The 56,331-nt window shown below is 49.5% G+C and overlaps 4 protein-coding genes across 14 annotated transcripts in view; all 4 read left to right on the forward strand.

Annotated features, from left to right (window-relative positions):
- Positions 1-1,255, forward strand: part of ptger1a (prostaglandin E receptor 1a (subtype EP1)) — a 4,645-nt gene extending 3,390 nt beyond the window's left edge. Inside the window, 1 exon segment of the mRNA XM_060046592.1 lies at positions 855-1,255. Coding sequence (XP_059902575.1) covers positions 855-1,145 — 291 coding nt within the window. The 3' untranslated portion in view covers positions 1,146-1,255.
- A 2,255-nt stretch (positions 1,256-3,510) lies between these two features.
- On the forward strand, positions 3,511-21,340 carry LOC132453603 (interleukin enhancer-binding factor 3-like). 9 transcript variants are annotated; one of them, XM_060046560.1, is made up of 22 exons: positions 3,511-3,912; positions 4,706-4,770; positions 5,035-5,060; positions 5,325-5,479; positions 6,012-6,126; positions 7,150-7,343; positions 8,362-8,530; positions 9,336-9,498; positions 11,391-11,482; positions 12,344-12,439; positions 12,911-13,022; positions 13,302-13,399; positions 13,665-13,773; positions 13,886-14,032; positions 14,406-14,596; positions 15,209-15,331; positions 15,639-15,770; positions 16,767-16,931; positions 18,105-18,222; positions 18,345-18,383; positions 19,416-19,835; positions 20,622-21,340. In XM_060046560.1, the coding sequence occupies exons 4-22, from the start codon at positions 5,358-5,360 to the stop codon at positions 20,741-20,743; spliced, it is 2,727 nt and encodes a 908-aa protein (XP_059902543.1). In that variant the 5' UTR covers positions 3,511-3,912; positions 4,706-4,770; positions 5,035-5,060; positions 5,325-5,357; the 3' UTR covers positions 20,744-21,340. The 9 variants fall into 9 exon arrangements, with proteins under 9 accessions (XP_059902543.1, XP_059902540.1, XP_059902545.1 ...); XM_060046557.1 differs by lacking the exon at positions 5,035-5,060 and having other exon boundaries at positions 4,706-4,800; positions 5,329-5,479; XM_060046562.1 differs by lacking the exon at positions 5,035-5,060 and having other exon boundaries at positions 4,709-4,800; positions 5,329-5,479.
- Positions 21,341-22,325: 985 nt separating this feature from the next.
- Positions 22,326-30,768, forward strand: acp5a (acid phosphatase 5a, tartrate resistant). 2 transcript variants are annotated; one of them, XM_060046603.1, is made up of 6 exons: positions 22,326-22,446; positions 22,621-22,711; positions 22,798-22,997; positions 23,308-23,432; positions 23,916-24,261; positions 30,638-30,768. In XM_060046603.1, exons 2-6 carry the CDS (start codon positions 22,621-22,623, stop codon positions 30,710-30,712), a joined length of 837 nt encoding a protein of 278 aa, XP_059902586.1. In that variant the 5' UTR covers positions 22,326-22,446; the 3' UTR covers positions 30,713-30,768. The 2 variants fall into 2 exon arrangements, with proteins under 2 accessions (XP_059902586.1, XP_059902585.1); XM_060046602.1 differs by lacking the exon at positions 30,638-30,768 and adding an exon at positions 25,698-26,255.
- Positions 30,769-35,531: 4,763 nt separating this feature from the next.
- On the forward strand, positions 35,532-56,325 carry slc44a2 (solute carrier family 44 member 2). Of its 2 annotated transcripts, none has more exons than XM_060046566.1 (22): positions 35,532-35,695; positions 40,720-40,768; positions 41,386-41,459; positions 42,120-42,204; positions 43,061-43,145; positions 43,763-43,885; positions 44,217-44,277; positions 45,779-45,902; positions 46,204-46,287; positions 48,591-48,703; positions 49,250-49,381; positions 50,140-50,239; positions 51,070-51,162; positions 51,763-51,847; positions 52,816-53,078; positions 53,575-53,669; positions 53,766-53,869; positions 54,057-54,130; positions 54,226-54,296; positions 54,385-54,473; positions 54,971-55,055; positions 55,617-56,325. In XM_060046566.1, exons 1-22 carry the CDS (start codon positions 35,659-35,661, stop codon positions 56,096-56,098), a joined length of 2,508 nt encoding a protein of 835 aa, XP_059902549.1. In that variant the 5' UTR covers positions 35,532-35,658; the 3' UTR covers positions 56,099-56,325. The 2 variants fall into 2 exon arrangements, with proteins under 2 accessions (XP_059902549.1, XP_059902550.1); XM_060046567.1 differs by lacking the exon at positions 35,532-35,695 and adding an exon at positions 38,846-39,280.
- The last annotated feature ends 6 nt before the right edge of the window (positions 56,326-56,331 follow it).

Genomic DNA, 56,331 nt, shown 5'->3' on the forward strand with positions numbered 1-56,331 from the left:
CAGCTTCTGTCGCCCTTGTGAGAAAGCATAGAGCATGTCGTTAATGGACGACCAGACATGAGGAGGACTGCAGGCACTTAAACCTCTCCAATAAAGTATTTAGAGAGGTTAGGCTGACATGATGAGCAACGGAAGTGCATAATAGGCTTAAAGAACACATTTCAAAAGGTTGACCCATATTATCTTCCGAAGAACTCTGGTGTGTTTAGTAATCTCTAAACAACGAGGCATACTTATGAGAGAGAGAGAGAGAGAGAGAGAGAGAGAGAGAGAGAGAGAGAGAGAGAGAGAGAGAGAGAGAGAGAGAGAGAGAGAGAGAGAGAGAGAGAGAGAGAGAGAGAGAGAGAGAGGGAGAGGGAGAGGGAGAGAGAGAGGGGGAGAGACACAGAGAGAGACAGAATGAGAGAGATAGATAGACAGGCAGACAGACAGACAGACAGACAGACAGACAGACAGACAGACAGACAGACAGACAGACAGACAGACAGACAGATAGATAGATAGATATACGGATCATTGGGGTAGCCCTCCATATAGATGGATAGATAAGAAACACTGAAAACCTAACCCTACATATGAGTGCATATGACATACCTTACCCCACAGAGCAAACACACCAAACAAATCACTTTTATTTACAGAGTTGTGTGTGTGTGTACAGAGCAGTGTGTGTGTGTGTGTGTGTGTGTGTGTGTGTGTGTGTGTGTGTGTGTGTGTGTTTGTGTGTACAGAGCAGTGTGTGTGTGCGTGTGTGTGTGTGTGTGTGTGTGTGTGTGTGTGTGTGTACAGAGCTCTGTGTGCGCGTGCGGCCGTGGGTCCCGTCTCCTCAGCCCCTGCACCGTATCGTCCCGCAGATATTTGCTCTGATGACGGTGATCCGCTCCTACAGGGGGGCCGCGGGCGCCGACCCGGCCACCGACCGGACCCTGATGGTGGTGGGCGTGCGGCTGGCCTCCTGGAACCAGATCCTGGACCCCTGGGTGTACATCCTGCTGCGCCGCACCGTCCTGCGCCGGCTCTACTACCTCCTGAGGGGCCGGGCCGACCCCGTGAGGTCCGGCAGCACGCTGGGGCGCTGGGACCCCGCCAGCTCCGTGCACAGCTCCGAGAAGCACGCGGCCCACCCGGTCAGGGCGGCCAAGTGACGGCCGGACGGAGACGGGCGGCGGCGGGGGGCTCGGGAGCCGGGGCGGGCGGCCCGGGCAGGAGGCTGCCGCTTCGACGCGTCGGATACCGTCATCGTGTCCCTCTGAGGCCGACCTTATTTGGTCCGTTCGTCCCGGGACGCGAAGGGTTCAGCTCGGACACTGGGATCTGCAGAAGGACTCGACGTCATGCATGTGTAGGCTCAGGAGGTGGAGAGGGGTTGGCTGGGTCACCAGAAGGTCGCTGGTTCGATCCCCGGCTCCTCCCAGCTAGAGTGTCGAGGTGTCCCTGAGCGAGGCGCCTCCCCCTGACTGCTCCTCACCAGCTGGCTGTCGCCCTGCGGGGCTGACTCCGCCGTCGGTGTGTGAACGTGTGCGTGAACGGGTGAACGTGAGGCAGCATTGTGAAGATCTTTGAGTGGCCATTGGTTAGAAAAGCGCTGTTTAAATGCAATCCATTTGACCATATTATCAAACAGGATGCACTAGTGTACATAGGGATTTAAAAAAGAAGAGAGCTTGCACACATGCATCTATAGACTGGATAAAATAAGGGGGACTCCCTTGCTATTATTGTGACTTTCAACCTATTTTGTATTCAATTAAATTATAATTAAAGGGGACTTATTATACCACCAGGTGTGAGTGTGATTAGCCTTACAAGCCGTTTCGAAAATCGGCCTAATATGACATCACTAGTGGGTGTGTCCACCTAGATCTGTGCTGGATAGATCTATCTACCAGCCTACCCAGTGGACTGAAGTAAACATTGCTCATCTATCCAGCACAGATCTAGGTGGACACGCCCACTAGTGATGTCATATTAGGCCGATTTTCGAAACGGCTTGTAAGGCTAATCACACTCACACCTGGTGGTATAATAAGTCCCCTTTAAATGTTATTTGTATAGCCCTTATACACATGGGTACACTCTCAAAGGGATTAACAAACCATGTATTTATTACACCCCGTCCCTGACCCTAGCCCCCCGGAGGGCAAGAGAAACGTAATGAGCAAGGAATGGCCCCTCCTTCAAAGTGGCGGATCAGGAGTGCAATGGGGGCATTGTTGACACACATATACACAGGCAAAACAACTTCTTTACAGAGATAAAAGATGCACGGGGTGTACTTATTGATTAAAAAAAAGAAAGGCAGACACACACACACATACAGCTATCGACTGGATAAGATCATGCAGACTCCTTGCTATTGATGCAACTTCCAACCTGTTTTGTGTCGGTCTGGAGGGATTCCTAATGGCTTCATTTATGGAAATAAATTCAATACAGTCAATTCCCTTTTTTGTAAATTGAAGTCGTTGCAAATTATGTTATGCACTATGGATGGGTGTAATGGCACATAATAATAATAATAATAATAATACATTTAATTTAGAGACGCCTTTCAAGACACCCAAGGTCACCTTACAGAGCATATAGTCATCATTCAAAACTATGTAAAACAGACTAGGAATAAAAGGAAAACAGAGGTTAAACATGAAGAATAATAATAATTAATAACACTCAAAGACGCCTAAAGTGAAGGGGGGACCTCACTAACCACCACCAAGTAGCACCCACTTGGGTGATGCACGGCAGCCAATCGGTGCCAGAACGCTCACTACACACCAGCTTGAGGTGGAGAGTTAGGGATGAGGTGGACATAGACCCTGTTCGGTTATAGTGACAAACCCATGGGAGCCTTTCATGCAAACGTACTGTGGAGCTGCTTGTATAGTGAACGATTCCACTCTAAAAGGTCTATAAATATCGATCCATTTATGATACTTGAATTATTTCCTCGATTTTCTGAGGACAATGAGATGACTGAATGTGTTATGTAAATAAAGAAATTGAATATGAGTTCATGCCTCGTTTCATTTATTTCCTCTGTGTCTTTCGTCTTAGACCATGTAGGGAATTGTTCCCAGACCTTTGTCCTATGAATTTACTTACTGTACCGACAGCGATATATTGTATACTTATACTTCTATATATGCTTGTTAGAATTATATATATACTTCTGACAAATGTACGTATTATAAGTCGCTTTGAATAAAAGCATCTGGTAAATGTCATAAATGTAAATGCAAATGTCCTGAAAAGTCCAAAATAATACATGATATAATATTGGCCCAATACTGAAGCTGTGTGCAATTGTGTTTTTTGTATTTGTATCAATAATTTCTAATGTTTCAATACTCAATAAAGCTCAATAACGATGCAAAAATGACTTGTTTCTCAACATGTATTTATCTCTAGTAAATCCATCCTCAGACCAGATCTCTGGTCCAGACCATTTTCAGACCAGATATCTGGTCCAGACCATTTTCAGACCAGATCTCTGGTCCAGGCCAGATCCCATCTTCAGACCAGATCTCTGGTTCAGACCAGATTCCATCTTCAGATCAGATCCCTGGTCAATACCAGATCCCATCTTCAGACCAGATCTCAGGCCCCGTCCACACGGAGCCGACTTTTTGGTGAAACCCCATCTTGTGCGTTTCGGCCGACCGTCCAGATGGAGCCGGCGGATCCTATGCCCGAAACCCCACATTTCTGATACTATGTCCCAGAGTGTTTTGAAATATCTCCGGACCTATGCGGTTTCGTGTTAGGATTCGTGCGGACGCCTGAAACGCAAACGAGAATAAACGAACTCAAACCCAGGAAACCTCAGCCCACCTCCTGACGTCATCACTAGGGGACGCCACTGACACAGACAGACAACAAATCGAAAAGGGTTTCTTTACAACTCGGTAAAGGGTGAGATTGCATTCAGTTGAACATTTCACACAAGTATAAACAACCCTCGGCTCTGAAAGAGGAAGAGAGTTCGCTGTTACGGGACCGGGAAAGCCTTCATTTCAACTATTTCTGCTGCTAGCTCTACTAGCTTGCTAGCCTCGGCTGGAGCTTAGCCTACTAGCCGTCGCTAAGCTACTCCTAGCCCAGTGGCCTTCTACTATCCTACTTTATTACCCTTAACATGTTAAAGGGATTGTCTCTAACTGCAGTATTTATCTAATTGGAGTAAAGAAGTATTTGCAAGAACGAGGTTACTGTTTCTGTTCAACACAATGTGTTTGGCATAACTAGCAACAACCAATAACATGTTTCTTGTGCATCTCATGACCTCATTGAACAGTATTGACAACAACATGTTTATGATACAACGTTATTATTTACTGGCAACCTGGATTTATCAACGTTTCTCATTACTACTGGGGCGGCATGTGGCTCAGGTGGAGCGAGTCGGCTGGTAAGGGGTAGGTTGCTAGTTCGATCCCCGGCTCCTCCTAGCTGAGTGTCAAGGTGTCCCTGAGCGAGACGCCTCACCCCGACTGCTCCTGACGAGCTGGCTGTCAACTTATCTGGTTGACTCCGCCGTTGGTGTGTGAATGTGTGCATGAATGGGTGAATGTTGGGCAATATTGTAAAGCGCTTTGAGAGGCCACTGGTTAGAAAAGCAATGTGAAAATGCAGTCCATTTAACATTTATCGTTCACTACATTGAATTACTGGTATTCATGTGGCGTCCATCCTTCTGCTCTCCCAGCAGGTGAAACTGGTCCACACCTGAAGTCATACCCCTGCCCCACCCAGCAGGTGCCTCCGTTCCACGTTGAGCTCCTGACTCCGGTCCAAACTGAGGTCCTGACTCCAGTCCAGGTTAAGCTCCTGACTCCGGTCCACACTGAGCTCCTGACTCCAGTCCAGGTTGAGCTCCTGACTTCGGTCCACACTGAGATCCTGATTCCAGTCCAGGTTGAGCTCCTGACTCCGGTCCACACTGAGCTCCTGACTCCAGTCCAGGTTGAGCTCCTGACTTCGGTCCACACTGAGCTCCTGACTTCGGTCCACACTGAGCCCCTGACTCCAGTCCAGGTTGAGCCCCTGACTCCGGTCCACACTGAGCCCCTGACTCCAGTCCAGGTTGAGCCCCTGACTCCGGTCCAGGTTGTGCTTCCGACTCCGGTCCAGGTTGTGCTTCCGACTCCGGTCCAGGTTGAGCTCCTGACTCCGGTCCAGGTTGAGCTCCCGACTCCGTTCCACACTGAGCTCCCGACTCCGGTCCAGGTTGAGCTCCCGACTCCGTTCCACACTGAGCTCCCGACTCCGGTCCAGGTTGAGCTCCCGACTCCGTTCTACACTGAGCTCCCGACTCCGGTCCAGGTTGAGCTCCCGACTCCGGTCCACACTGAGCCGCCATGGACTCCGAGGCAGCTCCGCCCTTCCACGTGTGGGACGAGGGGAAGGCCTACGAGGAGCTCCTGTCCTGGGACAGTCTGATCCAGCAGGGCCACCGCCTGCTGCCCCACGACTTCGACAGGTACACAGTACTACACATAAGTACACAGTACTGCAGAGTACTACAGAGTACTACACAGTACTACACATAAGTCAAGAGTGCTACACAGTACTACACGTAAGTACAGAGTAATCCAGAGTACTACACAGTACCACACACCACTATACAGTACTACACAATACTACACAGTACTACAAGGTACGACCAAGTACTATACATATGTACACACACAGTACTACACACTACTACACAGTACGATCTAGTACTACACATAAGTACACACACAGTACTACACAGTACTACACAGTACTACACAGTACTACACAGTACTATGCCATCTGGTGATCAGTTCAAAGCGCTGCTTCATTGATTGACATATTATTATATTAGATATTACAATATGTACAACATCTTCTTTTATTTTGGTGGAACCAATAACCGATGTCCAACCTCGACGTCAGACTGTCACCGTGTTGCGTACGGGGAATGGGTTAACCTAGTGATGGTCAGTGCTTGGCACTTGTCTCTATGAACACCCTGACTTCATCCGTAGGTACGAGGACCTGCGCTACTGGTACGACTGTCTGTGCTACGAGGAGGAGCTGCGGCAGTACCGCGACTACATCGCGTCCATGGAGGAGGTCGAGGACTTCCCCTCCCATCATGAGGTTCGTCCGACAACTTGTCAATATTTCGGTTTTTCAATTTGAATCAAACTCGTGACGTTACCCTACTGATCCAGGAAGTTCCCAGTTGTTATTTCTGCTTGTTTCTTTCCACCCTATTTTTCAATGTGTCCTTCTTCTACTTCCTGCTTTATTGTTCATTTCCATGTGTTCCATGATTACTCACTTCCAGTAGGAACATGTACAAAAGGACACATACATATATAGACAAAGTAAAAAAGATGAACTTTCTTCTAAATTAAACCTCAACCGCAGTCAAATGCCTTTTAGAGAAAACTAATACATTTAAGACATGCATTAGATTCTGGATCTTGTTCCATCCCTACTTGGTCATTCCCATGACTTATACTTAACTTTGGCACAGCAGGGGTGGAAAGAGCTCCCTTCCATCGTCGGGACCGCAGATCGCTCGCCAGCCGGTGCTAAAGACTCAAGACACTCCTGTTAAGAGTTCAGCTAGACCCCCCCACCAACGCACCCCTCTTACACACTTACTGTAGAATGTACGACCTGGCACAAAAAAATAGTCCTTAGCATCGTGTAGCATCTTTCCCTAGCCATCTGTGTTGTACACAGGGAATGGGTTAACCAAGTGATGGTTAGTGCTTGGCACTTGGTTCTATGAACATCCTTACTGTACCGACAGAGATATACTGGTGTTTCTCTTTCTTCGAGACAAATATACTTATTGTAAGTCGCTCTGCATCAAAGCGTCTGCTAAACTCCCTCAATGTTAATTAGGGATTTCTCTTTCATTAGCCGATACGCCGATACCGTTTTTCTTGAGCCGATATTTGGAGCCGATTCTGCTTTAGCTCCCTCAATTTACAGGAAAAATAAATGACACAATAATGATATCAAATGTTACAAGACTCAATTTAAAAAAGTAATATTTCTTGAACTATCTGTAAATCATGCTGGGATATTTTTTTTTTGAATTGTATTGGCCCATATATCTGTCGATCACTAATGTTAATGCAACCCCAACCCCCACCTCTACTCCAGGCCCCAGCCCCCCGCACGCCCCCCCTGCAGCCCTACGACCGGCACCTCATGGCCAAGCACTCCTCGGTGTACCCCACCTCGGAGGAGCTGGAGGCGGTCCAGGTCATCATCTCCCACGTGGAGTGCGCCCTGAAGGCCGTGTCCGACACGCTGGACGAGAAACCCGCCGCGGAGGAGACCCTGGAGGCAGAGAGGTACAGACCCACGGCTCGAGAGCCGAGGCGCTAGAACACCTTCTCATTCGAGAGAGTAAGAGGGATAACGTTTTGGAGCAAAGGGACATAATCTCATAGATTCCTCTTTTTTTTCTAGATTATTTTTTGGGCATTTTCAAGCTTTATTTGACAGTGCAGAGTTGGAATGGGGAGACAGAGAGAGGGGAGGGGGGGAATGACCTGCAGTAAAGATCCACGGGTCGGACTTGAACCCGCGACCACTGCAACGAAGGCCGGAGCCAATATGGTACACGCTCTCTCCACTATGCCACCGGAGCGCACTAGATTCCTTCATCGTCCTTCTGTATCGTACCTTATAAACCGGTCATAACTACACCATCTCTTTTTCAAGTGCACTGATTTAATCATTCGAACATTGCCTGAGTTTTTTTACTTAAGATGTGAGGGAAGTTGTTACTAAATCCTGAGTAACAACTTGTTAGTGTCAAACTAGCACTTTACTAAACTCGGGTTGCACCTTCAATACCTAAATCATGTCCTAATTCGTACCAAGTTGAACCGTGCCAGTTTATTTTCGCTTCAACGTGACAACAACTAGGGCTGGTATTGCCAGGTACCTCACAATCCAATTCAATTCGATTATTTAGGTCTTGAATCGATTTCGATTTGATATTGATCAAAAATACCTAAATATTATTTAGAATTAACCATTTAAAAATGAATTAACCATTTCATTGTGCTTTAACTAGCAAAAAGGGAATGCAACATTGTATAGTATTGTTCCTGAGCTAAACTTGCAGCATAAAAGTAATAATCATAACATGGACAAATGTAAAAGGGCATGTACATTTAGGCATACTCGCTTCTAGATTACAATGACTGAGTATGCTTCTTTTTTTTATTAAATTTTAATGGAAATTGAATCGAGAACTAATAAATTGCAGTGCGTTGATGAACAGCTATTTCTACCCTGCCCTAACGACAACCAAGCGGCACCGAATCGGCCCCTTTGTTAACACCTCTGTCCCCCCGCCAGCCCGGAGGCGGCGGAGCGCGTGCTGCGGGGGGTGATGCGGGTGGGCCTGGTGGCCAAGGGGCTGCTGCTGACGGGGGACCTGGACCTGGAGCTGGTGCTGCTCTGCGCCCACAAGCCCACCGGGGCGCTGCTCGGCCGCGTGGGAGAGCTGCTGGACCAGCAGCTGCAGGTAGCGTGACGATTTCTTATATTTCGTCGGCTGATGCGTGCGTTTTAGTATTCTCTGCGAACCGACTCGGACCTCGGATGTGACGTCACGCCCACACTTCAAGCGTTTTATTATGTTTCGCTCGGTCGTTGGAGGAAAACATGGACGCCACCCGGAAAGCTGTTGTCGCGGTAGCATTGGCAGAGGACCAGGCGCTCCAACATAGGTAGGCTGTAGGCCATAGGCAGAGACACGGACGCAGTAAGGTATTGCAGTAAGGCGGGTGATTGAAATTGCCATTTAAACCTCCAAAGCGGTCCAAGCACAATGAAAACAATTCATACTTCAAGTCACACCGGGCGCAGCCATCTTGAATTCTGTCTCGGAATCCTTGCTTGGTCACCACCGAGTTCAGCCGAGATGGCGAGTTCGCCGTCCGAGGAAAAGGGGCGTGTTCGTGCGTGTCGCTAGGCAACGTCCTCGGACCTCCGAGACGGATGGATAATAAAACGCACCATTAGCTCAGGAGGTAGACGGGGGGGGTGACTTGTAACCTGAGGGTTGCTAGTTCGATCCCCGTATCGTGGTGTCCCTTAGCAAGACGCCTAAACCCTAACGTGGTCGACTCTGCCGTCGGTGTGTGAACGTGTGTGTGTGAACCGTCACTTTGGATAAAGGCGCAAGTGTCGATATCTGATGTAACATAAATCAAGGCGACGTGATTAGATTGACTGGCCTCAAGTAGTAAAGACGGGCCTCCCCTACGGTGAGACGTACGGGGTGCTGCCCAGGGTGTGCCCTCACTGTCGCGCGTGTCTTCCACCAGGTGGTCACCAAGGACAAGTACGAGGTGATCCAGAGCCCAGAGGAGGCCTCCATCGTCGTCAAGAGCACCAAGAAGCTGGTGTTCACCCTGACCATCCACCTGACCTCCCCGCTGATCCGCACGGAGCAGGAGGCCCCGCCCAGCGAGGCCCCAGCAGACCCAGGTACGCCCCCCCCGGCTCCAGCCCGCAGAGTCCCTGTACGGCTCCACTGACCCACCACCTCCCCCCGCTCCTCCGTCCTGAACCGTGTCTTCTGTCCCCCCCCCCCCGCCCCGCTACGGACCTCAGTGGGGCCCTACAGGCACTCGGGCCCCTTGTCCTCGTCAGTGGACTGGACCAGGGGCCCCGTGTCTCTCTTGAGGCCCCAGTCGTCGCCCTGCCACACGGTCGCAGCAGTGGTGAACGGTGCCTTGCTCCTGATGTGGTGACCGTAGCTCAGGCCCCTGACTCCCCACCTGGGCTCAGGTGGAATGGGAGGACATGTTTTGAGAATGGGGGGGGGGGGGGGGGGGGGGGAAAGCGCGAAGTGCATGGATTTTATGCAGAAGTTGTACATCTGGTTCTCACTGCAGCAAAACTGATTAAACAAGAAGGGAATAGCTTCGGCTTCGGCCTCTGGGGAAATCCTGGGTGAGTCCAGACGCAGGCAGGAAAACCTGAGGGTGCAAAATAGGGTTGGCGTGCAAATGTGTGGACGAATGGTCTGAGTTAGAGATGTTCCGATACCATTTCTTCATTCCCGATAACAATTCCTGAACTTGAGTATCGGCCGATGCAGAGTATATACCGATATACAGCATGTAGCATTATAACTACTAACAGCACTTACTGTCAACAGTGTTCTTTTCAGAACTAGATAATTTACATTTATAATCTATAATTTTAATATTTTATATTCTTGTAGTTAAGCATGAGCATCCGTGTTTTTCCGACTTGGCAGCGCGACCGCTCGTCGGTCGGAGATGAGGCCGACCGTTAACGACCGCAGCATCACACCGTAGTGTTTGATGCTCTGTGCCCGTGTAGTAAATGAGTCACGTGATGCATCGGATCGGCGCATAGACTTACGTACTCGCCGATAATCAATGCTGCATTTTAGACCGCATCAGAGGAATTTCTAATGGTGGTATCGGTATTGGAACAACTCTAGTCTGAATGTGTTTTAATTGACGTAGAGCAGGAGGAATGACTGGCCAGGGGGAGCAGTGTAGCCCCTTCATGGGGGGGGGGGGGGGGGGGACGCTATCAGTTTTGCTGCAGGGCGGAGCAGACTTCCAGATTCTTTAAATGGTTCTGATTTACAACTGATTGCCTTCTAGTGTGTTAAGTTTTTAGGGACGCTGGACCTTTGACCAACTGGACACGCTGTCTCACGACGGGGGGGGGGGGCAAAGCGGCAGACCCAGGACAGAGAGGCTGAGGCCAGGGGAGGCCTCTCCCCGCTTTACCACCAGGGGGAGACCGGCACACATTGGGTAGACAGCCTCAGCCAATAGACACACAGAGACAGAGACACACACAGACACACACGCAAACAGACACACAAACAGAGAGACATACACAAACAGACACGCACACAAACAGAGACGCACACAAACAGACACACAGACCCACACACAAAAAGAGACACACACACAAACAGACACACAGACCCACACACAAAAAGAGACACACACACAGAGAGAGAGAGACACAGAGAGAGAGAGAGAGAGAGAGAGAGAGAGAGAGACAGACGGACAGAGAGACAGACAGACACAGAGAGAGAGAGAGAGAGAGAGAGAGAGACACAGAGAAAGAGACAGACCCAGAGTGAGAGAGACACAGACGGAGAGAGAGAGAGACAGACACACACACAGACAGAGAGAGACACACACACACACACACACACACACACACACACACACACACAGTGTAAAGCAGGTAGTGTACCACCCCCTGGGTTCCCCTCCCCTTGCTGTCGATGCTTTGGGGACGCTGGCGCTCCCTGCGCTGCAGACAGACGCGCCCCCCTTGGTCAAACTGTACCTTGTCTTCTTGCTCCACCTCGTCACTAGACACGCAAACGGTCGTCGACCCGCCGGACGTTCTGGACAGGCAGAAATGCCTGACCGCCCTGGCGTCCCTCCGCCACGCTAAGTGGTTCCAGGTTTGCATCCCAGTCCTTACTTGTACTCCAGAAATGTCTTTACACCTGTCCCTGTGCCTGTTCCGTCCTACCGCTGCAGCTGTTGAGAATAGGTGGTGCATAGAGCAGGTCTGACACTTTTCAGTCCCGTAGATCTGAGTTTGAACACAGAAAGTGCACATGCTTGGGTAACAGTCCTCTCAGCGTTGATAAACCTGTCCCCAGTTCCTCGGTTTAGGATGGGGATGTCCATTAACACCAGGATCCTCCTCACCCTCAATACCCTTGGTTTGTGTCCACGGGTTCAAACGAGCCAGTGGTATTGACCTTTAACCCCAGTGTATACGGCTGCCCGATTATGGAAATAATCGAAATCACGATTACTTCGACGATCCCTTTTGAGTTTGAAAACGTGATGCATTTATTCAGCGTTTGTCTCCAAAACGACTCTTTGTCACTGAGGACTTTGAAATATCTCCTTTAAAAAAAAAAAAAACAGCAGAAAGATAATGTTCAAATTCAAAATAATGTACAAATGTGTATCCAGCTGTTCTCATCAAACTTTTAATGAATAAAAAAAATATGTATAGATCAACAAAAAATAAATAGATGAATAAATAATAAACATTTCAACTCGATTTATATTAGTTTGGATGCCCAAAAATTGGATTAAGTGCACATCCCCCCCCCCGCCTCCAGCGCACTCTGAGTTCAGATCAAGGTCGTTAACTGACCTTGGATAGAGTACTTAGTGGATGAGTTGACCCTAATCAAAGATCCAGACGGAGGCGGGGCCTCCGCAGGTAGACGGTGACAGGCTGAGGTCATCTGAGGTCAGCGACGGTGACCTTTGACCTGACCTGTCACTGCTTGGCTTCGCAGGCGAAGGTCAACGACCTGAAGTCCGCCGTCATCGTGATCCGGGTCATGAGGGACCTCTGTAAGCGCGTGCCCGCCTGGGCCCCGCTATCGGGATGGGTAAGAGACGCTCGCTTTGCACTAGCGCTAGCATTAGCCTTAGCATTAGCATTAGCATGAGCAATTACAAGCCGTTTGAAAGTCGGCTTTTCAGCAGGCTTGCAATGGCTAATCACACTCACACGTGGTGGCATAATGTAACCCCTTTAAGATAGTATTTTAGCACACTAGGGTATTTATAGCCCTAGTGTTTATAGCATAAGCTAGTGATTATAACATAAAATAATGTTTATAACATAAGCTAGTATTTATAAAATAAGATGGTGTTTATAACATAAGATAGTATTCATAACATCTATTCGTCATTTAAGAAATTCTAATAAAAAGAAATTGCATTCATTTCTTTTTTTTAACGTTAAAGGTTTGTTAAAAAGAATGTATCCACCTCTAATTCGACTAAGCCATAAAGGGCTTTAGCAGACCATTGTGTCGTCTGTAGCCGCAGTGTTCCGCTTGTGTTCCCGTCCCCAGCCTCTGGAGCTGCTGGTGGAGAAGTCCATCAGGACGTACGAGCGTCCGATGGAGGTGGGGGAGGCCTTCCGACGCGTCCTGGAGTGTATCGCGTCCGGAATCCTACTGGAAGGTCGGTCATCGTTATGGCTTCACACAGGGGGGGTCACGGCTAGGAATGCCAAGCCTTGGGGTCAAGTGTGTGTGTGCGTGTGTGTGTGTGTGTGTGTGTGTGTGTGAGAGAGAGAGATGAAAGTGATTCTCAAATGAGTCTTAGAGATGATGATGACGAGGCCACCTCTGTCGTTAGATTTGTGAACATTCATTAAGCCTTTCTCTTCTCCTCATTGACATTAAGAGTTATGCATGCAGTCTGCTTGTGTATAACTTAAGACGGTGTGTGTGTGTGTAGGCGGCCCAGGGATCAAGGACCCGTGTGAAAGAGAATCCACGGACGCCATCGGCCACCTGGAACCCCAGCAGCGCGAGGAGCTCACAGCGAGCGCTCAGGTGAGTCCAGCGCCTCAAAAGGGTTGCAGGAGAACTCTTGATTCTAGACTTGTGTTAACTTTAGGGCATTTGGCAGACGCTTTCATCCAAAGCGACTCACAACAGTTCACACACACACCCATCCACACACCTGTGTGGATGTGTGTGTGAATGTCAACCAAACATCGCGACAGCCAGCTCGTCAGGAGCAGTTAGGGGTGCCTTGCTCAGACACCTCAACACTCAGTGTCCGCTAGGCTGACACCTCTGTGCATTCCCTCCCCAGCACGCGCTGCGTCTCTCTGCGTTCAGACAGCTCCACAAGGTGCTGGGCATGGACATCGTGCCGGTCCGACCCCAGAGGCTAACGGGAGCCAACATCAAAGACATCAAAGGTGCTTCGCTCGCGGCTGCCCTCAATAAACCACACGTTTGGTCCGCCTCGACGGGGTTGGAGCCCGCGTCCTGCCGTGAGATCCGTCCCTAATGAACCCTTGTTGGCTCCAGCCCAAATAGAGCTGTCCGGGCCACTGAAGACGCCGGTGAAGAGGGCGTTCCCGGAGATGGAGAACCCTGCAGACGACCGGCAGCTCAACAGCAAGCAGAGGAAGTTCCTCAAGTTCCAGAAGCACAACCGCTTCGACAGGAAGTCCTGTGAGCATTAAGTATAGCATATAGTATGTAGTTAGTCCTGTAACAGTGGGATCCTTCCTTAAAGGTGTTTGACATTTTACATTTAGGGAATTTAGCCGACGCTTTCATCCAAAGCGACTTACAATAAGTACATTTGTCAGAAGAAAGAGAAACAGCGATATATCTCTGTCGGTACATTAAGGATGTTCATGGAACCAAGTGCCAAGCACTAACCATCACTAGGTTAACCCATTCCCCGTGCACAAGAGACAGCTAGGATAAGACACTACACAATGCTAAGTACTATTTTTAAGTGCCAGGACGTACAACATACAATAAGTGACAGTGATGCCGTGACCCTCCCTGACCCCATGTGTCCCTGCTGACCCCCCAGTCTCGGACGACCTCTGCATGAACGCTGTGATGCGGCTGAACCAGTACAAGCCGGGGCTGGACTACCGGCTGGTCTCCCAGGTGGGCCCGGTCCACGAGCCGGTGTTCACCATGGCCGTGGACCTGAACAGCACCACCTACGAAGCCACCGGCCCCTCCAAGAGAGTGGCCAAGCTCAACGTGGCCACCAAGGTGAAGGGAGGCCCCTTATGTCTTCTACTGCACGGTCGCTCTGATCTGAACCTGTAACGTTCTTCAACGGCTCGGGAGAAACTTGACTTTAAAGGTGACCTGTTGTTCCACCGGGTGTGAGTGTGATTAGCCGTTGCAAGACGTTTGGAAAATCGGCCTCTTCTGAGTGGACACGCCCCAGGCAGATTTTCAAAACGTCTTGTAACGGCTAATCACACTCACACCTGGTGGTGTCATAGGTCACCTTTAAGATTGAAATGCTCTCCAGGAGATGGAGTTGGTAAACAACAAGGGCTCAGACTTATTTTTGCTCAATGCACTGTATTTTGGACTGCATCTATACAGCGTCTTTCTAATCAGAAGCCACTCAAAGCGCTTTACAATGCTGCACCCCTTCATGCACACATTCACCCACCGACGGCGGAGTCAGTCCCGCAGGGCGACAGCCAGCTCGTCAGGAGCAGTCAGGGGGAGGCGTCTCGCTCAGGGACACGCGACACTCCGATAGGAGGAGCCGGGGATCGAACAAGCACCCTTCAGGTCACCAGCCGACCTGCTCCTCCTCCTGAGCCATGTGCCGCTCTCAATGAGCACCGTTTCTGTGTGTCCCAGGTGCTGCAGGAGCTGGGTCTGCCGACCGGGTCAGAGACCAAGCCCAGCGAGGGTCTGGTGGAGGGAGAGGGGAGCAAGGCGGCGGGCAGCACCTCCATCGCCTCCGCCTCAGGATCAGAAGACGTGAGCGTCTGTTAGCTCTGTTAGCTTTGTTAGCCTGTTAGCTTCGTTAGCCTGTTAGCTTTGTTACCTTTGTTAGCTTCGTTAGCCTGTCAGCTTTGTTAGCATGTCAGCTTTGTTAGCCTGTCAGCTTTGTTAGCCTGTCAGCTTTGTTACCTTTGTTAGCCTGTTAGCTTTGTAACCCTGTTAGCTTTGTTAGCCTGTTAGCTTTGTTAGCCTGTTAGCTTTGTCGCGTTGAGGGCCGACGTGGTGGTGGACGGCTTGGTGGATGATAACGTTGTTGTGTGTTCTTCATCCTCCTCCTCCTCAGGGCGTGGCCGGCCCCATCCTCACCAAGCACGGGAAGAACCCGGTGATGGAGCTGAACGAGAAGCGGCGCAGCCTGAAGTACGAGCTGTCTGCCGAGACGGGGGGCTCCCACGAGAAGTGTTTCATCATGGAGGTGGGTGGTGCATGATCCCTCCGGGCTCTGCTTCAGAACCAGGAGAGCTTGTCTTTAATATTCTCACCGCAGCTCTAGTCACATGCCAACTAGGGTTGCCGCGGTATACGGTGTTACCTGTGTTACTGGTGTTGAGGCCAACACCGTTTACTCGGTGTTGCTCACCGGCAACACCGAGTATTTTATTTATTAATTTTTTTCAGTAATAAAAAACAAATTCAGTAAAAATGAATAATATAATTATAATTAAGAAAATTAAAATGTGTAGAATAGACCACAGTTCTGCTCTATGCGGGAGAATTGACGCGCTGCCTTACAAGACCGGTAACCATAGCAACGCCTGTAAATAAACCCCACGAAGCCCAATCCCTACGTGAGCTCCCCGCACTACGGCCATCTGGAGGCGCACAGAGCTTTTGGCCGTGATATTATGCTATATAAAATTATATTATACTATTATGTATAGAACGTTATAAGACGCCGAGAATTGGCGCGCTGCCAGACGCTGTCCCCGAGTGTGAGAGGAGAGTTGATGGAGAAGATGGCGGTTGACCTATAGTTTCAAATAATACAGTTTATACCGGTAATACCGGTGTTGACACGAGCATATTACTCGGTGTGAAAATGTCCACACCGCGGCAACCCTAATGCCAACACCTTTAGCCACCCGACTCTCAGTCTCAAGGCCTGTCTCAAGGTATGTTCCTAAAAGCCATGAATAAAGTTGACCTGGATGCTTCAGGGTTCTGTAGTCCTGCGACGATGGTCTACAGAACCCTGAAGCATCCAGGTCAACTTTATTCATGGCTTTTAGGAACATGCAGAACACAGTGAAGTACAATACAGAGAAGGACTATTAAGCAAACGCACAATGTGACCACGTCCTCCAGAGTGGGACGTTGAGCTCCTCCGGAGGGTTCTAGCTCCTCCGTCTCTCCGCCGTCGGAGCCCCTCCAGCCCAGAGCTTCATGGGGTCGTGGTCTTTGGTCTCCTCAGGTGGAGGTGGACGGGCAGAAGTTCAAGGGCCGCGGCTCCAACAAGAAGGAGGCCAAGTCCTACGCAGCGCTGGCCGCCCTGGAGAAGCTGTTCCCCGACTCGGCAGGGGGAGCCTCGGCCTTCAGCAAGGACTTCCCCAAGAAGAAGGTCACCTACACCGACATGGTACGGTACAAAGACGGGGTACTGTACCCTGACATGGTAGGTTAGAGACGGGGTACTGTACCCTGACATGGTAGGTTAGAGACAGGGTACTGTACCCTGACATGGTAGGTTAGAGACGGGGTACTGTACCCTGACATGGTAGGGTACACAGACGGGGTACTGTACCCTGACATGGTAGGTTAGAGACGGGGTACTGTACCCTGACATGGTAGGGTACACAGACGGGGTACTGTACCCTGACATGGTAGGGTACACAGACGGGGTACTGTACCCTGACATGGTAGGGTTAGAGACGGGGTACTGTACCCTGACATGGTAGGTTAGAGACAGGGTACTGTACCCTGACATGGTAGGTTAGAGACGGGGTACTGTACCCTGACATGGTAGGGTACACAGACGGGGTACTGTACCCTGACATGGTAGGTTAGAGACGGGGTACTGTACCCTGACATGGTAGGGTACACAGACGGGGTACTGTACCCTGACATGGTAGGTTAGAGACGGGGTACTGTACCCTGACATGGTAGGGTACATTACACAGAAGAGGGTCACCTACCCTGACGAGGTGGGCAGTACTTTGTGTGGACTGGCATCCAAACGAGGTAATTCCAGATTTCTCCAAAAATGTCAAATATTCGAAGGAAACTTTTTAACATAAAATGAATGTTTATTTGATTTATGCACAATACTACATTGTTTTATATACTATACTATATGACCTGTTAAATTGTGTGCGTTTTTGTGATATAATATTATTAGGTTCTTTGATCGATTAATGATTGGTTGTGATATAATATTAGGTCAGGCTCTCTGATTGGTTAATGATGGGTTGGCTCCTCCTACATTACATCCCAGGTTCAGCTCTCTGATTGGTTAATGATGGGTTGGCTCCTCCTACAGCACATCCCTGGTTCAGCTCTGATTGGTTAATGATGAGTTGGCTCCTCCTACAGCACATCCCAGGTTCAGCTCTCTGATTGGTTAATGATGGGTTGGCTCCTCCTACAGCACATCCCAGGTTCAGCTCTCTGATTGGTTAATGATGGGTTGGCTCCTCCTACAGCATATCCCAGGTTCAGCTCTCTGATTGGTTAATGATGGGTTGGCTCCTCCTACAGCACATCCCAGGTTCAGCTCTCTGATTGGTTAATGATGGGTTGGCTCCTCCTACAGCACATCCCCGGGTTCGGGACGATCAGGGGAATCCCATCGGACCCGGGAAACCACCCCTGGAAGGGGCGAGGAAGAGGACGAGGAAGGCCGTACTCCAGAGGAAACCAGTACAACAAGAGTAAGAGTCGCCCCCCCGCTGACCTGTCGAGGTCAACGCTCACCGTGACCTCACTAGGGTACAGGCTGTGGTCGCTTCCGTCTGAGGGAAATTTACGTGAATTCTCCTTTTTTATTCTTTAGCAAACTACAATTATGGGAACACTCCAGGTGGAGGCTATTGTGAGTGTTGTTCCTTCTTAACACAGACGCACTACGCCCTGGAAAGAAAACACAAACACGCACACACACACACACAACGCACACCTCACGTCTAGAACTGAAACACACACGCACATAAAGCGCTGATTATGGTTCCACGGTCGCGCAACGCAACGACCACGCAGACGCTTCGTGAACCTTTAAAGAACACCTATTATGCTTTTACGACTTTTATGACCTATAAACGTTGTTATAGTGATTTATAGTCATGTTTAACCGTACTAAAGTGTCAAATAATGACGTACTTGCATTTAGACGTGTTCCCTGCTGACCGTCTGGGGTGGCTGTGCAGCGCGCTAAACAAACACTAGGGGCGCCGGTCGCCATTCACTTGTTCAAATTTCCAGGGTTTATCTACGTAGAACAGTCCGGATTTTCCATGTGTGGTAACGCTGCAACATGCTCTTCCGGAAGGTAACCAATCACAACGGAGTGGGGTTGGCAGGAGGGGGGGGGGGGGGGGGGAGGGGGCGGAGAAGGACGAAGCCGAGCGTTGACGGAGAATGCTGAAAGCGCCCAGATGAGAGGAAGTGTTTCCCGAGAATCGACATGGTTTCTTGTGCTGTGATTCGAGTCGGGTTGCGCTACAGGAGTCATCAGGTGTGAAGGCAGCTTCAAGGCTCTGCGTCGGGTTTTAGCGAGCGGACCAATCACAGCCCTAGCTGCTGACCAATCACAGCCCTAGCTGCGGACCAATCACAGCCCTAGCTGCTGCGTTGTCTCGACGGACGGTTACACTTTTTGGGAGACGCACGTCCGGCCCCGGCCGAGGACGCAAGGAGGGTCTGCCAGGACGTAAGGGGTCCGTGACCCCCCCCCCCTGCGTTGAGTGAACGTGGGACCGTAATCAGCCCTTAACACACACCCCCCATGAACCCGTCTGGAAACTAAAGCACGCACACGCATAACGCACGCCTCCACCACTGCACCTCACGGCCCCCCCCCCCCCCCCGGGTCACCTCAGCCCCTCTGACGTTACCCTCTCCTCCGCAGCCTCCGGCCCCCCCAAGGGCCCCCAGGCGGCCCCCGGCGGAGAGGCCCCCTCCGCCGCCGCCGCCGCCGCCGGCTACGGAACCTTCTACCCGGACGCGGGCTCCTACACCTACTCGGCCCCCCCGGTCTCGGCCCCGCCCCCCGCCGCCGCCGCCGCCCCCCCCGCCGGCCCCGCCCCCACGGCGGCCGCTGAGCCCACCAGCTACCACTCCATGCCCCCCCCCGCCGACCAGCAGAGCCCCTACAGCTACGGCTACGGCGAGGAGAAGAAGAAGCAGCTGACGCAGATGGCGCCGCAGGGCGTGGCTCCGCCCCCGGGGGCGGGGCAGCAGGGCGGGGCCCCCCAGGGCCAGGCGGACTACTCCATGTACAGCACGGCCTACCCCAGCTCGGTGACCGGGGGGCAGAACTACAACTACGGTGAGTCCCGGGGGGGGGGGGGGGGGGGTCTGACCGAGACCCCGGTAATCATATCCATGAGTTGAGTCCTCTCTGTTGTCAGTCGAAGGCTGCTGACGCTGCCTGATCAATAGTCGATAGTCACACGGCTGCTGAACTCTAGACCGATCGACCCACCGAGGCCCATCTAGATTGAGGGCATTCAGCAGGCGCTGTTCCCCAAAGCGACCTGCGGCGGCTCACAAACACGTTCACACACCGACGGCGGTGTCGGCCACGCAGGGCGACAGCCAGCTGGTCAGCAGCAGTCAGGGTGAGGCGTCTCGCTCAGGGACACCTCCACACTCAGCTAGGAGGAGCCGGGGATCGAACCAGCGACCTTCTGGTGACCAGTGAACCCTGAGCCACGCGCCTCCCTCCAGACTTGTACTCTGTGAATTTTAACTTTCCAACACATGAGCCATCAGCCAATTAATAACTTATACTGCACCATGTATATTTACCGTACATATATAAACTATTCACAATGCATTTGATCATATTATCACTCGTTATTTTCTACTTACTTTTATTCCATTGTATTGTATTAATTCGATGCGTTTATCGGTCGAGGAGAGCTCAGAACACTTGAATGTTTAAGTTGTTAAACGACAGCTGCTAGCTGTCGTTTAACAACTTCAACATTCAAGTGTTCTGAGCTCTCAAATAAAGCGCTGAAATAAGTACAATAAAATATGCATGTTTGTTGCTGATGTGACTTCACAAAGACTGACCTTTCACCCCCCCCCCCCCCCCCCCCCCCTCCAGGTTGGTCGGGCCAGGCATCCTGGCAGCCCCCCCAGCAGCAGGCCTACGGGGGGGCGTACCCGGACCAGGGGGGGCAGAACGCCGCCACCTACCCCGGGTACGGGCACGTGAACTATCAGTGAGCGGCTCTGAGCGCTGACCCCCCCCCCCCCCCCCCCCCCCCCCCCCCATCCCTCCGCCCTGAGGAACCGCTCTAAAAGGAACCGCTCTAAAAGGAACCGCTCTAAAAGGACCGCAGCCCAGTGATGCTCGTTCCTCAAAGAGCCGGGACGCGAACCAGTCCACCACCACTTCCTGGGAGATAATTTTAGCTTCAGTTCCTTTTTTATGTTACGTTTTTATTATTTTTAACCGTGCTGTTGTTGTTTTTTTTTCCTTTTGTACTCCTCGTCCTTAATGCACACGTAGGTCAGACGGTGTTCCAATGTGAAGCTTGCGTCAAACCCCGAACATTAGCGTTTTAACTATTATTTAACGACCCGTCCTCTGTCCTGTATGTTGACATGAATGTAAAGGTGACTGTAAAACATTTCTTCTTCTGTTGTGTCTTTTTATAAATGTCCTTTGTATCTGCGCAGGCTGACCTTTGTTTCCAGGTTGTGTACTAACCTGCTCCACGGTGGTTCTGACTAAGAATGTTTTCTCTGTTACCTGTGTCGGTTAAGTGCTGTCGTCTTGTTTTGAGAATAAATACTAAGAACTTTTATTTTGAAACGTCATCTTGTTATTCGAGTCATTTGATCCCCTTGTTGGTGGTTAAATGACGTGTGTGGGATTGTGTGTTTTGTGTTGTTACTCACATGAGCTCTTTCGATATTCGATTTGGGTACAAATCTCAGAATACGGCACATTTAAATAAACTTGAGAAATTTGGCTTGAGTTTGAGAGGTGAACGGTGGGTAATGACTTTAAATCCAAAATTATGAAAATGTTCGCCTAAAAATGTCTTCAGTATATCAATACTTAATTACCGATATGACCTTTTACCGAAGTGAAACTTTGAAAAGCTTGGACGCATTAAAGACAATGATTTACAACCTCAATGAAAGCAGTTGGGGTCAAACACGGGGCTTTAAGTAGACGAACAAAAGATTCCATTGAGGTGGAAATAAAGTAAACAATCTTATTGTATGGAGCATCACATGATCTCATGACCTTGTATTCTCCGAATGACTCAGCCCGTGAGGCACCATCATGCCTGGGGCCCCAGCCCGGGTCCAATAGGGGGCCCAGCCCGGGCTGATAAAAGCCTGGACCGTGAGGGGGTTGGGGCTGCGGGGACGTCTCTCCGCTCAGCCCTCCGTCACGGTGAGTTCAGTTTCTGCGGACCATCTCCTGCGAGATTTAGTTTTGCATCTGCTTTATTATAGAGTGCGATAGACAAGAAGGCATGGGAGATAGAGGGGAAGACATGCAGCAATGGACCGCGGGCAGGAATCGAACCCGGGTCGCTGCGGTGCGATATGCACTTATAAGAAGCTTTGTTTCTTAATTGATACGAGCACTCGACCTGGATTATCGCGTGGATTAAACGGTATTATTAGACAATTATACAGTGTTTGTATTTGTTACTAGTAGACGTGGAGGTCGGCGGTGGTCGTTTCAGACTTGGTATCAATACAGAAGGGTCTTTCTTTGTGTCGGGGACGATCTGCGAGTGCCTCCGTGGGCTCTCTAATTAGGTTCTTCTAATTAGGCTCCATTATCTCAAGCTTGTCCGATTTGGCTTCAGCCAATCACAGATCCCCTTCCAGACGATGCCAGATCATTAAAGCATGCTTGTTGTTGACTCTCTGAAACCCGGGAGCCGAGGTCGAGGTGCAGGGTGAGAGTCAGCGTCAGCTAATGTGTTGGGAGGGTCAATTCGCTGTTGGAAGGGTAAAGTCACTTGGTAGCGTAAAGTGATAAGTAGTGATGTCCCTAGTGGGTAATTTGAGTGTATACAGTATGTTCTGTTAATTGCAGTCGTTGTTTATCATCTACTCTTTCTCTTTTTTAGATGGCACTTGCACTATTAAACATCATGTTGGTCGTCCTCCCCATGGCACAATGTTACCCGACTCTCTTTCAAGACCTACCGCAGGGGAGCAGTACGTTTATCATTCTCTTAAATACATCTGCGTGTTTGGATAAATGATGCAACAATACGATAACATCTGGGACCCTTTCACCCCAGAGAACAGGTCTTCTATCAAGTTCCTGGCGGTCGGGGACTGGGGGGGCGTGCCCTACCCGCCCTACGTGACCCCCGTGGAACAGACCACCGCTCGGGAGATGGGGAAGATCGCCAAGCAGATGGGAGCCGACTTCGTTCTGGCCCTCGGCGATAACTTCTACTACACCGGCGTTGACAGTGTGGACTCTCCTCGGTTTCATGTCAGTCGACGTATTCTATTTAGTTTTCTTGTATAGAAAAAGTACGGAAAATGGTTAGGACCACATGTGAATTGATTATTATTAGTTCAGAGTATAAAGTCAGAATTATAAGTTTAAAGTAAATTTTTATTCTGACTTTAATGTCAGAACTCTTAAAAGTATTGCTTGTGGCCCTTATCGTCATCCGTAATAGATGGATAGATTAGATTTATATTATCTATCTCCATACATTTAAATAAATCTAATTAATTTGGCTACTATTTTTTATATGATTGCCATAATGATGCCCAACCATTGTCTTTTAACCTAGGACACGTTTGAGTCTGTGTTCACCGCCAAGTCTCTAAACATCCCCTGGTACGTCCTGGCCGGCAATCACGACCACGCCGGAGACGTCAGAGCCCAGATCGACTACAGCCGCAAGTCCAGCAGATGGTCAGCGGATTGCTTTTAAAGCCTTTGGTCAACAAAGACTATAAAAAGTCTTAAATTAGAAACGTGTGGCTTTCATGCGCTTCCAAACAGCTGGTACATTTACATTCAGGGCACTTGGCAGATGCTTTTACCCAAAGCGACTTAGTATAAGTACATTTGTCAGAAGATAGAGATGCTGCAATATATCTCTGTCGGTACAGTAAGGATGTTATTGGAACCAAGTGCCAAGCACTAACCATCACTAGGTTAACCCATTCCCCGTATGCAACAAAGATGGCTAGGATAAGATGCTACAAAATGCTTGGTACTATTTTTAAGTGACAGGACGTAGAATATACAATAAATGCATAAGGGGGGTGGCTATGCAGACTCTAGGGGAGCTCTCAACAAGTGAGTGTGAAAAGAGCTTAAATTGTATAACGGAGTAATCCAAGTTTATTTATTCTTTTGCCCTCTTGTGTTATGACCCCATCCTCTCTCAAGGCGCTTCCCCTACTTCTACTACGAGCTCAACTTCCGCATCCCCTCCACGGACAAGACGCTGGCCATCATCATGCTGGACACTGTGATGCTGTGCGGGAACTCGGACGACTTCGTGGACGAGAAGCCCCAGCGGCCGCTGAGCGCCATGGACGCCGGCCGGCAGCTGACCTGGCTGAAGGCCCGGATGAAGAAGTCCAGGGCGGACTTCCTGCTGGTGGCCGGACACTACCCGGTGTGGTCGGTGTCGGAGCACGGCCCCACCGAGTGCCTGCTGAAGCTGCTGCGCCCCCTGCTGGTCAAGCACAACGCCACCGCCTACTTCTGCGGCCACGACCATAACCTGCAGGTGGGTGGAGGTCACCCCGGCTCGTGAGGCACAGCAGGGGGGTAGAGGGTAGAGGGGTGGGGACATATGGTGAGACATTTACTGTTTGTTTAAAGGAGATAGCCTTACCCCCCTCTTGCGCACTTATTTTTTGTTGAACGTTCTGGCACTTGTACATTGTACTTGGCATCGAGTAGTGTCTTATCTTAACTTTCCTTTTTGTGTACGGGGAATGGGTTAACCTAGTGATTGTTAAGTTCTCGGCACTCGGTTCTATGAACATCCTTACTGTACTGACAGCGATAGTGTTTCTTTTTCTTCTGACAAATGTACTTAGACGTCTAACTACCCCTGAGAGGGCCAGACTTACTAACACTAAAAACGTGACTCGTTTTGCTGAGACTTGTAGATGATATGTCTCATTTGTTAGAAAGTATAAATTCAGGACGTAGAGCGGGTTGGCTGGTAACCGGAAGGTTGCTAGTCCGATCCCCGGATCCTCCTAGCGGAGTGTCGAGGTGTCCCTGAGCGAGACGCCTCACCCTGACTGCTCCTGACCAGCTGGCTGTCTCCCTGCGTGGCTGACTCCGCCGTCGGTGTGTGAATGAGTGCGTGAATGTGAGGCTGTATTGTAAATGGCTTTGAGTGGCCACTGGTTAGGAAAGCGCTGTACAAATGCAGTCCATTTACATTCAAATGCAAGTCCGTTAGACTGCGTGTTCCTGCTCAATAACTCCCTCTACAGGACGGTCAGGACCCCATAACGGTCTGGGGACCCCTGGTTTAGAATATCATCTTAACATGAATCACCGCTTTCCGTCAGACGCCCAGTGACTAATATCTGCTTCCCATTACCTCCCAGTTCATCCAGTAAAGGGTTAATGTCTGCCTCCCAGTTCATCCAGTAAAGGGTTAATGGCTGCTCCCAGTGAACCCAGTAAAGGGTTAATGTCTGCCTCCCAGTTCACCCAGTAAAGGGTTAATGGTCTGCCTCCCAGTTCATCCAGTAAAGGGTTAATGTCTGCCTACCAGTACACCCAGTAAGCGTTATTGTCTGCTCCCAGTAAAGCGTTATTGTCTGCTCCCAGTAAAGGGTTAATGTCTGCTCCCAGTAAAGGGTTAATGTCTGCTCCCAGTGAACCCAGTAAAGGGTTAATGGTCTGCCTACCAGTTCATCCAGCAAAGGGTTAATGTCTGCTCCCAGTACACCCAGTAAAGGGTTAATGTCTGCTCCCAGTAAAGGGTTAATGTCTGCTCCCAGTACACCCAGTAAAGGGTTAATGTCTGCTCCCAGTAAAGGGTTAATGTCTGCTCCCAGTACACCCAGTAAAGGGTTAATGTCTGCTCCCAGTGAACCCAGTAAAGGGTTAATGTCTGCTCCCAGTGAACCCAGTAAAGGGTTAATGTCTGCTCCCAGTGAACCCAGTAAAGGGTTAATGGTCTGCCCCCCCTCCCAGTACATCGTGGAGAGCGACGTGGGCTACGTGGTCAGCGGCGCCGGTAACTTCCTGGACCCGGACGTCCGCCACTGGCACCACGTCCCCAGGGGCGCGCTGCGGTTCTTCACCGGGGAGGCGTCCACGCTGGGGGGCTTCGTCCACGGGGAGGTCTCGGAGGACCAGATGGTGTTGACCTTCTTCCAGGCCAAGGGCACCTCGCTGTACCGCACGGTGCTGCCCCGACGGGACCTGGACTAGGCAGGGACGGGACCTGGACTAGACTAGACTAGGCAGGGACGGGACCTGGACTAGGCTAGGACGGGACCTGTATTAGACTAGGCACGGGACAGGGTAGCTCCCGGGACCTGGAGTGGTCTTGTTGGAGTGGTCTTGTGGTTATGGTGGAGAACCCCGGTACTCTACAGCCTTGGAAATCTAATCGCAGACTTTGCCATCTATGTATCCTAGCTACTTGTATCTGGTTTTAATACAGAATTGTTGTAACTACGAAGAGAAAATGTAAATTTTTAGAATGATTTTAATGTATTGATAATAAAATATGGAATATGTACTGTACATTGGTGTCCAATGGCTTCTGTTCACCTGGTTAATGTTTTCTAAATTAAGCCAGTGTTCAGAGCCGGTTAAGAGTTCACCTGGACTTTGCAAAGCCACACCAGTCTTGCACACTTATTGTATGTCGTACACCCTGGCACTTAAAAATAGAACTTAGCATTGTGTAGCGTCTTATCCTAGCTATCTTTGTTGCATACGGGGAATGGGTTAACTTGGTGATGTTGGTCCCTGGTTTTATGGACATCCTTGCGGTATAGGCGATATTGATTTCTCTCTTACAAATGTACTTTTTGTAAGTTGTTTTGGATAAAATTGAAAAGCTAAATACTAGATTTGTATTAAGCATTTAAAGTGCTTGGAAGTTCCCCACCGTATCGTGCACATTGTTAAATGTTCAACTGGTCTTCTCGGGTTTAATGAAGTCGTTGGAAAGATGTATTTTAGGTTTCAATTTAAGATTTCATGAAACCACACTTGGGTCTTAACACAAGACTCCTCTGCATCCTTAAATTAAAACATGAATGGGTACGTTGGAAATAATACTTAATCCCTACCTTACTTGGCCAGGTCTTGACCTTGTTGGGTTCAGCGGCTGAACTTGTGTCCTGATCCAATAAGGATTGGTTACTGACGGAGTGATATATGGGGTCTGACAGAGAGCCGGGCTTATTGGAACCGGAGGTTAGAACGAGTATCTCCCACGACCCAAGGGCACGTAGGAGCAGGAATCTGCGGACCTCAGCTCTATAGACTAATCAAGACGTCATTGCGCAATGTGGCCGTTTTTCATCTTAATGTAAGCAACCAAGTCGGTACCTGGGACGGTAGGAGGTAAAATAAATGTTCTGTTTGGGAATTTAGAATTTCTACTCCAGTTGCGATCATGATCTTTACTTCAACAGGGAGGTTTTACTATTAAGATTCCCTCCGTCTTTCTCTTGTGACCTGATGGTGATGAGCACAATGTTCATGCAATACTTGTACGCTATGTGTGAACATTTTGATTTGTTAAATTTAGGTTAGGGTTGTATTTAGGATTTTCTAATCAGGCTTCCTGATTATAGTTAACCAAACAAAACAAGCCTATAGTAGAAGATGAGTGCACATCTATTATCTCTAAACATTGGAAATGTACATGATGTTCAGATTTAATGCTTCATGATTTCAGATACAAATTTCCACCAATTCCATAAATTGAAGTTCCATAATCCTGGTTTCTCCTGAGGCCCAGAGGGATTATCCCAAACAGAGACCGGTGATGGCTGGTTGGACGGTTTTAAGCTAAGGTTAGGTCCCATTCACTCTGTTAGTTTGTGCTCGTTACCAGTCACAGCCTACCCAGTATGAATATGATTACGTTGATTATCCAGTTAAAACGGATGCATCTTCATTTTACTAACATTCAAAAGTCCCAGTAGGCCTACAACAGCAAAACTACGATGTTTGACAAAATAATCATCTGAGCAAGTTACAATAAGACGAATAAGATGTGACTATATGACAATATGATGTGTCATTCTGCGCTAGGTGCAGTTTGACCCTGTGTGGATGAGATTAGACCCAAATCACCAGAACATTGTAGAAGCTGTTTCCCTTCACCGGCCTTTCTAATGTAATTACAGCGCCAGCACAAAGCCCTCTTTACCGGCTCGGACGATCGCTTGCCCAGGGGGTGGGTGTCGCTGATGGCATTAGAGTGTTTGACGAAACACAATTAACCGACCTTTAAGCACTCGGGGACCGAACTCCCTGTTCAACCTGTGCTCCACTCAGACCCACAGTCCAGATTTCGACATCATTCAGCCGTTCCTCTGACCCAGAAGTTTCATCTGAAATCATTATCAGGGTTTGTTTTAGAAATCGCTAGTTCGAACGGAGAATTAAAAAAACGTATTTCACATATAATCAGTTTCCTGTCGGTTAATCTCTGGCCCCAGGTCACCTGATGAGGTCCTTCAGAGCCGACTGACCCGCTGTCTCATCACTGGCTCCAAAGTAATATAAAATGAGGCTGTATTAAACGCTAAGCAGCGTGGGTAATCTCGCCCTAATCCCTCGCTCCCTCCCTCGACCCGGACCTGCCTGCTCTGTGAGCAGTGAGCTGGCTCACCCGCTGAGTTTCCCCCTCACTGGGTCAGAAGACCCCACGGACGTTGTCCGGTTTGTGTCGAGTCATATTAAATAGATTCAGAACGCCTCAGTACGGTTGTCAATCGCCAAACTCAAAACAAAACAGTAATATCACGCAACATGAGACAATCGGGAGAATGGTTGAACCTCTACTGTGCACAGATCGGACCTCTCCGGGCATCATAGTAGATGATAGCCCGTGCATCATAACCTCTGGACGGCTGATCGTCCTCACCAGTCTCTCAGGGACAAAGGAGAAGAGAGAGGCCCAGGCGGAGATCCTGATCCAGGGAGCTGGCGTCTGTCGTGGATTAGATGGATGAGTGGTTCACCTGGGAACTCTCCAACACGGAGCGAACCGCGGCCTCACGTATATATAGTCCTCCCAATGCCATCCAAGCCGATAAACAAATGTCCAGCTCTAAGCGTTGTCCTTCACCTCGTTATTCTCTGAGATTAGAGTCCTTTCTCCAGATGCTCCCAAAGCAAAACTCCATGAAATACAAAAACCACTCACGCAAAGATGAAAGAGCAAAACACAGCAAGAACAAAAAAAAAAACTAAAAGACAACGTGCACTACAAATACTCACCCTGTGACTGATACGATTTGTGCATAGAATGAGGGAGGTTCAACGCACACGAGGGAACACGTTGGATATGGTTTATCCCCCACTCTGAAGGAGGGATCCCCCACTCTGAAGGAGGGACCCCCCACTCTGAAGGAGGGATCCCCCACTCTGAAGGAGGGACCCCCCCACTCTGAAGGAGGGATCCCCCACTCTGAAGGAGGGATCCCCCACTCTGAAGGAGGGATCCCCACTCTGAAGGAGGGATCCCCCACTCTGAAGGAGGGACCCCCCACTCTGCGTTCCTCCTCAAGACTTCTCCCTTGCTGATTAAGGGAGTTTCTTCTTGCCTCTATGGTCAGGGGAGGGGGGGGGGGGGGGGGGGGTCATAAATATACGGCCTGTTCAGCACTTTGAGACTGTACCCGTGATTAAGGGCTATACTAATACAACTGAACTGAATTGAATGAATACTGGTTCACCCCCTCAAACAGCCAGCCAGTCCCTCTGTAGACACGCCGTCTCAGGCCTCGCTCTCCCTGCGGATGTGGTGGGCGTAGGGGGGGCTGGCGATGTGCACGGTGGAGGGGAAGAAGGAGGGCATGTATGGCAGCGCGCCCAGCAGGGGGCTGGTGGGGGGGCTCTCCTCCAGGTGCATCAGCATGGGGATGATGACGTCGTCCTGGTCCCACACGTGGAAGGCGTTGGGGTGGGAGTGGACCGGGATGTGGGGCAGGTTCTTCTGGGCGGCGCCGTCGCCCTCCGCGTCCTTCTTCTGCTCCTCCTCCACCGGGCCCAGCAGGCAGTCTGGGGGGAGGGGCAGTGGTGAGGGAGGCCGGCCCCCGACGCACGCACTGTGTGTTGTACGTCCTCGCACTTAATGTACACACTGTGTGTTGTACGTCCTGGCACTTAATGTACGCACTGTGTGTTGTATGTCCTGGCACTTAATGTACACACTGTGTGTTGTACGTCCTCGCACTTAATGTACGCACTGTGTGTTGTATGTCCTGGCACTTAATGTACACACTGTGTGTTGTATGTCCTGGCACTTAATGTACACACTGTGTGTTGTACGTCCTCGCACTTAATGTACACACTGTGTGTTGTATGTCCTGGCACTTAATGTACGCACTGTGTGTTGTACGTCCTCGCACTTAATGTACACACTGTGTGTTGTATGTCCTGGCACTTAATGTACGCACTGTGTGTTGTATGTCCTGGCACTTAATGTACGCACTTACTGTGTGTTGTACGTCCTGGCACTTAATGTACGCACTTACTGTGTGTTGTACGTCCTGGCACTTAATGTACACACTTGTTTTATGTTGCATGGCCTGGCACTACTTAATGTATGCAAATGTACGTAATTGTATAGTGAACGTCCTTGCACTTAAAAACAGTACTTAGCATTGTGTAGCATCTTATCCTCGCTATCTCTGGTGTACACGGGGAATGGGTTAACCTAGTGGTTGTTAGAGCTTGGCACTTGGTACAATGAACATCCCTACTGTACTGATATATATATATATATTGTTGTTTCTCTTTCTTCTGACAAATGTACTTATTGTAGGTAGCGTTGGATAAAAGCGTCTGGTAAACGCCCTCAAAGTAAATCTAAATGCTGTACCACGGCTGACGTCAACCCAACGCCATCCACACTGGCGTTATCCAACCCCCTACAGCCACTGGTTTGGACACTGGTTCCTTCGTACACACTGGATCTCTCTGCAGCCTGCACCCCACCACTACCTCCGTGACCGCGGCGCCCTTACCGGTGATGTCCAGCATCAGGTCCTTGATGAGGTGGCCCACGATGGCGTACGCCACGGCCACCACCACCACGGCGGCCATGGACAGGTAGATGACGGACTTGGGCAGCTGGATGATGTCGCGGGGGGGGGGCTTGTACTGCTTGTAGAGGGGCTCCACGGCGTTCAGCAGGGTGTTGAACGACGCCCCTTTGTGGTACGACGTGTTGTTGAGGCTCGCCATCATGCCAACGCACCGCGCTATATATACTCCAGGGACCGGCTCCTCAGACCTGCTGGCCGACGCGTGATTGGTCGACGGGGAAGGGCGCCGTGCCTGGGGGTTTAGGAAGGTCGTCGTGGTCAAGTTCAAGTTCTTTTGTTTGTTGAACGCACGACATAACAGACGAAGCAGTAATAGTTTGTATCCAAGGCTCTCCTTAACAATGCAAAAAATATAACGTTGAAAAATAGCATAAGATAAAAGAATCAAAAGGTACAGTGCAATTAAGAACAAAATGGTTTAAATAAAACTAGAATATGTGTACAGAATATATATATATATATATATATATATATATATATATATATAAATATGTATGTACAGTTATATATATATATGTACAGTTATATATATATATATATATATATATATGTATATGTTGTGCTTTTGTCTAATCGCTCTTTCAGATGAATAAGAATATTGAGCTAATATACTATTTCTAATATACTATTTCTTAAATGTATTAAGTTAAAAATGGCACACATTTTATTTCTGTAGATCGACGAAATAATGCTTGCACTTACACATTTAAGACCACGACAAAAGTTTACCAGCAAGCCCTAAAGATCACAGACGCAACAATTCACCAACCGGACATTCTCAGGGTCCCCAGACGAAGTGCATCAGCGACCGGCCTGCTGAGAGAACATGACGCCAGTGTTTCAAATCCCTGCGGTCCTCTGATCCAGAGCGGTAGGCTCTCTGCTGTCCGCGGTGCTGAAGTAATCCACAGCCTGACCCACCGAGTGATCCACCCGGAGGCAGCGTGGGGGGGGAGGAGGAGCTTAACGGAGCCAAAGAGGGAAAGTGGGAGGAGTTGTAAAGTATCCAGAGAGGGAGAGTGGGAGGGGTTGTAACGGAACCAAAAAGGAAAGTGGGAGGAGCTTCAACCAAAACATAAGCGCGGGAACAACCTGTAGCGTATTTAACTTCAACCAGCGTGAGTCTACTTCATTCATTGACATTTTTGCTGATGTTAATGCAGAATTAAATTTAAATTAAATCAAATCATTGCTTTCGAATTAGACGGAATATTTTCTTCTTAATTGTAATATCATTTGCCCTTAATTTATTTGTTTAGTAGCAGGTTTGACGAATTAAAGTAGTGGCTAGCCGTATGCTAAGCTACAATGCGTATGGAAACCGCTAGCTGTGTAAACCGGAAACAGTTGCCCTTCTCGAGGATTTGTACGTAAAGTTACTCGCATGTTTCTTCCAATCTCTGGGTTTTAACTTCAGTTAAATACACTTATTAGGAGCTTCTTTCGATAAATGTTTTCGTCAAAATGAAATGTAATGTAAGCAAAGCTGTACATGTTTCTCTTCAACTAACTATTGGAGCCATAAACGACTTACATATTACATATATATATATACATATGTAGCCTATATAATATTTCCCAGGCCCAGGACTTTTCTCAATTGAATAGATGGAGATCTTCGATGAGGGCCCCTCCACCTCCCATTCACCTCCTCCACCACCTCATCCCGGACATGACGACATGCAGGTAGTGCATCTCCACCCCCCACTAACCTCCTCCACCCCTCACTCACCTCCTCCACATACGTCTATAGCTCGGCTATACCCATCATCCACCAATAGATGGCGCTATGGGTCTTGAGTTTGATAGCCAAGACAGCGAAACCTTACAGGTGGTAGGCTAGTAAGACGTGAGAGGCGTTGATATTTGTGTGTGTGTGTGTGCGTGCGTGCGTGCATGCGTGTGTTTGCGTGATTGTGTGTGTGCTAGCAATTTAAGCTTAAATTGCTAAATCGTTAAAGAGTATGATAATATCATTACTGAGTGATACAGTAATTATAATCCAGGGGGATTATGACTTCTTCCTTGTGTCTTCTTCCTCGTGTCTCCTTCCTCGTGTCTCCTTCCTCGTGTCTTCTTCCTCGTGTCGTCTTCCTCGTGTCGTCTTCCTTGTGTGCGGTACTGAACCTCTGATCAGGATGAAGGGCTTGGGTCAGAGCAGAACTCATCCCTGGAGCAGTCCTCACTCAGCAGCAGCACCAACCAGTTAGTGGACCACACATTGAGTTTCACTCCATGTGGTGCCCCAATGACATGCATTTAATATCATTTAATAAACTTTCATATTTGAAATATAGTTCAAAGATAGACGACATCAGCGCAAAGGTGCAGTACATGGTGGCCAGGATCAATGACCGCCGCGGCAACGACCAGAAGGTGATGGAGAGCTTCCAGGAAACGCTGGCAGAGAAGGTAACTATGAACGTCCTTACTGCACCGACAGCGATATATTGTTGTTTTTCCTCTCCTCCGATACCATCACATGACTAGCTCACTTACTAAACTACAGAACATCACAAACACTACTACGGTGTTATGCTGCATTCATAAGGTGGAAAGTCGGAGTTAGAACTTGGAAAGTCGGAATGGGAAACGTGTATGGGAGCATCTGTAGTATTAATCAGTGTCCCCTCAGGTGACGGAGTTCAGCCAGGAGATGAAGGAGCACATGTACGCCGTCTACGAGGACAACAGCTGTGACATGCAGACCAAGCTGGAGGAGCTGTCGGGGGTGCTGGAGAGGTGCAGCCAGCTCAACGAGGACCTCCTGGGGGCACGTCAGGCCCTCAAGGGCCTCAGCCAGGGCCTGACCCTCAGCCTCACGCCAGAGCAGTGACACACCGTCCATGGATTAGCATATCTTAGAGCATACCTATTGTGTTGGTGGGTCGTTGTTGATATATAAATATAATATCTTAGAGCATTTCTATTGTGTTTGTGGGGCGTTGTTGATATGTATAAATATATTTATCTTGGAACGTATCTATTTTGTTTTTGGGTCGTTGTTGATATATACAGTAACTGAACTGTTTGTCTTCTGTTCTGATTCATATGTTTGGATGTACCATCTGGATCTTGAACCATTTGCTCATTGAACAGCTATGAATCCAGTTTTGTTAAGCGTTATTCTGCTTATTCTCATACATTTTCCAACTTTAAATAAATAAAGATTTTTTGAATGACGGATATTATTTGAGGGATGTGTTTCAAATTTGTTTAAAACCTTACCCCGTTCAACCTCAATCCACTATTGTAATAATAATATTGAAAAAAATTGTACAGCACTTTTCAAATTACTACGAATATAAGCTTTGAGATAGATGTCCTTTGTTAAGGTAGTGTGAATATAAAGTCAATCTAACCAGATGTTTGACCTCCTGGATGCTTGTTTGAGTACAGAAGCAAACTTACACCTCGACTTCACATGGGAAATCCAACACTGAAGTGCTGGCTCTTCCGATAGATGAGTGTGTTTCTATGAAAGAAAACCATTTTATTGTTGATGCATTATTCTTGTTAGGATGCAAAGCATTAATCAATTATTTTGACCATTAAAATAGTCACCCGGGGGTGGAAATGGCAGTGAAATCATAATCCGTTCTTTGAAGCCCTCTAGTGGTCAATCATCGGATTCTAACCGACGACAAAAAAAAATGAATGGAATTCCTCCGAGACTGACCAAATTGTAACTTCATAAATATCTCTGTCAGGATAATGGTTCACCGGTTCAGCATGAGCGAGTTTCTGGCAAGATTTCGTGAACCACAGGCAGGAGAGGGGATTGGTAGACGGTAAGGTCAAGTACACATGCATAAGACAATACAATGTGCCAGTTTATTGCTGAGCTAATGGTGTCGTACGTGACCAGGTACAACTTTTTATGCTACTTTTTGCATGCTACTAAAATACAAATTTTCTACTAGAAAAACCTGCTTTGATACAGGTTCATGTTAATTGCATAGGATTATATCTATATATTTATTTATGACACCCCCTAACCCTATACCCCCAACAGGCAAGATAAAAGGCAGAGATCTTGGGAAGAAACACAGAATGGTCGACCCCTGATCCTGGGATGGTGAGATGGGTGCCATCATTTACATGCATAGTAGTACTAAAAGCATATAATAATATTAATAATAGAACAAATGTTGTCCAGAGATATTGGTCTGGTAGGCTGCTGAAGAAACATCTTAACATTATTATTTGCATTACTATTTATTGCAGGTATTAAAGGCCTACACTGGAAAATTCCAAATATACATGACAACGAAAGAGAAGATAATGATTGATTACTTTGTAATCATGCATACAATGATTATATTGATTATATTGAATAATGATTATTATACTCCGTCGTTACATCCTTACTGTAACGCTAAGGTAACGTTGTTCTAGCCATTTATGTATTATTATTTCTTTCCGTTGGAGCGGATAGATCTTTTTATTAAAAGATTGATTATTAGAAATGTATTAAAAGATTTATTATAGATCTTTTTATTAAAAGATCTATAAAAGTGAAAGTGTTCACTTGGTTGCTCAAAAACAACTTAGAATGACGACAAGACATTTTTATTCGACTATTTATTAACAAGTAAAGTAGCGGGCGTTTCATTTTCGCCCAACCAGTATCGGTTCTAGCTGGCCAAACGACCCTTCAATCAGCCCCAAACCCCATCCTGATTGGCTGTTGGATCCCTGTGTGTGGATTGGAATGCACATCATCATTCCCGCCCCCGCTCCGCGCCGTGAGGACGCTGTTAGACGCTTTCTCCTGGCATTTCCATGGTAACGCCGGTCTAGTCCAGATCATCGGTCCAGTGGTGAAGAGGAAGTAACGCTCGGTGAGAATGGATTCCGACGAGAAGACCTCCGACACGAAATACGGTAAGAAGCACTCCTGTGTGTGAACCGTTCTCCCCGGTTCTCCTCAATTCCTCTCGGTTTTTTATATTTCTCCTCAGACATGAAAACAAGGAGAAGGACGGGTGTGGACCGCATGAGTGGTCAGGAGATCTGGTTGCATCCTTTTCCTTTAGAATCGGTTATTTTCGGGTCCCCTCGGTTCTGAATATTTCTCATCAGTCATGAAAACAAGGAGGAGGAGGTGGTGGAGTAGGAGGAGGAGGAGGATGGGTGTGCCGTATGGGCGGTCGGGAGGGTTGCATCCTTTTCCTTTAGACCCGAGTGTTTTTTAAGTGATTCCGTTCTTAATTTCCGCTTTAAAACCACATTGTTTGCCTGATCCGAGGCCTAATGGGTTAAGACTCTTCCGTGGAGTAACATTGACGTTCTAGGATTTATGAATTATCACACATTATACGCATAACGTGCATGCAATACACCAAACGGGATCGATAGAAGGAAGATCCATCCTACTGCATACTCAACAGCTTAAAGTCTGTACTAGTGTACCATATATAACATCTAAATAACGTCTGGGTCTAAGCAGTGTCTCCTATGACGCACTCTCATCTGATGGGTCCCGACTAAGCCCGTGTGTTGACATGAACTGTTGAGTCATGAAGTTGTTAATAACCATGCTTTTTCAAACCTGAGTAACACACACACACACACACACACACACACACACACACACACACACACACACACACACACACACACACACACACACACACACACCACACACACAGGAAGACGCTAACCAAACAAAAGCCGGCTTGATTCCTCTGCTTTGCTTTTTCTAACCCTCCACGCCCATGACGGGTCTGTTGTGGTGGACCACCCCGCCCAGCAGGGGGGGGTGGTCGGGTGGGGGGGGGGGGGCGGGGGGGGCGTGGTATAGACGTGAAAGGCACCATAGATGTTTTCCTGCTAGCGCTGATACTCTCTCCCCCTCCCCACGCAGCCTCAAAGGTCGTTAACCTCTGACCCCCTCTTTAAACTATTTATACAAGAGGTCCGGACTCAGACATTCCCGCCCTCCTCTTTAGATTGGCCCACCACCAAACCACCGAGCCTCCCACTAAGACACGGGCAGAAGCCGATCACGAAAACGGTGTTAAGAGACCGAGGTGTTCTGATTTAATGTTTGATCAGGGAGGCATGTTTCTCAGGCGGTAGAGTGGTTTAGGGTTAGTGAATGTGTACATGGATGGGTGGATGTTAGGCAAGGTTGTAACGCGCTTTGAGGGGTTGAAGGTTAGGAAAGCGCTGTATAAATGCAGTCCATTTACCATTTACCAGTTCTCAACAGGCCGTAGCCGTCCACGTGGGTTGTGGACGCATGCAGGAGCTTGTGTGTGTCTCAGTCGGCCTGAGGCGCAGCCCGCCCGGAGCTATGAGTCTCAGGGAGCAGAATCCAGCTGGTCTTAACATGTCCTGTTACCACACACACACACACACACACACACACACACACACACACACACACACACACACACACACACACACACACACACACACACACACACACACACACACACACACACACACACACACACACCGAGTCATACTTCCATAGTCAAACATGACCATGAAGGCTTCCCCTTGATCGCCTGCCGGATGGGGGGATTGCTGCTTGGTTGAATCATGTGTGTGATTCATCAATACCTTTCCAAGCAGCAGTGGCAGCCTAACTCGAGCTGCCCTGGAAAATGTCCTAAATGATGGATCTTGATGTGATCCCAGGGAAGGTTCTAACCGGATTGTGACAGCATGACTCTGCTGTAAAAGTCTGAAACGTGCATTCCTTTGTAAGGGAATGAAAACAAAAAGCATCCTCTTGACAGCGCACTCACATGCATGCAAAGAGGCAATCACGCACAGACACACAAACATACACACACACACACAAACACACACACACAGACACAAACAGAGACACACACGCCCACACCAACTCACTCTCACCCACAAGCTACTTGGGTGGGGGGGATAGTGAGCAGTGAGCAGTGTGTGTGTGTGTGTGTGTGTGTGTGTGTGTGTGTGTGTGTGTGTGTGTGTGTGTGTGTGTGTGTGTGTGTGTGTGTGTGTGTGTGTGTGTGTGTGTGTGTGTGTGTGTGTGTGTGTGTGTGTGTGAATCCACACACACACACACACACACACACACACACACACACACACACACACACACACACACACACACACACACACACACACACACAGATAATGACCAGTAGAATCGGTTATCTATGATAAACAATATCAAATGACAATAGTAGCCATTAGCTCCCCACGCCCCATTCTTAATATTTACAACATTTGTAACAACAATGTTATCTAGTTTGTCTGTCTAGTTGATTAGAGTTCCATGTGTTTCTAATAAGACACACTGTAGTTCAAAATGGCAAGCTTCTAGAAAACAGCAGGGCCACACCCAGGAGAAATCGTGTCCTTATGCTTTATAATCTGCAGTGCAAGCGGAATGTGCTTCTCAGAATTTCCCCTTCAACATTGTCAATGTTAAGTGCAAAGCATAAGACTAACCAACCTTTTTGCCAAACAATATTTGCCCATTACGTTCCATAAAATTACCAAATATTTGAGCGTTGATTTTTGTTTTCAGTAAAGCTCTTGACTGGCAATATCCATATGGAAGGAACTGGCCTATGAGTGAAACGATCCAAACCTCTCACTTTAACACAATGTCGAAGCAGCTAAAACGGTCCTTGAGGCCTTTAGTGTACGGGTGTTAGAATCTGTTTCAGGGGAACGCAGAGGCATGTCAATAGTTGGCATTGTCTGCCTTATCATGGCGGGCTTGCGGCCTGTCGCAAGGCAGAGAATGTGAGCAGGCCAGGGTTTAGCTGAGACGAAGGATAGCCTAACTCTAACACATCAAACCAGAGAGAATGTGGGCAGGCTTTGAGCTGAGACGAAGGATAGCCTAACTCTCACACATCAAACCAGAGAGATGTAGTGGCCAATCCTTAGTGGACCTGAAGAGATTGTCAAGGTACAATACGTCATTTTAGTTTATTTGTTTCACACAGATTTGCAACTAGCACCTGCTATTTTCTGTTCTCTATTTTCTATGTATTCTGTATTAAGCATTGGCAATGAGGAAGCTTTCCTGTATGGTTGAATAGTTGGCTGCTTTTGTAGCTTTGTTGATGTCAGTTTTCTTAGAGAAGCCAACTCTCTCTGGTGGAGCTTTCTATAATACACACACAAATTAAGCCTGTAAGGACTAGAATAACGTCAACCACTGTTTTCACACTACATAGAGAGGGGGAAGTAATTGTCCCCGGGCCAAAAGTAAGAGAAAGAGGAAAATATGTGATTAGAAGATAACAGAAAAGGAGATCCTCATCGAGGTTTTATTGCAGAAGAAGAAAGAAAGAGAATACAGGAAGTGAGAATTCTGGTGGTGGGTGGTAGTTAGATGAAGACTGAGGCTGTCAATACAGGAAGGGGATGTTAAACGTGCCACTGAGCTGAGAGAAGCCAAAACAAACGGTTAAGACCAAGACATCACGAGCGTCGGCATGAAGACGGACAGACAGAACGGTACTGTAATGTTTTCTCTCTTTCTTCCCGTCGTTCTGAACCAGTGTGTGAAGCGAGCTACACGTTTGATGTGTAATCCTGCGTGCGGACACAGTGCTGGTAGTCGTATCTCACACCCCAGTTTCCACTTGCGAGGCGGTGCGTGTCTGCTGCCACCTCGTCTTCGTGTGGCCGGGCTGAGCCATGTTAAACCGACACCCAGCCGCCTGACAGGGCCGTGACTCACCTTACACCGTCTTACTGGCACCTCGAACGGGAAGGAAGGCACACACGAGCTGCCCTGTCAGCTACTAGCTGCTGAATCTCAGAATCATCCTACTACTCTTCAGCTTTGAGAAAAAAATAACCACGTCCAGAATATGTAAAAAGTATAATAATGACTCAATCTATCCGGTCAGCCTGATGACCGCAAAAATCCTTGGTAACACATTTTGCATTTACATTTATGCTTTTAGCCAACGCTTTTATCCAAAGTGACTTACAATAAGTACATTTGTCAGAAGAAAAGAGAAACCACATTATTTTGCTGTCGGTGCAGTGAGGATGTTCATAGAACCAAGTGCCAAGCACTAACAACCACTAGGTTAACCCATTCCCCGTAGACAACAAAGATAGCTAGGATGAGACGCTGGATACCCAATGATAGGTACTATTTTTAAGTGCAAGGACATACAACATACAATAAGTGTGTACATACAAGTCCAGAATCCATATCCTCTGGGGTAGTGAGGTTTTGTGCCGCCGGTGATGTCATCACAATGCGGACGGCCAGACTTTAGTTGTGGGCTGATGTTGTTTCTCTGGCTCGTTTCCATGGCGGCCGGCAGCGATCGCAGGGGAGTCACCGGGGGCCATTTTGTGGGTTGCTATGCCAATCTGGTGATGAATCCTGGCCTTTTGCCATGTCAATATGTCTCTTTAAATGGCGCTCTACTCTTTAGCATATGTGTTCCTATCCAGGTACAGTATGCGTTGAAAGGCCTCTATACATACTGTATATTTGTGTTTGTGTTTTCATTTTTATTTGCAAGAGTTAGAATATCATAATCATATACCATATGGTAAATGGTAAATGGAGTAGATTTATATAGCGCCTTTCTAACCAGTGGCCACTCAAAGCGCTTTACATACATTCACCCATTCATGCACTCACTCCCACACCGACGGCGGTGTCACCACACAAGGCGACAGACGGCTCGTCGGGAGCAGGTAGGTTGAGGTGTCTTGCTCATGGTCACCTCGAAACTCCGAGGATCGAACTAGCAACCTCCCGGTTACCAGCAAACCCTATCGGTTTCCTCAGCCACATGCCGCCACATATCATTATCCTTGTCTTACATCTTTCAGAGTGTGCGATGGGAACAGGGAACGTCAGAAATAGGTTTTGTGGACTCCTTTGACACGTTGATTAATTTATGCGTATCTGATTTCGCCAACAGGAGAGGCCAGGAAGTTTGATGCAAACTTCAAGGGACCGATCCACAACAGGTGAGTGGCTTCATGTTTCAGGAGCTGAACAGAGGGAGTCTCTCCCTGTGGTGTGTCTGCCCTCCCTTCTCCCTCCCTCCTCCCCCTCCTCCCTCCCTCCTCCCACCCGCCCCTCCTCCCTCTCCTCCCTCCCTCCTCCCCCCCTCCCTCCCTCCTCCCCCTCCTCCCTCCCTCCTCACTCCTCCCTCCTTCCTCCCTCCCTCCTCCCTTCCCCCCTCCCCCTCCTCTCCTCCCTCCTCCCCCTCCTCCCTCCCTCCTCACTCCTCCCTCCTTCCTCCCTCCCTCCTCCCTCCTCCCTTCCCCCCTCCCCCTCCCTCCTCCCTCCCCCTCCTCTCCTCCTCCCTCCCTCCTCCCTCCTCCCTTCCCCCCTCCCCCTCCTCCCTCCCCCTCCTCCCCTCCCTCCTCACTCCTCCTCCTCCCCCCCTCCCTCCCTCCTCCCCCTCCTCCCTCACTCCTCCCTCCTTCCTCCCTCCCTCCTCCCTTCCCCCCTCCCTCCTCCCTCTCCCTCCTCCCTCCCCCTCCTCCCTCCCTCCTCCCTCCTCCCTTCCCCCCTCCCCCTCCTCCCTCCTCCTCCTCCCCCCTCAGATCTAACAGCCCTCTGTGTGTTTGACCTCCAGGGGTTGCACCGATGTCCTCTGCTGTATCCTCTTCATCCTCTTCCTGTTCGGATACTTCGCCGTGGGGCTCCTGGGTAATGATGATGATGATGATGATGATGATGATGATGATGATGATGGGCATGATGATAATGATGATGACGATGAGGAATGTTTTGGAGTTCATGAGACTAGATTATGTCACTCAGGACTCTCAGTGCTGTCTGAATAAGACAGACAGACAGACAGACAGAGACAGACAGACTGAGAGACAGACAGACAGACAGACAGACAGACAGACAGACAGACAGACAAACAGACAGACAGACAGACAGACAGACAGACAGAGAATGAGACAGACAGACAGACAGACAGACAGACAGACAGACAGACAGACAGACAGACAGACAGACAGACTGAGAGACAGACAGACTGAGAGACAGACAGACAGACAGACAGACAGACAGACAGACAGACAGACAGAGAATGAGACAGACAGAGAAACAGACAGACAGACAGACTGAGAGACAGACAGACAGACAGACAGACAGACAGACAGACAGAGACAGACAGACTGAGAGACAGACAGACTGAGAGACAGACAGACTGAGAGACAGACAGACTGAGAGACAGACAGACAGACAGACAGACAGACAGACTGAGAGACAGACAGACTGAGAGACAGACAGACAGACAGACAGACAGACTGTGTTCAGCTGACTCCGGTGTGTTCTGTCCCCCCCCCCCCCCCCCAGCTTGGTCCCAGGGCGACCCCAGGAAGGTGATCTACCCCACGGACAGCAGGGGGCAGTTCTGTGGGCAGGCCGGGACTCCCATGGAGTGAGTACTCTCTCCCCCCCTGACGGCCTCTGACCGGAGGGGGGGGCTCAGCGTAGATCTGCAGCCCAGTGCGGCCGTACCATAACCCCGTCGTTACCGCGGGGGCGTCTTTGGGTTGCATCGCTACGGTGATGAAATGAGGATGTAGATTCATTATTGATACCCTCCTTTATCGTTTACATCCATGATCCAGAGACAGACAGGTATTCTGATCAGAGTCAAAGACGTCCTCTCAGTGTTTGGTTTGCGAGCAGCATGTTAGCATGCGCTCATATCGTGTAAGATTCCACTTATTATTGTGACAATAATCTCTTCCACATCTCCGTCTTGCTGCAGTATGTGTGAGACGTTCCGGGTGGTTTCATTTGAATCAGTGGGATCCAATATAAAGCTTAACCTTAATGGTGATGTCATGAGATAAGGGTGTGGTCTGGGGGAGGGATCGGAGCCCATTGGCTCCTCGATTCCCAGCGGTACGGTACGGGCTGGATTCCCTGATGACCTCATCCATTAGCGCCGGGCCGCGCCCCGATCTGCCTAGTGACCAGACATGGAGTCGTCTGGGGAGCGCAGAGGAAACACTCTCCTGTCCCTCCCCTCTCTGAACCCCGTCTCTCCCCTCTCTCTCCCCCGTCACTCCCCTCTCTCTCCCCCGTCTCTCCCCCGTCTCTCCCCTGTCTCTCCCCTGTCACTCCCCCGTCTCTCCCCCGTCTCTCCCCTGTCTCTCCCCTGTCTCACCACTGTCCCTCCCCTGTCCCTCCCCTCTCTCTCCCCTCTCTCTCCCCTCTCTCTCCCCCGTCCCTCCTTGTCCCTCCCCCGTTCCTCCCCCGTCCCTCCTTGTCCCTCCCCTCTACAGGAAGAAGCCTCTGCTGTTCTACTTCAACATCCTGAAGTGTGCCAGCCCCCTGGTGCTCCTGGAGCTCCAGTGTCCCACCACACAGGTCAGACCCCCCCCCCCCCCCCCCCCCTCGTACCCTGAGCCAGACCCTGCTCTCATACAGCTGGGAGCCGGCCCCACAGGTCAGACCCCCCCCCCCCCCCCCTCGTACCCTGAGCCAGACCCTGCTGCTCTCACACTGCGGTGGTCCCGAGCCATCTGTTTGACGGCCTCCTTGCCTCCGGTCTGATGGTTCAGCTCCTGCTGTATCACACCGACGCGTAGGAGCTGATGCAAAGGATGGCCGTTTGGAGGAGGAGGAGGAGGATGATGATGTCAATAGACTCTGCATAGTCTCCCCCTATACCCCCCCATACCCCCCCATACCCCCCTATACCCCCCCATACCCCTCTTATCCACTTATTGTATGTTGTACGTCCTTGCACTTAACAAACAGTACTTAGCATCGTGTAGCGTCTTACCCTAGCTATCTGTGTTGTATACGGGGAATGGGTTAACCTAGTGATGGTTAGTGCTTGGCACTTGGTTCTATGATAAGTCGCTTTGGCTAAATGACAATAACATACCTCAGACTATTAGCTCAACCCCTACCGCTCCAATACGCTAAGGGACATCTGCGTCTTGTTAATACTGTCCTAACGTGTCCTTCGCGGTTCCCAGATATGCGTGGAAACGTGTCCCAAGGAGCACCTCACCCTGCTCACAGCCAAGCTGAGCTTGGACAGAAAGAAGCAAGACTATTACAGGAGTTACTGTAAGGAAGGAACCAACTTCACCAAGATGGTGAGGCAGCCCCCGCAGTACCCTCCCGCCTCCAGTAGGGCTGCGCAATCAATCCAATTTTGATCTTGGTTCGATTTTTGGGTCAAACGATCTCCAAACTAATATAACATACGTTTATTTCTTTCTTATGTATTTTTCTTCTAAGTTTATTTGTTTTATTCAGTTGTTTGATATAAATTTCAGAACAGCTGGATGCATGTTTGTACATTCTTTTCGATTTGAATATTTTCTCTTTGAATTATTTTTTTTTAGAAAAAACGTTTTTTCAGAGAGAAATTCGGAATAAATGTTCACACTCAATAATACTGTAATCTCTGCCGTGTGTCCGCAGAGCGCCCCGGACATCCTCAGCCAGGGACTCTGTCCAGCCATGCTCATCCCCAGCCAAGCCTGTGAGTCACCGGCACCAGCCAATCACGTGCTGTTGTCGGGCACTTTACGCCCTGCTGGGAGATACACAGCATGGACCACGCTGTGGGGCCTTTTCCACGCCGTTCACCTGGATAAGCATTATTCAAATGCAGCTTTTTATATATTATATTTTATATAGCTTTTACACAGCTTTTTATATATTATTTTATAGATATATATATATATTAGTGCTGTCAAGCGATTAAAATATTTATTCGCGATTAATCGCATTGATGTCATAGCTAACTCACGATTAATCGCGAGTAATCACGATTAATCGCAAATCTTTTTTCTATGCTAAATATCCCTAGATTTCTTTGTCCCAATAATTGTTCTCATTTTAATGCTCTTATCAACATGGAGAAGTGCATCGGCTTGCCTTGTGCAAATGTTTTTTTATTGATAACAACATTGGCTTATACTGATCAAAACAGGACGATACAAGAAAAAAGCCTATAGGGCAATTAAAGGATGAACATACAAACAGACTGCCTTGAACATAGCAGTCAGGCTACTGCTTCTTTGTTTTGAGCCAAAAAATAAATAAATAAATAAATAATAGTAACTACTAATAGTTTTAAAAAAAATACAAAATTGCGTTAATCACGTCCCCACGCGAAAAATTAACGCCGTTAAAATTGGTTTGCGTTAACGCCGTTAATAACGCGTTTAACTGACAGCATTAATATATATATATATATAGATATATCTCACACACACCCAGTCTCACACACACCCGGTCTCACACACATCCTGTCTCACACACAACCAGTCTCACACACACCCAGTCTCACACACACCCGGTCTCACACACCAGTCTCACACACAGCCTGTCTCACACACAGCCTGTCTCACACACAGCCTGTCTCACACACAACCGGTCCCACACACACCCGGTCTCACACACATCCTGTCTCACACACAACCAGTCTCACACACAGCCTGTCTCACACACAGCCTGTCTCACACACAACCGGTCCCACACACACCCGGTCTCACACACATCCTGTCTCACACACACCCTGTCTCACACACAGCCTGTCTCACACACAACCGGTCCCACACACACCCGGTCTCACACACATCCTGTCTCACACACACCCTGTCTCACACACACCCTGTCTCACACACAGCCTGTCTCACACACAACCAGTCTCACACACAGCCTGTCTCACACACACCCGGTCTCACACACATCCTGTCTCACACACACCCTGTCTCACACACACCCTGTCTCACACACAGCCTGTCTCACACACAACCAGTCTCACACACAACCAGTCTCACACACACCCTGTCTCACACACAGCCTGTCTCAAACACAACCGGTCCCACACACACCCTGTCTCACACACACCCTGTCTCACACGTCACACACCCAACATTACCCACACCCTGTCTCACACACACCCTGTCTCACACACACCCGGGCTCACACACACCCGGTCTCACCCCCTGCTGTGGCCTCTGCCCCCCCCCCAGTCACCCACCGCTGTCTCCCCGCCCTGGGCACCCTGAAGGGGGTGGTGGTGGTGGGGAACGAGACCTCCCTGGCGGACAACGCCGGAGACCAGGTCAACGCCACGCAGCTATTGGACGCCGCCAAGTGAGTGACAGCCCGCTCAGCCCCGCCCCTTTGAACCGATAAACCTCTGAAGAATAAGTCCCGCCTCCGAAGGTTCCGGTTCCCTCTGTCAAATTTCTTTGGGAAATAACACGGGGTCTATGAATGATCGTACATAACTAACTCTGTAGGTGGCAAAATAGTAAAAGCTGCGTCACGTTTTGAACTACACACTTTTTCAAAAAAGTGTGAAGTTCAAAACGCGACGCATCTTTGAGGTTCGGAGGCGGGACTTATTCTGATGTGATCTCACTAAACCGTTTTCGAACGACGTGCGTCGCAGGAAGTCCAACCTGGTGGTGGAGGCGCGGCAGGTGGCCATGAGGATCTTTGAGGACTACACCGTGTCCTGGTACTGGATCCTGCTGTGAGTTACCGTGGTTACCGTCAGTATCAGGGTCTCACACCCCCAACAGTGTTGCTATGTTAACCGACAAGGAGTCAATGGTATGAATAGTGAATTAACTGCTGATTAATTGTTGTGACTACACTGTGCTGAATGGGTTTTAAGACACACGCCTTAAAACCCTTTCAGCACCTCTAGTCGAAGTGGGTCAAAGTCACCAACATGTGACGGCTGGGTGAGCAGCAGGGGAAAAAGGACTCAAAAGCACGCCCCCTGGAGGCCAAAGTCTGAGTAGAAAGAATGGTCTTCACTGGCTGATAGGTCTGTACACGGGACATCACCCTAGATCAGGCAAACAGTGACAACAAGAAGACGGAGACGTAATCGGGAGTAAAGGGGCAGGTATCAGAAAACCGGGAACCGTAAATATCAGTCGGAAAAAATGCTGGGACGATTGATACAGAGAACAAAGATGAACTGGCACAGAGAAAGGGAAACACGCTTTCTAAATACACTAGGAGGGGAATGCTCATGAGGGACAGGTGAAGACAATTTAAGTGAGTGAAAAAAAAAGTTCCTCGTATCAGAGATACGAAAGATGTGACAAATCCTTCTTCTAGTGCAGAATAGGTTTAAGGCGTGGCTCGCTGTGTTTAAGGCGTGTCTCTCTGTGTTTAAGGCGTGTCTCTCTGTGTTTAAGGCGTGTCTCTCTGTGTTTAAGGCGTGGCTCGCTGTGTTTAAGGCGTGTCTCTCTGTGTTTAAGGCGTGTCTCTCTGTGTTTAAGGCGTGTCTCTCTGTGTTTAAGGCGTGGTTAAGGCGTGTCTCACTGTGATTAAGGCGTGGTTAAGGCATGTCTCACTGTGTTTAAGGCGTGTCTCTCTGTGGTTAAGGCGTGTCTCTCTGTGGTTAAGGCGTGTCTCTCTGTGTTTAAGGCGTGTCTCTCTGTGTTTAAGGCGTGTCCCTCTGTGTTTAAGGCGTGTCTCTCTGTGTTTAAGGCGTGTCTCTCTGTGTTTAAGGCGTGTCCCTCTGTGGTTAAGGCGTGTCCCTCTGTGGTTAAGGCGTGTCTCTCTGTGTTTAAGGCGTGTCTCTCTGTGTTTAAGGCGTGTCTCTCTGTGTTTAAGGCGTGTCTCACTGTGGTTAAGGCGTGTCTCACTGTGGTTAAGGCGTGTCTCTCTGTGTTTAAGGCGTGTCTCTCTGTGTTTAAGGCGTGTCTCTCTGTGGTTAAGGCGTGTCTCACTGTGGTTAAGGCGTGTCTCACTGTGGTTAAGGCGTGTCTCACTGTGGTTAAGGCGTGTCTCACTGTGGTTAAGGCGTGTCTCACTGTGGTTAAGGCGTGTCTCACTGTGGTTAAGGCGTGTCTCACTGTGGTTAAGGCGTGTCTCACTGTGGTTAAGGCGTGTCTCTCTGTGGTTAAGGCGTGTCTCACTGTGGTTAAGGCGTGTCTCACTGTGGTTAAGGCGTGTCTCACTGTGTTTAAGGCGTGTCTCTCTGTGGTTAAGGCGTGTCTCACTGTGGTTAAGGCGTGTCTCACTGTGGTTAAGGCGTGTCTCACTGTGGTTAAGGCGTGTCTCACTGTGGTTAAGGCGTGTCTCACTGTGGTTAAGGCGTGTCTCTCTGTGGTTAAGGCGTGTCTCTCTGTGTTTAAGGCGTGTCTCACTGTGGTTAAGGCGTGTCTCACTGTGGTTAAGGCGTGTCTCACTGTGGTTAAGGCGTGTCTCACTGTGGTTAAGGCGTGTCTCACTGTGGTTAAGGCGTGTCTCACTGTGGTTAAGGCGTGTCTCACTGTGGTTAAGGCGTGTCTCACTGTGGTTAAGGCGTGTCTCACTGTGGTTAAGGCGTGTCTCACTGTGGTTAAGGCGTGTCTCACTGTGGTTAAGGCGTGTCTCACTGTGGTTAAGGCGTGTCTCACTGTGGTTAAGGCGTGTCTCACTGTGGTTAAGGCGTGTCTCACTGTGGTTAAGGCGTGTCTCTCTGTGTTTAAGGCGTGTCTCTCTGTGTTTAAGGCGTGTCTCACTGTGGTTAAGGCGTGTCTCTCTGTGGTTAAGGCGTGTCTCTCTGTGTTTAAGGCGTGTCTCTCTGTGTTTAAGGCGTGTCTCTCTGTGTTTAAGGCGTGGTTAAGGCGTGTCTCTCTGTGTTTAAGGCGTGTCTCACTGTGGTTAAGGCGTGTCTCACTGTGGTTAAGGCGTGTCTCACTGTGGTTAAGGCGTGTCTCACTGTGGTTAAGGCGTGTCTCACTGTGGTTAAGGCGTGTCTCTCTGTGGTTAAGGCGTGTCTCACTGTGGTTAAGGCGTTTCTCGCTGTGTTCCCCCTCCTCCTCCTCCTAGCGGCCTGGTGATAGCGATGGTGGTCAGCTTCGTCTTCATCGTGCTGCTGCGGTACCTGGCCGGGGTGATGATCTGGGTCATGATCATCCTCGTCATCCTGGTCATCGGCTACGGTAAGGGTCCCCATGGCAACCTGTCGGAACATCAAACACCCGACGCCGCAAAATTAACTGGACAGATTTAAGTCCTGAAAACCTTCAAGATTTTGCAGGTGAAAGGATTGAGGCTTTATGTTCAGAGTTCACCGAGACTCAACCCCTGACCCCCCACACCCCTCTTACAAACTTATTGTATGTTTACGTCCTGGCACTTAAAAAATAGTTCTTACCATTGTGTAGCATCTTATCCTAGCTATCTGTTGAATACGGGGAATGGGTTAACCTAGCGATAGTTAGTGCTTGGCACTTGGTTCCATGAACGTCCTTACTGTACTGACAGCGACGGTCAGTACATTATGTTTATATTATATTATATTATATTATATTACGATACTTATTATAAGTTGCTTTGGATGAAAGCGTCTCCTAGATGCCCTGAATGTAAATGTAAATGTTTGTTAGAACTCATGTTTCTGAATGTATCGTTGCCTTCCTGAACGGACGTTCATGATGACCTGGTCATTCTAACGAGGTCGCTCTCGCTGTGGTTTGCGCGCTCAGGGATCTTCCACTGCTACTGGGAGTTCGCCAGTCTGAAGGGAGTGGCCGGAGCCGACGTCACCATCAAGGACCTGGGCCTGCAGACGGACTTCTCCATCTACCTGCAGATCAGACAGACCTGGCTGGCCTTCAGTGAGCCCACGCGAACTCACCCTCTCACCCAACACCACCCTCATCAAACCTTACTTCACACCCTCTCACCCAACACCACCCTAATCAAACCTTACTTCACACCCTCTCACCCAACACCACCCTAATCAAACCTTACTTCACACCCTCTCACCCAACACCACCCTGATCAAACCTTACTTCATACCCTCTCACCCAACACCACCCTAATCAAACCTTACTTCATACCCTCTCACCCAACACCACCCTCATCAAACCTTACTTCATACCCTCTCACCCAACACCACCCTAATCAAACCTTACTTCACACCCTCTCACCCAACACCACCCTAATCAAACCTTACTTCATACCCTCTCACCCAACACCACCCTAATCAAACCTTACTTCATACCCTCTCACCCAACACCACCCTCATCAAACCTTACTTCACACCCTCTCACCCAACACCACCCTAATCAAACCTTACTTCACACCCTCTCACCCAACACCACCCTAATCAAACCTTACTTCACACCCTCTCACCCAACACCACCCTGATCAAACCTTACTTCACACCCTCTCACCCAACACCACCCTCATCAAACCTTACATCCACATCCACCCACCGCACGTCTATTGTTACACCACCCCAATCAAACCTTCGGTCTGATTGTTAGCGTACAACCTCGTGTTAGCATTAGCACCCTGTGTTAGCGTTAGCGTTAGCACATTGAACATCCCTGGCGTTGTCCTGATGCGACCCTCTGCCCCCCCCCCCCAGTGATCATCCTGGCCATCGTGGAGGTGGTCATCATCCTGCTCCTCATCTTCCTGAGGAAGAGGATCCTCATCGCCATCGCGCTGATCAAGGAGGCCAGCAGGTCGGTCCGCCGCACGCAGTCACGCCGCTGCGCATGGGGGGGGAGCGTGGCGCCTATCGTGTGTTTCACGTCCCGGCCCTTAGAAATAGGACTTAAGAGCGCTGACCGTTAAGGCCCGGTCCTCACCGCAGCCACCCGGGTTCCAGTCCTGCCGCCGGTCCTTTGCTAGATGTCCTCCCCTCTATCTCCCGTACCGTCCTGACTCTGTCACCCTATCATAAGCAGGGAAAAAATAATAGCTATTTATAGTACTTAGCATTGTCTAGCTTCTTATCCTCGCTATCTCTGTTGTGTACGGGGAATGGGTTAACCTAGTGATGGTTAGTGCTTGGCACTCGGTTCTATGAACATCCTGACTGCACCCACAGAGATATATTGTTGTTCCTCTTTCTCCTGACAGATGGACTTATTGTAAGTCGCTTTGGATAAAAGCGTCGGCTAAATGCCCTGAATGTAAATTTGAATGTAGGAGAAGGTCTCTTGGAGCAGGTCTTATACTGACTGGTTGTGTCCCTCTCCCAGTCTCTTGGAGCAGGTCTTATACTGACTGGTTGTGTCCCTCTCCCAGTCTCTTGGAGCAGGTCTTATACTGACTGGTTGTGTCCCTCTCCCAGTCTGTTGGAGCAGGTCCCATACTGCCTGGTTGTGTTCCTCTCCCAGTCTGTTGGAGCAGGTCCCATACTGCCTGGTTGTGTTCCTCTCCCAGTCTGTTGGAGCAGGTCCCATGCTGCCTGGTTCTCGTACTGACTGGTTGTGTCTCTCTCCCAGTCTGTTGGAGCAGGTCCCATGCTGCCTGGTTCTCGTACTGACTGGTTGTGTCTCTCTCCCAGGGCTGTGGGCCATGTGATGTCCTCTCTCTTCTACCCACTGCTGACCTTCTGTCTGCTGGCCATGGTGATCGCCTACTGGGCCGTCACTGCCGTGTATCCTTCAGTCTGTCTGTCTGTCTGTCTGTCTGTCTGTCTGTCCCTCTGTCTGTCTGCCTGTCTGTCTGTCTGTCTGTCTGTCTGTCTGTCTGTCTGTCTGTCTGTCTGTCTGTCTGTCTGTCTGTCTGTCTGTCTGTCTGTCTGTCTGTCTGTCCCTCTGTCTGTCTGCCTGTCTGTCTGTCTGTCTGTCTGTCTGTCCCTCTGTCTGTCCCTCTGTCTGTCTGTCTGTCTGTCTGTCTGTCTGTCTGTCTGTCTGTCTGTCTGTCTGTCTGTCTGTCCCTCTGTCTGTCTGCCTGTCTGTCTGTCTGTCTGTCTGTCTGTCTGTCTGTCTGTCCCTCTGTCTGTCCCTCTGTCTGTCTGTCTGTCTGTCTGTCTGTCTGTCTGTCTGTCTGTCTGTTTGACTGTCTGTCTATCCCAGCAGAATGAGGAAGGTCAAAGGTCTGTCTGTCTGTCTGTCTGTCTGTCTGTCTGTCTGTCCGTCCCGCGTTGGAGGTTGTGTACCGCTCCTGTTTGTGTCGTCCTGAGCGACCTCGTTGCTCCGCTTCTGTCCGTGTTTCCTTCGGTACTTCCTGTCCCTTCCCTAACGCCTGGTGTCAGCTTCCTGTCCACGTCCAATGAGCAGGTGTACAAGGTGTTCAACATCAGCGCGGGGGAGTTCACCAGGAACAGCTGCGTCCCCGAGGTAAGGCGCGCCCTTATATCGCCCCTGATAATTATTTGGACCCCTTTCTCTCATCATGGGGGGCTCAGGTCTGGGAGGGGTCATAAACGTGCGGCCTGTTAAGCCGTTTGGACCTGCTGTGATTAAGGGCTATACTAATAAAGTTGAATTGCAGGGTGTCCCGAAGCACCTCCCAGCTCAGGCGGCCGCCTTAGCAACACACGCCTGCCGCCTTAGCAACACACGCCTGCCGCCTTAGCAACACACGCCTGCCGCCTTAACGAAGGAAAAAAATAAAATAATAATAATAATTTTTAATATTTTAAAAGTTCAAATTGCACAGATTTTTTAATATTTGTATAATTATCGGTCTGATGGCAAACCCCACCACCTGACACATGTTCTGTGGGAAACCCTGATTTTAACCATCAATTGTTCTTAACTGCGTGAACTTCCGTTCCTCTTGTCTCATGCTGTGGGTAAAGATGATGTACACACGGGTGGACAGTTCCACCGGGAGACCCCACACCCCCCTGTGGAGCCTTGGATGAATGTCATTTATAAATCAGTCACATCAGATCGATGCATAATGAACGCTCCCTGACAACAGTTTAATGAAAAACTGTAAAAACATGAATTAAAATCCCCTAAAAAAAACACATTTGTTCCCGTCTTTAAAGGTGTGATATCACGCCGCCAGGTGCGAGTGTGATCAACCGTTACAATGCGGTTGATCACACTCACACCTGGTGGCGTCATGACAACACCCCTTGATAAAAAATAAAAATCTCTGATTCTTTCAAACCAAACCCGATTATCGGTTTTAATCTATTTTATTTCTATAAATGACAAATTAAAAAAATAAATATATATTTTTATTCGTCCTAAACCAAAAAATGCGAATTTCGATTAAAAACCGATTAATCGCCCAGCTCTCCATCCTAACCCCCGTCTGACTCCTCCCCCCCCCCCCCCCCCCCCCCCCACAGTCCTTCAGCCCCAACAACTTCTCGGCCGGCACCCTGGACACCGAGTGCCGCTTCGCGTTCTACGGCGGCGAGACGCTCTACCACAAGTACCTGATCGTGCTGCAGTTCTACAACCTCTTCCTCTTCTTCTGGTGCGCCAACTTCGTGACGGCGCTGGGGCAGGTGACGCTGGCCGGGGCCTTCGCCTCGTACTACTGGGCCTTCAAGAAGCCCGAACACATCCCCGCCTACCCCATCTTCGCCTCCCTGGGCCGAGCCCTCAGGTGAGGCCAAGCCGCGCGGGGAACCGTTGTTTACCTGACCGTTATTTATTCAGGGAAGTAGTATGAAGTGAATGGTGTTCACGGAGGTGCCTGAGGTGAATAATTGTTTAAGTATATACTACACGTGAACACTTGCCGGGATTTATTTGTTTTTATTAGCGATTTATTTGTTTTCATTAGCGTGACGAGACGACCGTCACACGCGCAAAACAATATCCCGAGTTTGAGATCTCAATCATGGGATGTTGCCCAATATCCCGAGATCGAATTGGGCCATCTTAGGAAGTTCACGTGCAGCATATACTAATGTACAATAGATATAAACAGTCGGTCAAACCACCCGGGAGCTTTCCGCGACGATGGAGACGTGGTCGCTTGGGTTTGGCTCAGACGCCTCGGTTCTGGGTCGGCTTGGCTCAGGACGCGGAGCGGGTTCGCTGGTAACCGGAAGGCTGCTCGTCGACCCTCCTGACTGAACCTCCTCACCGCGCTGCAGGTTCCACACGGGCTCCCTGGCGTTCGGCTCTCTGATCCTGTCCCTGGTGCAGATCGTCAGGGTCCTGTTGGAGTACCTCGACCACAAGCTCAAAGGTGTGCCGCCGTCGTCACGGTCCCCTCCATGGTAACCAGGCAACCGTCTCCGGAACGGCGCTGAGGCTAACGGCTGATGTTTCCCCCCATCCTCAGGCGCGCAGAACCGGTGTGCCAAGTTCATCCTGAGCTGCATGAAGTGCTGCTTCTGGTGCCTGGAGAAGTTCATCAAGTTCATCAACAGGAACGCCTACATCATGGTGAGCCAGACCAGCTGGCTGTCGCCCTGCGGGGCTGACTCCGCCGTCCGCCGTGTGTGAATGTGTGCATGAACGGGTGAATGCGGGGCAGTGTTCTAAAGCGCTTTGAGCGGCCACCGGTTAGAAAAGCGCTGGATAAATGCAATCCAGTTTCTTTAAACAATAACGAGGAGCTCCTGTTCTCCAGATCGCCATCTACGGTAAAAGCTTCTGCCCCTCAGCGAAGGACGCCTTCTTCCTCCTCATGAGGAACGTCATCCGGTAGGTCAGAGGTCAAACCATGAACCGCCGTTGTCATAGCGTTTATGGAATCACCAGCCGCCTCATCCCGTCTCGTGATCCCCTCCTCGTTCCAGGGTGGCCGTGCTGGACAAGGTGACGGACTTCCTCCTCTTCCTGGGGAAGCTGCTGATCGTTGGCATCGTGGGTAAGGACCCTTCAGTTCTCCACCTGCAGTCCCGTCTCCGCGTCGTGAGCGTCCTGTTTGTCTCACCCCCGCCCGTGTCTCCATGCAGGGATTTGCTCCTTCTTCTTCTTCTCCGGAAGGATCAAAGCTGTGGAGGAGACCGCTCCGTCTCTCAACTACTACTGGGTCCCCATACTGGTGAGGGAGACCTTCTGACCTCCTCCCCAGGTGTCCTGGGTGTACGGCCATGTTTAGACTACACTATGTCACGAGAGTACTGGATTAGTATGTTAGGGTGTAGGCTTGAGTGCTGTCATTGTATAGAAATGGATGTGCCGGCATGGGGCTCAGGAGGTAGAGCGGGTGGTCTGGTAACCGGAAGGTTGCTGGTTCGATCCCCGAGCTCCTCGTGTGTCGAGGACTCCGCCATCGGCGTGTGAATGTGTGCATGAACGGGTGAATGTGAGGCGGTGTTGTTAAGCGCTTTGAGAGGCCGCTGGTTAGCAAAGCTCTATATTAACGCAGTCCATTTATGTTCTGCTGCCGCAGTTCGCCTCACCATGCAGCTTCACTCTAGCAACAGGGAGATGACATCGCAGCCCGTCAACCTTTGTTGTACACTGTAGAGATTGAGCTGTAGCCAGACCTCCGTGAGGGAGGTATTGGATCACATCCCCGTGCGTCTGTCCCCCTAGACGTTGGTGGTGGGCTCCTACCTCATCGCCCACGGGTTCTTCAGCGTGTACGCCATGTGTGTGGACACCCTCTTCCTCTGCTTCTGTGAGTACCCCCGCCTCGCCGAACTCCGACAGACGGTTTCAACGTCTGACGTCTCCGTTAACGATCTCTCCTTTTGCTGCACGCTTTATTAATCAATTGATCTCAAGTCTTAACCGCTGCCCTCCTCTCTGCTGTGTGACTGACGGTCTCTCCTCTCTGATCTCTCCCTTTTTCTGCATCATTCTCCCGCCTCTCACTTCACACACACGCCCCCGTTTTCTTTTTCCATGGTTTTGCTTTTTGGTTTATATTGTTATTATCCATCGACCCCCAAACTCACATCGGCTCAATCAAACACACACAAACACATGAAAACACACACACAAACACACGCACAAACACACGCCAACTCACGCCTACTCACACAAACACACATAAACACTAACACACACACACACACGCAAACACACACAAACACCAACACACACACATACACAAACACACAAACTAACACACACACCAACCCAAACACACACACACACACACACACACACACGCACACTCACCATTCACACCAACACACCAACACACACAAACACACACACATAAAACCAAAACAAGGCGAGGACCTGGAGAGGAACGACGGCTCGTCGGAGCGGCCGTACTACATGTCCCCGGAGCTCCACGAGATCCTCTCCAAGGCCATGAAGCCGGAGGAGACCCCCGGCGAGAGCCAGGGGGACGGGGGCAGCCCGGGGGAGGAGGCGACCCCCCTCAGCCAGCAGGGCTCGGAGGTCCAGCTGAAGCACCAGGCGCTGCTCACCACGGAGCAGGAGCAGGAGACGCTCCTGAAGGCCGGCGCTGAAGCACCTACTGCAGCCGCAGAGGAAGAGGAGGAGGAGGAGGAGGAGGAGAGCGAAGGGAAGGCCGGTCCGAAGCAGGAGGCTGAGAAGAAGGAAGAGAAGGTGGAGGAAAAGATAGGATCCCAGGAGGAGGTGAAGGCCAAGGAGGAGGAGGTGAAGGCGGTTGCGGAGAAAGAAATAAACGAAGAGAAGAAAGATGAGACCGGAGGAGTCGAGCCTGCGGCCTCGAACAAGGAGTAGGGTCATGTGACTGGGGTCAGCGAGCAGGGGGGGGGGGGGAGTTAATTATACATGACGAGCTTGGCTGAAACGTAGGGGGTTTAAAAGAGGGTTTATATGCATGTGCTCAGTGGCACAGCCCCGCCTGCCCCCTTGTGGTCGGACCGAGCGGGTGACGTAGACGGAGTCTGTTCTGTGGGTGTGTGTGAGCTCCAGGCCTGCTTCCCCCTCGTCAGAGAGGGGGTCTTCTGTGT

The sequence above is a fragment of the Gadus macrocephalus genome, chromosome 3 (genome assembly GCF_031168955.1).
Source record: "Gadus macrocephalus chromosome 3, ASM3116895v1".
In the NCBI taxonomy this organism is placed as follows: Eukaryota; Metazoa; Chordata; class Actinopteri; order Gadiformes; family Gadidae; genus Gadus; species Gadus macrocephalus.

What these genes read in the sequence shown, in the direction of transcription:
- acp5a (XM_060046602.1), top strand. Translation starts at nt 22,621, where the DNA reads ATGGCACTTGCACTATTAAACATCATGTTGGTCGTCCTCCCCATGGCA. An exon ending in AGACCTACCGCAGGGGAGCA is followed by an intron (nt 22,712 to 22,797) that starts GTACGTTTATCA and finishes CTTTCACCCCAG; the next exon opens with AGAACAGGTCTTCTATCAAG. An exon ending in GCCACGACCATAACCTGCAG is followed by an intron (nt 24,262 to 25,697) that starts GTGGGTGGAGGT and finishes CCCCCCTCCCAG; the next exon opens with TACATCGTGGAGAGCGACGT.
- slc44a2 (XM_060046566.1), top strand. Translation starts at nt 35,659, where the DNA reads ATGGATTCCGACGAGAAGACCTCCGACACGAAATACG. An exon ending in GCTCATCCCCAGCCAAGCCT is followed by an intron (nt 44,278 to 45,778) that starts GTGAGTCACCGG and finishes CCCCCCCCCCAG; the next exon opens with TCACCCACCGCTGTCTCCCC. An exon ending in CATCCTGGTCATCGGCTACG is followed by an intron (nt 48,704 to 49,249) that starts GTAAGGGTCCCC and finishes TTGCGCGCTCAG; the next exon opens with GGATCTTCCACTGCTACTGG.
- LOC132453603 (XM_060046557.1), top strand. Translation starts at nt 5,358, where the DNA reads ATGGACTCCGAGGCAGCTCCGCCCTTCCACGTGTGGGACGAGGGGAAG. An exon ending in GTCCGGAATCCTACTGGAAG is followed by an intron (nt 13,023 to 13,301) that starts GTCGGTCATCGT and finishes GTGTGTGTGTAG; the next exon opens with GCGGCCCAGGGATCAAGGAC. An exon ending in AGAAGTGTTTCATCATGGAG is followed by an intron (nt 15,771 to 16,766) that starts GTGGGTGGTGCA and finishes TGGTCTCCTCAG; the next exon opens with GTGGAGGTGGACGGGCAGAA.